At 32.7% G+C, this 72,089-nt stretch overlaps 1 protein-coding gene, 1 long non-coding RNA gene and 1 pseudogene across 3 annotated transcripts; all 3 read right to left on the bottom strand.

Moving 5' to 3' along the window:
- Positions 1 to 41,011: 41,011 nt before the first annotated feature.
- Positions 41,012 to 45,051, bottom strand: LOC114762231 (uncharacterized). The gene is made up of 2 exons (XR_003742235.1): positions 42,584 to 45,051; positions 41,012 to 41,869 (listed from the first exon to the last, which is right to left on the bottom strand). It is a non-coding gene; the product is annotated as an uncharacterized LOC114762231 (long non-coding RNA).
- A 6,824-nt stretch (positions 45,052 to 51,875) lies between these two features.
- LOC114762234 (NAC transcription factor 56-like) lies at positions 51,876 to 54,087 on the bottom strand. Of its 2 annotated transcripts, none has more exons than XM_028951699.1 (4): positions 53,790 to 54,087; positions 53,218 to 53,525; positions 52,245 to 52,866; positions 51,876 to 52,170 (listed from the first exon to the last, which is right to left on the bottom strand). In XM_028951699.1, exons 1-3 carry the CDS (start codon positions 53,971 to 53,973, stop codon positions 52,276 to 52,278), a joined length of 1,083 nt encoding a protein of 360 aa, XP_028807532.1. In that variant the 5' UTR covers positions 53,974 to 54,087; the 3' UTR covers positions 51,876 to 52,170; positions 52,245 to 52,275. The 2 variants fall into 2 exon arrangements, with proteins under 2 accessions (XP_028807532.1, XP_028807531.1); XM_028951698.1 differs by having other exon boundaries at positions 52,286 to 52,866.
- An 11,900-nt stretch (positions 54,088 to 65,987) lies between these two features.
- On the bottom strand, positions 65,988 to 67,452 carry LOC114762233 (NAC domain-containing protein 72-like; annotated as a pseudogene).
- Between the last annotated feature and the right edge of the window lie 4,637 nt (positions 67,453 to 72,089).

Raw genomic sequence — 72,089 nt, 5'->3', positions numbered from 1 at the left:
TAAATATGTATAAATATATAACATAAATAATGTGGTGCTTTTAGTTAAAGCACAACGACAAAGGTGTTTGGTTTTACGTTAGGAACAACAAAAATCATGATTTTGGTGCTTTTTAACATGAAGCCGAACACATATGTTATTTCTCACGGTTATGTTTGGCTGTTAGGTTGCTTATATCTTTGTGTAGTGTGTTGTCGATTACTTTAATGGTCTTTCTCACGGTTTGCTTTGTGTCTTTTGTATGGATATGTATGAATGGTGTATGTTTACTGTTATATATAATGAAGGGGTCTGCTTGCTATTGCGAGCAGGGTCATTATATCTCATGTGTCTGATATTTAGTTATCTACCAAACACGTCATCCCACTGAATAGAATACAGATAACACAAAACAATCCAACTCATATTCATATATGAATCAAATGTCTGTCTTTTTCTCAGATCTTACGATGGATCTGAGTAATACGGTATAGAATAATTCAAAGAAGAAGAAACAGTCACAGAAAATAACTGAAAGACGAATATGCAAAAAAGGCACAAATCTAAAGAGGTCTTTGGATGGAAACCGAATATGGTTTTAAAAGTAATTTTATTATATACGAAGTAAGTATGTGAAAAGAGTTTTATCTCAAACTTGAATGAAAGTGCTTATAAAAAACACTTTTGGAGAAGCCAAACGCCCCCTAAATATAGCTCAACTAAAGCAGGCAACCAGAATTTTTTTTTTTTTTGCCAAAAGGAAACCAGAATTCTGGGCTTGAATATTGGGGTGGCAACCCAAATATTCAACCCCAAGAACCAAATAAAAGGCCCAAAAAAAAAAGATGAATTAGAATTATCAAAATTAATCTTTTGGCCATAATTAACAGTATTATCCAATTCTACTTTCTTTTATATAGAATATCTCAACGGCGTCGAATATGTATTGACGTTTAAAAGTATATATGCTTTACTCTTTTTTTTTCTTTTGAATAAAACGCTGTTACTGCTTCAGAAAAAAATTACAACAAGCAACAAGAAAAAACGCCTAAGAACTATACTCGTATATATGCTTTACTAGTATCTACAAGTAATCTCTCAAGTCTCTTTGTGCAATCGAAATAATCAATGACCGAATTGAAATATTTTTATACACCAAACTCAATAACCGAATAGAATATGTCGGTTTGGTTTTGGTTAGTTTAATCGGTTAATAGGCATATTGGTTTTTCTCCTGTTTAAACCTGCCATGAAGTCTCAGAGTCAGATGTGTTGGTTTCATGTTGAATATGGACGGTGACTTGGCAAATGAGAGAGAGATAAAACATGAACGGCGACTTAGCAAGTGTGTGTATTTGTGTTTGATGTTGAACAGTGAGGAGAAGAAGAAAAGCTTAGATGAAGTAATAAGCACAGACATCGTATGGGAAAAGAGAACAAAAAGCGTCGATGTGGGGAGAGGGGGAGGAAGGCAACACAGTGATAGTAAAGAATATCACTGAGAGAGTGTGAAGTGAAGGAGAGAGCATTAGAGCAAGTTGAGGCTGACGATGCTCTTTGAGAAAGATTGGCAAGAAAAAGATGGCGTTTCTGAAATTGTGTGGTGGGGAAGTAGAGGCCGCGCATCAGGTGGGAGGAGGGGGCGGCGGCAGGAGAAAATGGAAAACAATAACTTGTCTTGCTTTGGGGTTTAGATATATTGGGCTGGGCTTAGAAATATACTTAGGGCTATTAGCTTTTAGCTTACTGTTTCTTATTATATATACATATATAACATTATATATACAACTAACAGGGTTGGGTATGACAGAAGAAGCTGGTCCCTTATAACATGACGAATCAAAGTTCAAATTCCTATTAGGAGATATGTTCATATTTAATATTCGACAGTGCCTCAAAGTAATATGCCAAGTAGATGTTGAGGTTAATTAATTAACCTCGTAATCTCATTATCAATTATTAAACTGATAATTTCATTGCATTAAGTACTCATAATCAAGTGAATCAAGCAATCTAGTTGGTACCCAAACAACTAGAAGCATTAAGCATAGAGTGTGAAGCCTAGTCATTCATCCGTTTGAAACTGATTAATCTGCTTTCGTTTGAATAGGGAAGAAAATATGAAGGGAATAGGAGGAGGAAATTTTTCCAAAAATAGAAAAAAAAATTATTTACTACTACTTCCAGTTCTAATTATAAGATCCGTTTGTAATATATAAACAAGGTCTTATAAATACGAGCAGAGGTGCTATTTTTAAAAGTTTTTTCTCATAAAATTCTCTCCTCTTTATTAATTTTCCCTCCCTGCCCAAATGAAGGGTTAGCATCTTCCTCCGTATTTCCCTTGCTTTTCCTCCCCAACGTGATTAGTTTTATCACTCGCCAAATTAACATGCAGTCTTCACCATTTTCTTTTTTCATATTTTTAAGACTCCACCCGTTTTAAAAAATATATAAGTCTTTTAAAATATTTGTATACAGAATAAGAAATGCAATTAATACTTAAGAATACTATTGATCACATTGCCAAAAATTTGCCCCTAATTCTTACTGAACGCTACTCTGAAGTTGTTGCAGTACATAGGGGTACAATAATAAAAAAAATTAATAAATATTACTACCTCTAGTCTTAATTATAAGAGTCAGTTGACTAATTTGAGAAGATTAAAAAAATAAATTAAGTTAGTTATTTATAATAAGGGAAAACCATATTGAAGGTACCTATACTTTCTCTCAATTTTTAATTTGGTACCTATGTGTTTTTTTTCCTTTCAATTAAACATTTAATTTTATCTTTTTAGCAACATTAGCTCTTGTAACTTTGTTCTATTGATATTTTTAGTTTCTACATAAGGATTAATAATGTTAATAGAGCAAAATTAAAAGATTTAGTTAAGAACAAAAAACACATAGGTACCAAATTGAAAATTGAAACAAAGTATAAGTACCTCCAATATGGTTTTCCCTTTATAATAAATAGGTGCTGTCTTTCCTAAAATATTCTTAATAATCAAGTATATTGGCTAGAACTACCATTATTAGAAGGACCACCTTGAAAAAAAATAGATAAATATGAGAGATAATATAGATTGGAGTTTTATATTTAGGACCAAAATAAAAGTCAAATAAGGTTTTATATTAAAGACCCGAGGTAGTACTTTGAACTTTTAAAAAGACAAATAAAATGAAAAAAAAATCCTCTAAACTTATATGTTGAAGGCATGGAGTACACTTTTACTGGTTTAAAAGAAGTTTGATACATACATCAGTGTTGTACTTTGATTATTATTATTATTAGTTACTCCTCCGGTCCTTAATATAGGACATAATTATTGAGTTAATTTTGATCCTAAATATAAGACATATTTATCATATTTATTAATTTTTTCTAAATTACCTTCATAGATATTTCCTTAACTATAATCAACTAAAAGAGAGAGGAATGATATTAAGAAAGATGATTATGACGTTTTAGGAAAAACATGTCATATTTTTTTATAATTAATCTAACTAAATTAGTTAAATAGGTCTTATATTAAGAACCGGAGAAGTATTAATTGCTGGCTTTTATATTAACTCCGCATTAAATCATTTGAATTTTATGGTATATTTTTTTTCTTACAAGGAACGGTACATATATAAAGATACTGAGATTTCTAAAGACTTCGACTTATTCGTGGCACGAGTATCTTCTATTAGTAAACAAATATGGTGGACTTTGTTGCCAAAAAAAAAATTGTGGACTTTATCCGTATGTGAGATTATATGTTTTTTTTTTTTTAGGTGTAGAGACTATATGGTTTATGTAATGCACTAAATAATTACCTTTCGAACAAGGAACCGTGTCAACGGATTGAGGAATCGATATATTTAGTGGATTGAATAATAAAAGTAATTATTAAAATTATTATATATCAATACATATACATTTAAAATTATTCTTTTTAATTTCTGCTACGATAAATTTAATATTATTTTATTACGAATACAAATCCATAAAATATAAATAGTTATTTATAGTAATTATATTTATCAGGAATTTTTTATTGATAAATGATAACTAAATCTTAGTCAAAATAAATATATTAATATCTATTATATATCTATATAATTATGAAATAATATATTTATTTTTATTAATTTTTTATGCACTACCTCTAGTCCTCAATATAAGACCCAGTTTGGAGAGATTAAAAAAGTTAAATAAATTACTTTAAAATACTATATTTATTGTTTTCCTCTAAGCTAATTTCTCTATATAGAAATCATATAACATATGCTATAATTAAGTAATTTTTTAGTTTTTTTTTAAAAAATTTTTTAACTAATACGCTGGGCATTATAATCAGGGCAGTATAAATAGCTGTCACGGTCAATGTGCTCACGACACGTATGTCTCATCAAATTTTCGCACATCTAACTTGCCGACTAAGGGAGTAATAAAAAAGCGCACATACATATTATTCAAAGAAGCGTACATTATTCAAGTTTCAAATATTATTATTAATTTATTAACTTATTTTGGTTACAAGATTTTCAACGAAGTTTGTAATCAACGTTTTAAAAAATGCCCAAGTAAACGATACTATATTTGAGTTCCAATGCTTATCATTAAGGGAAGTAGATAACGTGTAAAGCCATGAAATGCCATTAATTAATTAATTAATTAGCTAATCATGCCATGAAATGCGTATAGATAAGTAAAAGCTTTGCCATTATTAATTAAGTAGGAAGCTTTTGTTTTTCAAAAGATGGAATTAATCGAAGTAGGAATTTTTTTAAGGTTAAATGTTGTGTTTTTTTTTCCCATTAAGTTGATCTAAAAGTTCTTAGACTTCTCACAGTGCTAAATACTCCCTCTAGCTCTATACATATACAAATCACTTTTAATTAGCTAGCCAAGGCGAAGATAAAATAGTAAAAATAATAAAGTTGTCTTAAATTTGCCCAACTATTCATTTTTACTCCTACGGAACACTAGTATTTCATTTTACATTACATTGAAATGTGGTTAATTAGAAAGACATTTAGGAGATTAAATAAATCATTCTACATCTAAAGGCAATAAGAAATGCCTCATTAAGAATAATGACTTTTCCCCAGAAGTTGCCGAACATACATAGGGCCAGAGGGAGTATAAGAAAATTTAAAGAGATTTGTTTTGCCCCATATTATAAGAAACAAAGAGTTTTTGTCCAATATCTTAATTATATAATTCCAATTATAGCTTTTATTAGATTGGGAGAAATAGTTCATAATTTTTTGAGTGGGATTCAAGAACGAAGAAGGAAGTGCATTTTAGACATCTGCACGCAGGCACGCACGCCCACACACGTTAAACCACTCTTGATCCGTCGGTTTCGACTGGTTGAACTAGTCACATATTATAAATTATGAATTATAAAATCAGCGTATATATATTTTGACTAAAGATCAGGACGGATCTAGTATTGTTGAATATTTACTTTTTTTTATCATATATTATTTTTATTCTAATTAAAATATATGTTTTCACCATTATGGATGATTAGTTGTTTTTATTTTTAGTGTATATTATTTAAAATATATTAATTTAACCATAACATACTAATCACGGGTAGATCATACTCGGATTATTGAACCCTAAACCAGTGACTTGACTAATTTAATGACGATAAATTATCCTAGTGGCGGTACTACCTATTATGTTTAAATGAGGTTTCAAGCTTGAGTCTGACATTAATATTAAACTACATAATTTTAGTTTTGGACAATTTTAAGACTGTTAATTGTTTCAGCCGCTACGTGGTTCTAAAACCATCCAACATAATTTCAAACACAACATGAAATTTGACGAAGTCTTGTAGTCCAAGCAAGAGAGAACACTTTGTAATGAAATAAATTAGTATTTTGCATGAATAATATAGGTTATGATCAGGCACATGCATTCGCGGATTGCAGCATAGACAAGCTAAATATATATATTTTAATTTGCTACGTTGATTTGATCAACGGCCAAAGAGCGTCCACGTATCTACATCGCATCCCATGTAATCTGGACGCTCATATAATTATATAAGAGCGTGTAGTAAGCATCAAGAAAGCAACCATAAGAAGAGGCGATCGAATCTCAATAACACATAAAAAAGAAGCGATCCAGGGTTCCATGCATGAACACTGTTCTATATATATCTACAGTCCTTCACCATCTTCATCAACTCAAACTTTCATCTGATACACACACACACACACACACTGATAAATCTTATTATTACCAAGCATACGGCTGCCTCAATTTTCAAGTTCACTGTCTTCCTCTGCATTGCCCTTGTCCTTTTCTCTCCCAGCGGTTAGTTTACGTACCCATATCACCAAACGCTCACTTTATACCATTTCCTCGTTTGATATTTATTTGTTGAATTAGAGATCAGCTATGCATTAATGGCCTAATGTTACAATTGAGATTGTACCCACGATCTGTCACTGCTTGGGAAGAGTTTTCATGTCAATACTCGCTAGACTATAAGGCGATTGGCCACATTTGATATATGTATACATTGACAATTTTATACTAGTACTGTACTTTAATTGATTATTGTTTTCTTTGTCATTTTTCACTTAATGGAAAGAACTTACACACCCATGAACCATCAAATCACAGAGGGTCAAACTTGCAATCTTGCGCTTTACAAAAAAAAAAAAAAAACCTTAAGAGAAGTGTTTAGCGTCATTGGGTCAAAAGGCCATGATGCTTTAACTAATTATTGTTAGTGAAATAATATTTTTCTTTGTGTTCCTATAGATGTGTTAATGAAAGTGTTGTGTGTGCATGTGTGTGTGATGCAGAGAATAATATTGCGGAAGCAAAACTGTGTAGAAGACTGAGCAGCACATTTTCTGGGTTTTGTGGTCGCAATTGTCCATGTGATGTTAAATGCTTAAGAGAGGGTGCTGTTTCAGGAAGCTGCCATGTTCATGGTTTTGGACGTGCTTGCTTCTGCTACCGCAAATGTTGAAGGAGGGAACCTTTCACGTGCCTTCCTCGTACCTATCTCTCTAATGCCGTGATTGAATAAAATAAATAGTGCTTCTGTACGTTAAAAGCTCTACGCATCAGGACTTGTCTTGTCTGGCTCTGTGGACTGTGTCCCTATCTCGTGTGTGTTTCTTTTTTTAACTTTTCCATGCTCTTTCTGGTGGTTTTATGTCTTTTATAGTGATATTGTGCCAGTACTTTCTAGTCCTTTTGGCTAAAACAAAGAGGAGTTTGGTATTTATGTGATGTAGCTCACTTCCAATTAAAGCACCATCGGGGACAATGTAATTCTAATCTGTCTACTTTTTAATAATATCGGTGAGTCTACATATGGTTACGTCATGAATTTATTATGCTTTTTTAATATTGAAGTATGTCTCTTAATATTACATGTCTTCCATAGATGAATCAAAATTATAATCCTAAAAAATGTTTTGAATATTATATGTCAAATCTAAATCCATACGTAAACTTTATTAAAAAAATTACTACCTTTGATTCTTAATATAAAAACTACTTATTTAATTTGAATAGATTAAAGAAGTGACATTAATTAATTATAACAAATATAATTTGATCTGATGTCCTTGAAATATGAGATTATATATTTGTTTATAAATTATGTAAATTAGTTTAAAAAATTATAAGAATGATAAACAAACTACTTCTAAGAAGCTCTTATATTAAAAGCTAAGTCGGGTGAATAGAGTACTTTTATTAGATCAAATATAAATTAATACACAAAATCTATCGAACTTTACAATATTCAGATCTAAACATTAAAAAAAAAAAAAGTCTTCTCTCCCTCTCTCCCATAATAAAATAAATTGGCAAATTGTTAAATTTTAAGCAGGGTTGTTTGTTAGTTTTCCATTAACTTGAAAACCTTCTGATTAACCTAATAATATATGCTTTTAGAAAGAGATTATAATTCATTCAGTTTTAAACATGAGTTAGTGAAAAGTTTGCTTTGGTCTTAAATGCAATACATCAATTTCTTTTATATATCTTCCTCATTTATTATTTTTTCCTAGACTAGATACCTATGTTGATTGCACATAATCAATAGAGGTAGTTTCTATTGTAAATATTAAAAGAGAATATTTTCTAATTAGTTAGTTTCCAAATTTACAACACTTCGATATATGGTTTACTTAACCTAAACCAAAGCAAGAACACTTTCAATATACAAGACACTTTTAATGGAGCAAGACTTTCAAACAGATAAGGTCAGGAGAAGAATTCTATTTATGATATAATCATGTCTAATGAATTAATGACCTAATCATGTGCCAAAACCGAGCAATTACGTGCCTAGTTTTAGTTCATTTAACCCATTCAACCCGGCCATATTGACAACTCTGCAAGCGTTCAATGTTTGGCATTAGAATAATACGTTCAATTGATCAAAACAAAACAGATTGGAATTCGTCAAAAGGAAAATATTTAATGAAATTAAAATATGTTGTGATTATCCCTTCACCTCAGTATCCCAAAGGAGATTATTGTTAGTCAAGTATAGTTCTATGTGCTTGTAAAAAAAATCAAATGGAAATTAAAAAAAATCAAAATTCAAATGACTCAAATTGAATATTAATAGTCTGGACTTTTTAAAAATTTATTTTTTGAATGATCAACCGGAGGTGGCAAAGAAAAAAAAAAAAAGAAAAGAGAATGATCAACCGGTCTAGATAGAGGATACGTCTAACGAATTATTCCTTTAACATTGTTAGAATTACAGAGATCTCTATTATTCTCTATTATAAATATGTAATAGTGAAATGAATAGTTTAAAATAAAAGAATTACAAATTTAATATATACAAACAATAAGGTAATTTACAAAAAAAGAAAATACACATAAAATGTTTTAATTTTTGTAATTAAAATAATTAAAGTTATTATATTTAATAATTTATCTGAATGATATATATATTTATATCATGGGTCAGAGAAAAATTGATGGTGTAAAAAAATGAATGTCATATGAAATCGGATAAAGATTGTTAAAAAAAAAAATTGGCAGAGCGGCCAAAAGTCAAAGTCAACATAAATCTTCCCAAATCTACATATTTTGCGCCAAAGTCTAAAACCCCCGCCGGCCGCGTGCAGCGCACCCTGTCGTCCCTTCGCACACATCAGATATTAACCAAAAAAAAAAAACACACACACACACACGAAAAGGCGTCACCATGAACACCATTATATATATATATGTGTGTGTGTGTGTGCATAGGCCTTCATCACCTTCATCTCAACTTGAAACCCAGCCTCTTCGTTGAGTCTGATACACACACACACACACACTGATAAATCTCATTATTACCAAACATGGCTTCCTCACTTTTCAAGTTCACAGTCTTCCTCTTCATTGCCCTCGTCCTTCTCTCACCCAACGGTTAGTTTTTACGTACTCAATCACCTATATATCCTCAATTTGATATTTTTAACGTCATTCACAGTTAAACAAGTTTATAATTAATGTTGTTTGATTATTATCAGTTAACCATCCTTATAAATGTTATGCAGAGAATAATGTAGCAGAAGCAAAACTGTGTGAAAAACTGAGCAAAACATTTTCTGGGATATGTATCCGCAAGAAACCCTGCAAGTCTGCATGCGCCAAAGAGGGAGCTGTTGACGGAAGCTGTCATACTCATGGCTTTGGACGGGCTTGCTTTTGCTACTTCCGCTGTTGATCGATGAGATCCAGAGCAGAAGATATATATCACGCATCATCCTTTGAATACTATAGGTGTTATTATGAATATATATAAGATAAATAAGTAGTGCTTCATTCAGTTAAAGCACTGCCACATTATACGCCCCAAAAATTTATGATGTCTGGCTGTTGTTTGCCTATGTCTTAATTTGTGTGTGTGTGTTTATCCTTTTATGTTGTTTCTCTTGGTTTGTTGATGTCTGTTGTAATGAATATATTAATTGTATCTGTTTCGTGTTACATAATGAAGGATTCAGTTGTGTTATGAAAAAGAGCTCTGCGCCTCTGCTTCTATATCTTGAGTGGTCATGTGTACCTGGTTTTCCTGCTTTTTCTCCATAAAAGAACTATCTAGATAATTGATTTGTAAAAATTAAGAAAATTAGTTTAATTAGCTATTTGTTAAAAATGAGTCTAGGTTCTTTTTTCCCCCTCTCCCTCATTTTCTGTTTGCAATCTTATGTCCACCTTTAGATTAAAAAAAAACGTATGGATGGTTTAGCTTTAATATTTAAGACTATTATTATTATTATTATAAAAATAAATAAATAAAATCAAACTGTTAAAATTTGACATGCACAATTCATAACTGCTAGAAAAATTTTAATCTATAAAATATTATAATAATAGTTTTATAAAATATTAAATTTGAACCACTTAGTTTTTAATCTAAGGGTATAGATAATTAAGATTCTGGGAAGAAATAAGAGAATCTACTTCTATGAAAAATATGTTAGCTTTTCTAAAATATCTTATTTAATCATTTGTAGTAGAAACTATTTCTTTATAAAAAAAATCATTTTAATATGTATAATAAATAAGGAGAGTAAATTTAAGAGATAAGGTATACTAAGATTTTATATTCAGAATGAAAACGAAACTTTAGTTGAGCTCCGTGATTTAGGATAATGTATAGAACTCAAGAAATTAAAAAGATAATTAAAGGCATGTACGTTTCAGAGTTCACTTGTAGACTATATATTAATTTGTATTTTCTTATTCACAGATCGAGGAGTATGTGTAGTGTTTAGGTCACAAATTGTGATACACTATGTGCGTGTTGAATGCGCACTGTGTAAAGTCATATAAGCAAGAAATGGAGACAGAATAATTAATTAGGTAATTTCGTCCCTAAATGACAAAGATATTATCTTTAATTTATTTGACCTCAGCATTTCCGTCTTAATGAATCAGAAAAGAAAAAATAATTACTAGGAAGCGACATTCAAAATTCACTTGGAGAGCATATTTGTAGTTTTCTTATTTCCAGAGTGAAGAGAAAGAAATTAAACATTAAGCAAAACACAGTGCAGGCTAGCTAGCTAGTATATTCATAGGGTTCAACTACTCAAGGCTAAAGCCAATAGATATTTACATGGCTTAATATAATTTTTGGTTCCTTAAATTTGTTTTTATTTTGATTTTGATATCTCAAGTTTCAAATAATAGTTTTTAGTTTCTTAAATTTTATTTCATTTATAATATTGGTCCCCATAATTCAATAAAATCTTGGACTATTTTATTTCTTAAGGAGCCAAAACCTATCATTTGAAACTTAAAAAATCAAAATTAAAATAAAAACAAACTTAAGACACCAAAATTATATCATCCCTATTTATATTTTCAAACTCAAAATATGTCGCTCTTTTACTTTTGTGGTGTGACCTTTCAAAGGTATGGAAAATAAAGTTACACAAATTGTATTTTATAAGGCGAGATATGCCTCTCAATCATATTTGTTATCCACACGACTACACAAACAAAATCCAAACAAAGATTAAATTATGGAAGAACCAACACGACAACTCTCCTCTAAATTTCTTTTCATTATATATATGTATGTATGTATGTATGTATCTTAGCTTATTAAAAGTTGCAAAGTTTATCAATATGTTATAGTCAAATAATTCTAGTATTTTTGACAAGCAAAAGAATTCTAGTATTTATTTGTCAATAGATAATAAATAGACATTAAACTTAATAAATTAATTCAATATATCTTGTTGCATAATAGATAAGCAGTTTAAAATTTATTACCCTTTGTAACTTTTCCCTCGTTGATTGTGTTCAATGGGTGAAAAAACAGAGGACATTTCATATTCTGAAACCGATATTTTTTATGTTATTTGATGCACAATAATTTGTATATATCCATTATGGATCTGCATCCCCAGGATCACTAAACTTTTTTGGATCTTATTAACCAAAAAAGCATGTCTCTCTACGCTATAATTATCTTAGCACAAATCAAGAATCCCTAGGGAAATGCCAAGAATATTCTCGTTATACATTCGTTCCAAATCTCAACTATCTCTTTTTATTGGATGCTCTTCTATTGACTTCTTCTGGCCAAAGAAAAAAAAAATCAAATGCAATTCTAATTATACCTATCTATTTTAGGAAGACCCTGAAAATCATATGTAAACACTGAAAAAGGATGAACAAAGACGGAACCAGTTGTAATGCTCATAAGCTCATCAGATCCGGACTGTCTAGATGTGATTTGAATGATTCAGATTTAAAATCTTTAATTAATTATTTTTAAATAAAAAATTATGTTTTAAAAGAATGATAGTTAAGAGATTATCTCTATTTTAGATTCTATACATATTAAAATAATTATTTTAAATAAATAAAAATAAAAAAAAGAAATCAAATCTGAACCATCCAAATGAGACATGGATGATTTAGATCTGATGAGTTTAGGATACTCATCAAAGTAATGAACACTGAAACTGGTTCCAACAAAGACAGAGGATGGGAGCATTAAAATACTCAAAACCCCATGACTATTAATATTCAAATATGGACAATATGGACACTTTCAAAGAAGGAAGAGCAATACGAAGCCATCTCTCAAAAATATCATCAGATCTACATTGTGTTTATAGAGGAAAATACTATATATGGACAGACCCGTTCAATGAAGCGATCGAGAGCATGACACTTCGAATGTATAACGAAAGAACAAGAAAACGGACCATGTTATATCATGAAAAGAGGAAGGTTTCCATGAAGATCGTGTGTATATGGCCTTTCCTTGAGAATCATCAGCTTCAACTCAGACATCGAAATTTAAAAAGCCTCTTTGGTCTGATAGCAATCTTAATTACCCGGCATGGCTGCCTCCCTTCTCAAGTTGTCTTCCTTCATTGCCTTCCTCTACATTGCCCTCCTTCTTACCTCCACCAACGGTTAGTTTTACCCATTTCTAATTAAACACCCACTCTAGTTTTTACCATTTCCCAAGTTAATAAATAACAATTAACAATCTTTGTGTGTGTGTGTGTGTGTGTGTGTGTGTGTGTGTGTTAGTATTCACATTGCATGTGTTGGTGTTAATGTAGAGAATAATAATGTTGAGGCAGTATTTTGTGGGAGACCTAGCGCAACTTCTCCTGGGCTCTTCACAGATAGTGGCTACTGCGATGATGCGTGCCACAGAGAGAATGCTTTCTCAGGAAGATGTGAGCCAGCCCATGATGTTGGATTGGCTTGCTTCTGCTACTACATTTGTAAGAAGTGAGAGTGAAGTTTCACAGTATCTATCACGCACCATGCTTATCCATCCATCCATCTCTATATATCATTTCCTTTCTACTCTGTGAATAGTGCCAGTGTTAAAGCACTAACTAGTGTCTGCATGCTTTGTTAAGCGATGCGATTTCATGCGTTTGAGTTTTTTTATACTTTTAATTTCCTCCACCAAATAAAAATTTCTCGTTGTCATAAAGGTACCAGTGTTGGAAATTTATGTAGAATCTTGTCATCAACTCTTCATGTATCATAAAGCTACCTTATAGCAGCTACTTCTTCGATGTTAATATCTATAGGCCAATATATATAGATGTATTATCATTAAATCATGAGAGTTCATGAAGTTTTCAAAATTTGAAGTATTTCTCAATGTTTTTTCCCCAAAAGGACTTCATGGGTGTCGAAGCCACTAAAAATAAGTTTCTACTCTCAGAATAATATTTCTAGCATACAGGATGAATAATCGTACTCCACAAAGAATCGCCAAATTATTTAAGCCAAAAATAATAAAACAAAATAAAAAAGGGGTTTCTTGGTAAATTAAAGTAGTCAAAATAAGTAAATAAATAAATTCCGAGAACATTTTTAAAAGGAGAAACTTCAATGCAAACAACTAGACAATGTTTATTTTAGATCTGACTCATTGCTTGAATACCAAAAGTTTAATTTATCTTCCTTTTCTTTTATTTTCTTATTTCTTGTCCCTTTTTGTAGAGAAATTATATTTGACAGGAAATACAAAAAAAAAATTGTCAGTCCAACTTTTATATTTGTGCTAAAACTCATGTCCTAGTTCGATGCCTTGGTTGATAGCTGGGGAGATTGTGAGTGTGTATAGAAGAATCATGATGACAAACTTATATCATGATTTTACTAAGTCATTTCCAATTCGGAAGCTTGACTCAAATTGCATCATTTCTGTTAAAAAAGGAATTGAACTTATAATTCTCTAAAATATTTTTTAAAAAAAGTTTTTTTTTATAGGGTTCAAATTAAGAGCACGCACACATGGCTTTCTTTTTAAAGAGAGGGGCTTGTGTCACTAGATTTTCAAGAGTATTTAATAAATTAAGAAAGGTCTAACAATATAGGAGAGCTCGGAATTGGTAAAAGAAGCAAAGTTGAAGAAAGTGAATGATGTTAGAGCTCCCACTCATCTTGAATATGTGAAAAACAAAAGCCACAAACTCCACAAGAGATGCTTTCTTTTTTCAACTGACTCAGAACTGTTACACTTACAATTGTATTTTTATTTTATTTTTTCAATACACTATGAGGGTTTGAACTCGGAAAAAGAAAACAAATAAATAAAGCATCTAAAGCCATAATATTTGCACGGCTTCAGTAACAGATATATATATATATATATATATATATGTATTAAGTAGAAACAAAGACAAAAGAGGCATTAAAATATTGAGAGCCCCACCATCATCAATTGCAATATGCAGTTATGGACAATATGCATGGACGCATTCAAACGAGAGCTATAGAGCAATACAAAACCATCTCTCAAAAATATCATCAGAGACAACAGGGACACAGTCAATAGACAAGAAACGGACCGTATTATTAAAAGGGCCAAGATTTTCATGATGATTGTTTTGTATAAATATGTATGGAGAAGCACGGCGTCCTTTATCACCTTCAACTCACACATCGAAATCAAGCCTTTCTACTGTCATATACTTATCATAATTATATCAGCCATGGCCGCTTCCCTTCTCAGGTTGTCTTCCTTCATTGCCTTGTTGATTTCCTCTCCCACTGGTTAGTTTAACCCATCACCAAATATCCACTTGAGCTTTTACCATCTCCTCTTTTCAAACTTTTATTTATTAACCATCTTTGTGTATTGCTCCTTACCAAATACGTTCGTATATTTACATGCATTGTGTTAGAGAGTATAATCAAGTCCTGTATTGAATGATTAAAACATAGATCAAGTGTATATAGATGTGTGTATAAAAAGCTTGAAGGTGAGTCCATTTATATTAGTGTAAGCTATTTTAGAATCGTAAATACACACAAAATTCTAATACGGTATAAGAGCCATGCATTAAGTACAAATCAAATGAGCATATAAGCTTGAGGCTAAGAGGCTTCAACTGGCATAATTCCCACAAAACTCTAATTATAATTTTGTGCTTCATTTAATTTGTTGGTGTTACTGTAGAAAATGCGGAAGCGACAGCATTATGTGGAAGATTTACTGGGAATTGCATCGACGGTCGTGAGTGTCATAGTACATGCCGCAACACGGGTACCGTTGCAGGAAATTGTCAGGACCATGGTATGGGTATGGGATTAGGCTGCTTTTGCTCCTACAATTGTCAAAAGTGAAAGTCTCAACCTTCTTCGTCATAGCGCCCATCTCTGCAAGTCTGCAATTTCATTTCCAGATCCCAATATTTCATATCAATAAATAGTGCCACAGTTGAAGCACCACGTGTTTGCTTGCTTTGTTAAGCGACGTGATTTCATTGTGTCTCTGTCTGAGTTCTTGTATTTTTACACCACCAAATAAAAACTTGTCTTTATTATAAAGGTAACAAACCATACCAACGTTGGAAATTTATACTCCTCTGATACTTAATATAAGACCTAATTAACTAAGTTGAGTAAATGAAGAATATTTGTTAAGATGATATTTTCTTTCTAAAATATCCTAATCGTCTATCTTAATTCCTTCCCTTTCTCTCCTACTTGATTAATTATTGAGGCAATATCAATAGAGTTCATTTGAAATTTTTTTTGATAAATATGTAAAATAAATTATACATATAGGACCAATATCAACTTTCAAATTAAATCTTGTATTAAGGACCAGAGGAGTATTTTGTTATCAAATCTTCATATAACCAATCAACTACTTCTTTCTTTCGTGTTACTATCTATATCGATTGGCCTATATATATATATATATGTACACATACATATTATATCATTGATTTGTATTACGTTTACAAATTTTTGACGTATTCAACTAGCAATAAATCATATTGACTGAAACCAGAAGAATATAAGTAAATTTTTTTTAGGCGCCTAAAACACAATTTTCTCATTTAATTATATATGTGAGTGTTCGGATTACATGATTATATGATCAGTCTGTTAAGTTTTCTATTTCAGAGTACTTCTCAATTTATATAATCAATAACAAAGGTTTTACATGTTTGCTTGCACTCCCTTTGATCTTACATATATGAGTTAAAAATTAAGATCCAGAAAATAGCTCAACTGACAACGCAGCAGTCGATTATATACGTAATTTTATGTTAATAATATCGATTGGTCAAAATTTATAGTTGTGTCATGATTTTGTTAAGCTTTTCAATTCCGAAGTATGTCTCAATATATTGTATATTTTCCACAAAAAAAAGGAATCAAACTTTTGCTTCTCCATAATATTATTTTTTTATAAAAAAATGTCTAATTCAGGATAGCTCGAAATTGGTAAATAAGGAGGGAAAAAAAAGGTTCAGAAAGTGCATGATTTTAGAGCTACTACTCATGTTAAATTGGTGAAGACAATACCTACGATTAAACGTCACAAGATGATAGGGCATGTGGCTCTGAATATTTTAATGCTTCTTTCGTCTTTATTTTTATTTATTTTAACTCAATTATCATTTGATCATGGCCAGGAAGCCAATCAAACTAGACCATATAAGAATCAAATATATAAGGCCAAATTTTAAAATACGTACATAAATAAAGCGCCTAGAAAACCTAATATTCGCGCCGCTTCTATCAGTAATGTAAGCTTGGTTCCAACAGGAATATAATATATAGAAGCATAGGCAAAAGAAGCATTAAAATATTAGGAGCTGCACTTTCATCAATTATAGGGTAAATGTGTAATTTTACCCATGTCTTTTGTGGGTAAAATTACACACACACACAAAAAAGGGATCATTGGCACCTGAAAAATAAGATTAAGGATAGAATTACACATTTGCCCAATAAAATATGCAGACGTTCCAACGACGGCTGAGCTGTACTAATCCACCTCTCAAAAATATCATCTTTCAAAACAATGTACTATGAAAAGGCGAAGATTTCCACGAAGATTGTTGGATATAAATATGTATGGAGAAGCATATTCCTTCGTCAGCTTCAACTCAGACATCGAAAAACAAGCCTCGCTAGTCTGATACTGATCATAATTATACCAGACATGGCTGCTTCCCTTCTCAAGCTGTCTTCCTTCATTGCCTTCCTCTTCATTGCCTTCTTGGTTTCCTCTCCCACTGGTTAGTTTTACCTATCGCCAAACATCCACTTGAACTTTTACCATTTCCTCTTTTCAAATTCTTATATATTAGCCATTTTTGCGTATCGCATATCTTGGTATTGAAAATCTCTCGTTATGAAATACATTCATATATTTACATGCATTGTGTTAGGGTGTATAATATAATCACATCCTATATCGAGTGATTAGAAGATAGATCAAACGCATCCATTCAAATTACACACACAAAACTCTAATACGGTACGAGAGCCATTAAGTATAAATCAAATGAGCACATAATTAAGCTAGGGGCTAAGAGGGCTTCAAGTATAATTCACACAAAAATCTAACTATGTTGTTAATGCTTTTGTGCTTGCATTTAATTTTTTGGTGTTAATAATAATGCAGAAAATGTGGAAGCAACGTGTCCAAGAATTTTTGGGGCTTGCGTGGACGGTGTTGAGTGTAATAAATCATGCCGCAAGCAGGGTTCTGTTTCAGGACATTGCCGGACCCATGGCGTGGGATTGATATGCGTTTGCGACGACCACTGTAAAAAGTGAAAGTCTCACTCTCACAGCTCACGAATTACCTGCCTGGCTATCTTCTTCATCATGCCCATCTATCTCTGCAACTTCCTTTATATGATGATAGCAATAAATAGGGCCACAGTCGAAGCACTATATATGGGTCTGCTTGCTTTAATTAAATCTGTTGAGCGATGTGATTTCATGTGTCTGAGTTTTTGTCTTTTTAATACCCCACCAAATAAAAACTTGTCTTTATTATAACAGTATACCAGTGGTGGAAATTTATATTTAGTTATCGAATATTCCTATACCTAATTAATCAGCTACTTCTTTCATGTTACTATCTATATCACGCGCCCGCGCACACATCATTCTATCATGAATTCATATTAAGTTTACAAATTTCGAAGCGTTTCTCAATTGTGTTATTATCAAAAGGAAATCAAATTATAATATTTATTAGATCCAATAACTCAGGCGCTTTGTTGTAATAATCCCATGGGATGAGGATCATAGATAGATAAATATGAAAAATACACCTCCAGGTGGTGAATATATATATATAGGTGTTTGAGCTATTTTAATCTACAGTTAATTCCAATTTTAAAATGCTAATTAAGAGTAATTTTATTAGGAACCTAAAGCACAATTTACTTAATAATATTGATTGGTGTCTGTTTGCATATGTATACATGACCATATCATGAATCTATGAGCTTTTCTAATTTCATCACCCATGAATGAGGTATATATGAAGCACATGTATCATAAGTTGGACATTGCGAATCATTTTTTTGTTCGTCTTGTCCAAGTAGTAATAGATACCGGTCGCAAGGCATTAAGGGAATCCTTTTTTTTAAGCAAAAAGTACAGGTGATTTACATTTTTTTTTTCCATATATAGGAGTCCGTAGGAGTTAATACTGGAGACTTGAATCATTCTTTGATCTCGGGGCATGTCCTGCCTTGATAAGCTTCAAAACCCAACTCGTGTAAACTGTTTTGATTAAAAGATACTACATACTTAGTATAAGAATTAGTTGACTAATTTGAAGAGATTAAGAAAACTAGTTAAATTAGTTATTTGTAATAAATAGGTGTTATCTTTTTCAAAATATCATTGCTAATAAAGTGTATTAACTAGAAATCAAGGACTAACTTGAAAAAAATGAATAAATATGAGGGACAAAGTGGATTGAGATCTTATATTTAGGATTAAAATAAAAGTCAAAAGAGCTTTTATATTAAGGATCAGAGGTAGCATTTTTTTAATTAGTTATAAATTTTTTAAGTTGGACAAAAATCTAAAAATATCAAATGAATAGTAATCCAAAGATAAAAAAGTAAATTTAATTTTAAGGTTTTAATTTACCATTCGTCTAAACTACAATACTTTTAAATACGTGCTAAAAGAGTAAAAACATCAAAGACGTCTCTCTTTTTAAAGTGTCCACTTCACTACTTCCATATGCATTATTGCCCTTCAGCTGCATTTTATTAGAACGCACTGTTGGTAACATTGCCATAACGAATTAAAGATGATTAGTAAAGACTGCCTGAAAATGGAGCGACACTTTCAAGATGCCAACGTAAACGAAAGTAAGGAAATATAATTTTGGACTTTAGCAAAATTACTGGAGGAGATTTAATGTAATATAATTCATCAATTTGGGACGTATAAATCAATTCAATATATCTTATTGCAGAATTCATTTTAGATAGGTTTAAGCAATTTAAAATTTATGACCCTTGATTGTGCTCAGTGGGTGAGAAATACATTAGACATTTCATAAACCAGTACTTCTGATGATGCACAATAATTTGTCTGACATGGATCTTCATTCCCAGGATCAAAAAACTTTTGGGATCTTATTAACCAAAAAAATGTCTTGGCATCATAATTATGTCAGCACCGATCAAGAATCCTCAGGAAAATGCGAACAATATTCTTGTTAATTATACCTTTGTTCCAACTCCTAAACTCTCTTTAGAAGACCCTGTGTTATATCACCATATCTCAATTTCTCATATATATTTTTTGTCGTCCTCAATTTTTCATATATAAATGTAACTAACATATCTCTTTCATAAAGCATTTCTCCATGACAGCCCTGAACATACTATAGCTCTTGGAGTCCCCGAATAAGGGTTAGCGGATCTTATTAGTTGTCGGTAACTATGTTTTCTTTCCTTGTTTTTGTTTTTCCTTTTTATGTGTAGGACAAGGAAACTTAATTTATCATAGTAGGTAAGGAAGGGACTAATATTAATTGGAACGTAAAATAAAAAGTATGGTGATGGCAAATGGTCAAATGCTCTCTAACTTGAGGCAGTGCAATCAGCCTGGCGGATCAAATTAAATTAGTTCTCAATAAAAAAAAATTATTTTTTAACGTTAATTTTTAAAACGCATGACGATGGTTGATACGTTCAAATCTGGCTGTGAAGTTTTATTCTTTTCTATACAATCCTTTATGTTTTCCCAGTAACCTTGGTGCACTACTGTCAAGTTTTGATTGTAAGACAATTACCTTTTCATCCCCTCTCTACTAGAAAGCTATAACTCAATTATCATTTCATCGCACAAATCAAGCTAGACCATATAAGAATAAAATATGCTCCCTCCGGTCCTATATATATATAAACTTCAAATAACTAAATCATGTTTAATGAACTAGCAGTTAAAATTAGTTAAAAATTATAAATATGTCAGAAATATATTTTTTTTTTCAAATTTGCCCTTATTTGTTAAGAGAGTAAATGAGAGAGGCAATAAATAAAAAAGTAATGAAAGAGAATATACGAAGGTAATATTAATGCAAGAGAGGCAGCACTAAATACAATCAACTAAGGGCAAAATAGGAAAAAAAGTAATAAATACTCAAACAAACTAAAAAATAAAGCTTATATTTTGGATCAAACCCTTCTTTAAAAGTGAAGCTTATATATAGAACCGGAAGGAGTATAATGCAAAATATAAAAGTACATACTTATACATAAAGCACCTAAAAAATATAATACTCACACAGCTTCAATTCGATAAGTAATGTAAGGTTCCAACAGGTATATTTTAATATTCAGAGCCATACTGGCGTATAAATTAAAATATGCAGAGACGGACAATATAGACACCTTCAGAGAAGCCAGAGCAATACAAAACCATCTCTCAAAAACATCACCTTTCAAAACAATGTTATGAAAAGGTGAAGATTTCCACGAAGATTATTGCATATAAATATGTATGGAAAAGCATAGCCCTTGATCACCTTCCACCCCCACATCGAAACAGGCCTCGATCTTTATTTTGATACTAGTCATAATTATACCAGAAATGGCTGCTTCCCTTCTCAAGTTGTCTTCCCTCATTGCCTTCCTCTTCATTGCCTTCTTAGTGTTTTCTCCAACTGGTTAGTTTTACCCATCACCAAACATCCACTTGAGCTTTAATAATTTTACCATTTCCTCTTTTCAAATTTTTATATATTAACAGTTCTTGCGTATATTTTTGCATACCTTGCTATTAAATAGCTTTTTATTAAAAAGCTCTCCGTACGATTCGCATATTTACATCCATTTGTATTAAAGTATATAATAAAGTCCTATATTGAGTTATTAGAAGATAGATCAAATATATATAAAAGCTCGTGTTGAGTCCGTTCAAATTAGTTTAAGCTATTTTTGAATGGGAAACAATCCTCAAATAGTATAACTAACATAAAATTCTAATACGTATTAGAATCATCGAATCAAATGAGTATACAAGCTTGAGGCCTCAAAGATATATGATTTACACAAAACTCTAATATATTGTTAATATGTATACTTTGTGTTAATGCAGAAAATGTTGAAGCAAACTTATGTTCAAGATTTATTGGGGGTTGCAGCGACGGCGTTCAGTGTAATAATGTATGCCGCAGCCAAGGTGCTGTTTTAGGAGATTGTCAGGTCTATGGTTCTGGATTTGCTTGCTTTTGCTACGACAATTGTAATAAGTGAAAGTCTCACTTTCACTCACAGATTACCTGCCGAGCTATCTTCGTCATCCTCATCTCTGCAGCTTCCCTTCAATAAGTTGAAGCACTAGGAGTCTGTTTTGCTTTTTAATTTGTTTCTGAGTTCTTGTCTTTCTAATACCCCACCAAATAAAAACCTGTCTTTAATACGAAGGTACCAGTGTTGGAAATTTATATTTTGTTATCAAGTCTTCAGATGCCTAACTAATCAGCTACTTCTTTCATGTTACTAACTACGTCCATTGGCAAAAAAATATATACTACCTCAAATCCTTAATATAAGACCCGATTAACATTATTTGAGAAAATTAAAAAAGTTAATAAATTACTTAATTATAGCATATATTACATGATCTCTCTAAAATACTTACATAGATTATTAGATTATATATCAATTTATAGGTAAGGCAAGCTACTTTGGAGAAAAACGATAAATAAAAATAGTTTAAATTTAGTGACTTTCTTAATTTCTTCAAATTAGTCAATTAGGTTTTATATGAAGAATAGGAGGTAATATTATATATCATTATATCATGAATTTACACTAAATTTACAAATTTTGAAGCATTTCTCAATTGTGTTATTCTCAAAAGTAAACCAAATTATAATATTTATTAGGTCCAATAATATATTGAGGCGATTTGTATAGTAATAATCCCATGGGATGAGAGTCATGCATAGATAAATATGAAAAATACACCTCCAGGTGGTCAATATACAGGTGTTTGAGAAATTTTAATATACAGTTAATTTCAATTTTAACATGCTAATTAAGAAAAACACAAATTTGTCGGAAGTAGTGTAGAAGCTAGAAAACGATTCTACCACAATATCACATTAGTATGTTTGGACACCTGAAAGCAAAAGTGACCTAGCTAGAAATCAAATTGACAGAAATAAAAGAATATAAAAAAAGGACTTTTAGCCTTTTAGGAACCTAAAACACAATTTACTCAATACTTAATTATATTTATTGGTGTATATATATATATATATATATGATTGTATTATGAATCTATTAGGTTTTCCACGTCCGTAGTATTTCTCAAATATGTTATTAAAAAAATATGAATCAAACCTATCATTCTCCATGGTATAGTCTATTAGATCAAATGAAATTTTTTTATAAATACTCCACGAACCAAATATTAATACTTAATAACTTTTTTACTTAATATTTTAAGGAGAGACCACTCATATATGGAAGGACTTTGGACATATGAAGCTGCCGTTTGAAAACTATATTTGAAACAATATTTGACTCGGCCATGGTTATATAATTATACCCAGGTTATTTGTAACCCTATGTAATGATATATATATGAAGCATAAATATCGTAAGTTGGACATTCGGGAAGCTTAGTTTTCTTCATCTTGTCCAAGTAGTATTAGATATCGGTCGCAAAGATAAAAAGGCATTAAGCAAATATGTTTTTTTTCTTTTGAGCAAAAGGTACCGATATGAGCTCTGAAATAACCGATCGACTTCAACTATAAGTTTGGCATACAAAATAATTTTCATGGAAGATGACTTCGAATTAAAGAAATGAGAGGCTGTGAGCTATTCGACGCAATTAAGAAAAGCCAGCCCTAGCTCTCTTTCTCTCTCCCTATATATATAAAGATATATCTATATCATGTTTCTTCTTTTCATCGATAAAAAAGAAAACTATAAAACTAGGTGAAGATCATATTACGTATATTCTAATTGTTATGTTGAGTGACGGATAGATAAATTAATAACTAAGTATCATAAATTGTTGATAATATATGATACGAACTTCATTTACAATGTTTATCATATCTTAATTAATTGAAATTAATAAAAAAATAATTAGCAAATTATATGATATCCAAACCAGGTCAAACTGTAGTTAAAGTTATAGACAGCATTTGTATTTTCGAAGTCAAAGCAAGAATAAGAAAATCAAAGAGCACGCAGGCTAATAGTATATACTCAACGTTCAACCCAAAGTTTAAATAGAGCCCACGCATTTGCAGCGAATTGTACGAACCAATATTAGGATATTCGCTAAACAACTACCAAAAGCTTTCAAGTTTGATATATACGCCACTCATACTGACAAGGTTACGCTGACCATTGTCTTTTACAAAGGAAAGTTATCCCATCCTGATTTGATACCCGTTCCCTCAGGAAAGGACATATATTTGACGCAATAATATGTAAGTTGACTATGTACAGTCCAAAACAGACACTAATCTTAAACTTTCCAACATAGAAAGTGATCAAATCATTTCATTTAATAATTAATTCACAAAATCACTCCTTGAAATGTATAACTTATCTCTAATTAAGACACTCTAGCTCAATAAGGTACTAAAAACCCATGTTAAGACATAGAAAGCTCTATAAGAATAGCGATACATCACTTTCCAACAAACGAAAAAAAAAAAATGAGACATGCCCCGTGAGGCTGTGAACTCAGAATAATACTGTCAAGGTGAAGACCTTTTATAGATTTTGTAAGTGCTCTTTGAACTTGAGGTGTTTCCTGAACTTAAAGTCATCAGATTTACATGTTTTGTTAAAAAATAAAAAAGTTATGTGCATAACGGACTGCATTGTTGACAGCAGAGGTTATCCTTCGGCCTCTGTTTCTGATTCCAAGCTAACCGTTGCCAAAGGAAATATCTCTTAGGATATCCTTCGTGCATGGTTAATATTCGCACAATTTCAGTAATGTAATATTCGAACAAGATAGGCAACACAAAGTAGTAACAAAGACAAAAGAAGCATTGTGTATATTGAGAATCCCATTATGATCAATTAAAACATGCATATATGGACAATATGGACACTTTCGAAGAAGCGACAGCAATACAAAAAACCATGTCTCATAAACATATATCTTCATCTGATGGCACTTCCAACGTCTCAGGCAAAGAGAAGAAACAGAGACCATGTTATGAAAAGACGAAGATTCCCATGAAGACAGTTGTATATAAATATGTATGGAGATTCATAGTCCTTCATCACCTTCAACTCAGACACATCGAAACAAGCCTCTCTAGCTAGTCTGATACTAATCTTAATTACCAGATATGGCTGCTTTCCTTCTCAAGTTGTCTTCTTTCACTGCCATCCTCTGCTTTGCTCTCTTGCTTTCCTCTCCCAACGGTTAGTTTCACCCATCACCAAACAACCACTTGAGTTTCTACCATTTCCTCTCTTCAAATTTTTAAGTAATATATGTCAACAATCTTTATACATTGTTTCGAATAACTTGTTATTTAACGACATTTTATCACAAAGCTCTCCTCATAAAGTGCGTTCATATATTTACATGCGTTAGTTGTATTAAAGTGTATGATTAAATCCCACGTGGAGGCTATATATAGAACTCTGACATATATGTTGTGTAATTGTGTTAAAATAGAGAATGTTGAAGCAGTACTTTGTGAGCGACTTAGTGGCAGATTTATTGGGAATTGCGTAGAGAATCTGGAGTGTCAAGATATGTGCACTCAAAGGGAGGGTGCTATTACGGGAAGATGTAAGCCCCGTGGGTTTGGATTTTCTTGCTACTGCGCCTACAATTGTTAAAAGTGAAAGTCTCACACATTGCCTCTGCCTCCCTTCATCTGTCTATCATGTTCATCTTTCTGCGAGTTCTTCCTATCTATCTATCTATCTATCTATCTAGCTACACACACACACATACTGTCAATAAATAGTGCCACAGTTAATGCACTACGTGTGTCTGCATGCTTTATTTCATAAAGGTATCAGTGTTGGACATTTATATGTTGTCATCAAATCTTCATAAATATACACCTTATCAGCTACTGCCTTGTCGATTGAACGCAGATTAATAAAATAATGAGGTGATAAAGGGACGTTAGTTGTTGCGTGTTTCGAATTTGGTAGACTATACATACATACACACACATATATATAGCTGGCAGAAATTAACATTGCTCAATATCAAGCTGACCAATATCAATCTGGCTTTAAAGAATTCACTCACTCTCCAACACATAAGGAAATGCAAACGGCCAGGCGCTGGGTCAATTAAGTGTTAGTTTTAATTATTTGAATATTGTGTAAAACGCATAACTAAGGATGATCTCATTCTGGAATTTATGAGACTGTGATGTATGATATTTTTGAGATTTCTGACAAGAGACCCTTTTCTCAGAATAACCTTCGTGCACTGCTAAGTTTTATTGCAAGAAAACCCTTTGATCTCCAGCTCCTCTTTGCCAGAATCTTTTTTTCTTAAAATTTTTAATTCAGAGCACATATATATAGATAACACCAGACCCGTAATTCATCTTAAATAGCTGACGTCAAAAGCCTCATACGTTACGATGGATGCTGCTGCATTAAACCATAATTTGTTTAATGTAATCATTAGGACTCGTAACCTTTTTTTTAAAAAAATAAAGACACGTTTCATAGAGAACATTACGTCTACATGTCGTGTTAAAAACAGAGGACTCATTATCATAGCGGACCACATTGTTTACAGAGTGTACAGCACAAGTGATTAAAGCAATATTGGCCGTTACGGGACATAATAAGATTGCAGATAGGTACTATGTACTTAAAGTGGCAACTAATTAGGGCTATCGAAAATTAAAATATGCACATATATATACACTACCTCCATCCTAATTATAAGAACTAGTTGACTAATTTGATAAGATTAAGAAAACAAGTTAAAGTAGTTATTTGTAATAAACAAGTATTCCTAAAATATCTTTGCTAATCAAGTGTATTAGTTAGAACTACTATCATTAGAAGGACAACCTTAAAAAAAAATACATAAATATGAGGAAAAAGTGGATTGAGGTCTTATATTTAGGATCAAAATAAAAGTCAAACGAGATCTTATATTAAGAACCGGAGGTAGTAATATGGACATTTTGAGAGGAACGAGAACAACACCAGACCAGGTCTCATACGTAATCTGGTGTACCGCGTGCTTGAGAGAGGACAATATATGGACGGACACATTCGAACGTATTAAGCAAGAACTTTGTTGTGAAAAGGCGAAGGTTTCCATGAAGATTGATTTGGTGCATACATAGTCCTCAAGAATCATCATCTTCAACTCAAACCGCGAAACAAGCCTCTTTGTTCTGGTTCTAATCTTAATTACCAGACATGGCTCTTTCGTCCCTTCCCAAGTTGTCCTCCTTCATTGCCTTCCTCTGCATTAATTGTCCTCGTGCTTTACTCTCCCAGCGGTTAGTTTTACCCATCACCAAACACCCACTTGAGTTTTTACTCTGGAAATGACTTATAAATGAAGTCGGATGTTAAATTTGTCAAGAAATAAAATAGTCCAAGATTCCATTTTACCTTTATTAATATAAAGAATGTAAATTCCATTAATATTATGGAAGTATGTTCGAATATCATTAATTATATTCCATGTGCTGGTGTTAATTTGAATGCAGAGAATGTTGAAGCAGCAGTTTGTGAGAGATTTAGCAAAACATCTACTGAGTTTTGCAGGGATAGATAGTGGTGGCTGTAATAGTGTTTCCCAAAGTGAGGGGGTGCCGTGTCGGGAGGTTGTAACGACCATGGCTTGGGTTCCTTTTACTTCTGCAACTTCAATTGTTATAAGTGAAAAGTCTCAAAGCTTATCCTGTTGATCAGAAAATTAACTCGACTTTTCTTCTTGTATTCTTTGTTGCGTCCCAATATATGGTGTCAATAAATAGTGCCACAGTTATTCGGACAAAGCGATGAAGTTGTAGAGGGGCCAAATGTTAGTTTGAAAAAAAAAAATTCATTTTAAAGTTTGCCTCTTGTACGAAATATTAAAATTTACCTCTTTCATGATCGGATCAAGCGACCGTTTGTATATTTCTTTCTTATCATGTATAAGGCATTTACAATTTTCTTCTTTATCCAAAAAAAAAAAAACACTTCGCCTCCCAGTTCAGTAAGAATTGTGACCAATCACAAAATCAACCTCCATGATAGAGATGATCAAATATGACTAAAGACAAAAGTATAAATTTAAGAATCAATATATACAATGCTAAATTTAAAAATAATTAAATAAATAAAGCACCTACAGATAAAGCATATATAATATTCGCACAGCTTCAATAATGTAAGATTCCAACAGGTCAGGGAACATGTACTATATAACAAGCAGAAACAAATACACAAGAAGCATTAAAATATTGAGAGCCCCACTATCATGATTAAAACAAGCAGATACGGACAATATGGACACTTTCAAAGGAGGCAGAGCAATAAAAACCATCCCTCAAAAATATCATCAGAGACAATAATATGGACACATTCGATAGATCAAGAGCGTGACACTTGCAACCTTAAGCAAACGACAATAAACAGATCATATTATGGAAAGACGAAGATTTCCACGAAGATTGTTCTATATAAATATGTATGGAGAAGCATAGTTCTTCATCATCTTCAACTCAGAACCTCGAAACAAGCCTCTTTTGTCTGATATAATTCATAATTACCGGACATGGCTGCCTCCCATCTCAAGTTGTCTTCCTTCATTGCCTTCCTTTGCATTGTTCTCTTGGTTTCCTCTCCCACTGGTTAGTTTCCACTTGATTTTTTACCATTTCATCGTGTACAACTTTTTAATAAATAACAATTTTTTCCGATATATACTAACGATTTTTGTGTCCTATTAAATAGCATTTTATTAGAAGGATCTTCTCACAAAATGCATCCATATATTTACATGCATTGTATTAGAGTGTATAATTAAGTCTGATTGGAAGATAAATCAAATGGATATAAGCCTGAGGTGAGTTCTTCCAAAGTAGCTGAAGCTATTTTGAAATCCGAAACAAGCTTCAAGTTCATTAACACAAACACAGTATCAAATATTCCAATAGTGATTAGCCCTCTGCAGGTTATGTATTGCCATCTTGTTTTAGTTTAATTTTACCCATCGTCAAACATCCACTTGAGTTTTTACCATTTCCTCTTTTTTTCTTAATTTTTAACGAATAACAATTTTTACCAACCTATATTAACAATCTTTATGCATATTTTGGCATAACTTAAATACTTATTTGGTCTTAAATATAAGATCCATTTTATAGTATAAATTGCACTATAAAATAAGTCTTATATTTAGGACCAGAGGAGTAACTTCTTATTAGAAAGTTCTCCTTGCAAAGTACATTCATATATTTACCTGCATAGTATTAGAGTGTGTGATTAAATCCCGCATCAAAGTGACAAAAGGATTAATCAAATGTATATATACTAGCTTGAGGTGATTTAATTTAATTTTGTACAAGATATATAGTTTTAGATTATTAGATAAAATGTGCATGAGCTTAAGGTGAGTCCATTCAGAAGCTTAAGCCATTGGTTTTAATGCAGAGAAAGTTGAAGCAGGACTTTGCGGAAGACTTAGTGGAACATTTTCTGGGCTTTGCATCGACGATGTTAACTGTAATGATGTGTGCCACAACGACGGTGCTGTTTCAGGTAGTTGTCAAGCCAATCATCTGCGGTTTTCTGTCTGCTGCTGCTACTACAACTGTGAAAAGTGAAACTCACTGATCCCTTCATAATGTTGATCTTTGCAAGTTAAACTCGAGATTTTTTCTTTCTTTTTCTTCACTCCACCAAAGAAAAATCTTCCATTACTATTACTGTAAAGTTACTATTGCATTCAAATCTTCACATACCTTATCAAATTCTTTAATATTAATGTCTCGATCGACTGGCCTGTGTGACAAACATAGCTAATTGGTAGGACATTAAAGCAATAAATTTCATAATGACAATGATCTTGGAGTCTAGTAGCATTATGATTCCTTCTAATTAGCAAGGAGGTTGCAGGTTCAACCCCCTTGCAATTTCATACTAAATTGCTATTTCAGTTTTTTAATTGACACTCAAAACCCCATCATTATTATCATCAATTAAGATAGCCTACATGAACAATATGGACCAAGACCAGCCACGTCTCATAAACTTAATCTGGATTCTGATTTGCCTTTTTGAGAGAAGACAACATATACGGACGGACACATTCAATGGAGCGAGAGCATGACGGTCCGAACTTTTTTAGAAAGGAAAAGAACACGGACCACACATGTATGAAAGGGCGAAGCTCCCCATTGTGTATATATATGTATGTATGGAGATTTATAGTCCTCCAGAAGCCTTAACTCAGACATCGAAACTGACTTCTTTTATATAGTAAGTTAACTACATATGTTTCAGCCTCTGGTAATTTTCTATCAATACCTAAGATAGTTAGTACATTTAATATTAGATTATTGAGAAGGCAAAAATGGGTTCCACTGTTTGAATTATGAAGCTCATTTACAAGCTCTCACAGAAAAGTTCGTGAATATCTATATTTAGTCATGAATAACACTAAGAACTTGTTATTAGAATATTCATAGACGTTTACGAAGCGTCTTGTGTTAATTTTGGAATTGAGCGCAAATATAACTTAATTCGGCAATCTGATATAGAAGTTTTTCATAAAGGAAAGGAGTGTGAAAACTTATCATGTCCATTAGCACACAGAGATAGCAATATAACCTGTCTCTACTGATCATGCTGCTTAATTTCCGGATATATTATAAACAAAAAGAGATAGAGCTTGAGCTAAAGGATTTGGGCCTAGTATGATACTGTATTGAGCAAGATTTGTCGGACAGATTGACTAATTGATAGTGTTTATAGTCTTGGTTTACACTATAAACAGACCATATTATCAGATAAATTAGAGCCTCTTGTTCTCTTTACAAACTCGCTATTACGTTGATCCACCATGTAAGGAAGCCAAATTAGTCCGGTTTCAATTTCTCGTGTGTGTATGTGCGTGTGTATCATAAATTTTGTATCTCTCAAGGCAAAGAGTAGGTAAAAGGAACAAATTTATTGAAAAATAATGGGAGGAGGAGATCATATATAGTCTTGAGAAAAATAAATTATGTAAAGAAAAAGCATGAATCATTCGAAGCTCTAACTTAGACATTCCCGAACAAAACAATAATTATTTGACTCCAAACACATAAGAGAACTTAGACAACAAGACCAGCCCTTGGAAAATCCCAAAAAATCCATGAACCATCCAATGCACTTCATAGAGTATGTGTGTATGACTCACATAGCCTCTCCGTGAACTCCAACCAGATCAGATAATTTATTAGAGTTTATAGACAAAGAATATTAGGCAGAATATGCACTCCTCCCTCTGCGCACCGTTTCATCCTTTATTTGGGAAATAAAACTCCTGAATCGATCTTGTTCCATCATCACCTAAAGCACTGGTTGTAAAGAAGCATCCTTTCAATTGAGTTATTTCTGTTTTTATGAGATTATGTTTGGTATGACAAAAGAAAAGTGAGATGTGAATTCAAAAATTAATCATCACGTCCCTGATAAAATAGAAATAAAGAGACCGATGCTTTATATTATAATAATGAAAAAAATAAACTATGCATCATAATAACGCTTCAAAATTGACAAGATTATATGATAGAATTAACATTTAATTATTTAAGATTCTGTTAGATAAGTTATAAGTGTACAGTTTGTTATCTTTCGGTTATACTCTCGAACCATTGTATATATACCGGTACATCATCTTTCACTAATGAGAAGTAATTAATTGCTTTAACATTGAAGTTAACCCCAAAAAAGAAAAACACAGAGATAGGGACAAGGAGAGAGAAATTGTGACGGTCGTTTTAGTGACTAAATGTATTTTGAAAATATCTAGATGCCAAACACCCACTAAAACAAGTTTTTTTTCATTTTTTTCAAAAAAACAAAAGCAGAAACAGTTTTTGGAAGGGGGGAAAAAAATCAAACAGACCCTCATATTTTGTGGCCTCTATACTCTCTTTGATTGCGCAATGTTAAATATCCTATTCTTGAAATTTATTTATAAGTAAAGTCAATTATCCTTTTTTAATGCGTAGCAAGAAGTAAGAAGAAGCAGAGAGAGGAATGTGGAAGGAGTAGCGAGATTGATCCAAATAATAATGCAACAATTCCATGATTAATAATGTCGCCGGAGAGCATACACTCGAATCAAAGAAAGAAGCAGAACATTCATTCAACGCTAAAAACAGAAGAGAGCAAGACACAGTAAGTCCAGTCCTCGGAAAATCCGAATGTTAAACTCCACGAACCATCCATTACACTTGAGCGTTTGTGCATATACAACATAGCATCTCACTTCTCGAACACCAAACTAAATGAGAGATAATTAGGATTTATAGCCAAATATGGCCAATTGCCTCAGGAAACTACCCACTTAGGCTGCTTTTTTCCGCATTGTCATTCTTATTTTCTCAGCCGCTGGTCAGCGATCTCTCTTCTTCTTTGTCATCTGATCTCTCACTACTTTGGATACATTCTTGTTCATGAACTTCTTTCATTACATATATATATATATATATATATGACGCGTATTTTATATTTTGAAGTAGGGAGGGCGCAAGAATTACCATGTGGAAAACCAAGTGCAACGTATAGAGGGTTGTGTTTCCTCGATTCTTCATGTGCCGATGAGTGCAGGACAAAAGAGCATTTGCCTGGAGGAGAATGCCACATCTTTGCTTGTGGCTGCATTTACGACTGCAATAACCCACCATGGTTTTATCATATATATGTAACAAAAACTCACCACAATTCACTCTTCACTCTTTATTTGGGGAATAAGACTCCTGCATCCATGTGTTGTCATCTAAAGTAACCCTTGTAAGCATCCTTTTATAATGAGTTATTTTCCCCCTCAATACAATATCATATATACTATACTAGCCAACATGTGAGATTTAAGCAATGTCTAGGTTAAAAAAGGGGTACACAGTTTTTCAATAATATCTTTTGAATTCACACAAATTAAACATGACATCACGTGCTTAAGCAGTAGTCATAATCTTTTCTTACTTAAACTGTTTTCATAAATGAAAAAACTGCGACATCTTGATTCTTGATCACAATTCGAATATGACAAAAAACTATGCTTTTCCTATATTACATATGAGAAGGCAAAAAGTGCTGAAGTATTGCAACTCACCCACAAAATTCCCAAGTCATCACCAATGGAACGACGTACTCAACAAAATGAAATTAAAATACATGCGCTATTAACAGAAAATCATGATAGAGAAAAGGAAAAGATACGAGGTCCGGAAAAATAATAATAACAAACAAGCAGTTGTCATTTTCTATCTATCTTAAAATTTGTTATTATAGACTGTTCTCTGCTCTATTATCATTAAGACCTTTTAATAATTAGGTTTCTTACTTAGACTTCATAATAATTTCCCCAAAGAATAACGACATTTTTTACTCTTTCAAACTTCATCTTGCGTTAACCCGATATGTAAGGAAGTCGAGTCAGAATTCGGAGATTAAAATGATATGAATGTCATTGAATCTTGAAGAAAAGAATAATACAAAATTACGACACACTTCAAAAAAATAAAATAGTAAAAATATATTTTTATTGCTATGATGCTACCAAATATTAAGATGCACCGCAAGTATACAGGTCACAAAAATAGATAATAGCAAATCAAGATCGATCCCACAGAGAACTTAGTTAACAGTGATTAGGCAAACAAAATCCTCTTTTTGTTTAAGTTGAGTAAATCAAAATTGAATTGGAATTAAGTGAAATAAAATTGAAATGAAACAAAGCAAGAGTTACCAATTAACAAATTCCAAAAGACAAAGAGCACAACCTACAGTTACTAAACCATTGTTGATCCTTAGATTTTATCCCCACTAAATTAATTATACTTAAACTTAGTTAGTTAATCTAGAGTATTAGTAGTTAAAAGTGCCTGTCGGTCTACTTATAACTCTACTTCAATTAATTATGTAATCTCTCACACAATTACATAAGGCTCTCATCAATTCAACTTCACTCTAGTTTGATTATGTGGAGCCCCTAGGTATATGTCTATCCTAGGTGCAAATTAAATTAAATCCAACTCCATGTTACTAATTCCATGGTCTATTTAAGATTCCTTTTGTCAGGTTCAATCCTAAATTCCTAAAACAAGCTTAATGGTGGCCAAACACTAAGTAAGTTCTAATTAAAAACAAGATTAAGTAAACTAAATTAAAAAATAAGTATAACTAAACAGTGGGAATAATCTCTAAATCACAAACAACTACATAATACTCTAGGTTGTAAAACAAAATTAGCTACACATGACTTTGATCAGAATTATCACGAGAACAACTAAATCCAGATTCAAAATCATAATGAACAGAAAGGAAGATTGGAAACAAAACACTGTAGGTCGTGCTTCTCTGCTCCCACTGATTCGGAACCAGCGTCTTCCTCTTCTCGCCTCTGTTCGAACCAGCCACTACCAGATGAAGGAGGTGATCCACAGCTCTCCCTTGCTTGTCTCCGTCGAGCTCCAGCCAAAAGAACAATGTTCTTGCTTCTCTCCAACTAGTTCGCCTCTGTCACAGAACCAGCACGGTCGCTCCCTGTTTTTCGAACCAGAACCACACCAGCTCGGCGGCGTTTCAGGACCAAGACGATGGAGAATATTCCATCTCCACAGTTCGGTGGCTCTAGACCAAGATGATCGTGATTTTCCTTCTCCGTTTCGGCCGCCTCCCTCCGTCTCAGACGATCATGAACAGTGATCTCCCGGTCTCCCCCTCAAAGTAGTCTCTCCCTAAACGCTGCCGTCTTGATCTATGGAATTCCCGAAACTTCATTCTCCAAACGGTGCGTTGAGCTCTGCCTCCCATGCTCCTCGTGTGCAGCACGTGTAAGCTGATGGAAGGGAGAAAAATAAAATAAAACAAATAAAAAGGAAAAACTGAAAAATAAAATAAAAGAAAAAGAAATAAATTATAAGAAATTAAAATAAGATAAGATAAAATCAACTAAATTTTAAACCTAATATTAATTATGTTTATTTATTTCAAACTAAGATATTTATAGTAAATCTCCCAAATAACGCTCACAATTAAATTTTCTTTTTCAAATCTCTTTTAAATCATCAAAAATCCTATTGATAACTCTTCAAAAATCACTCAAAATATTCTTTCAATATATTAAAAATAGAGAGTTATCATGCTAGCATATCTATAACTAAAAATCGTGAAATATTCAAGATTTTAATCAATTTGAATGTTTAAAGCATCATCCTCGAAACTGATTAGGGGAAAGGAACAAATTAATTGGGAAATAACGGGATGAGGAGATCATAGTCTGAGAAAAATAAACTATGTAAAGGATATAAAGAAAAAAGCACGCATGAATCATTCGAAGATCTAACTTAATTAAACATTCCCGAATTAGCGTTGCCGGAGAATCAAAGGAAAGACAAAACAATAATTCAACACCGGCCAAACAAGTGAACTTAGACAAGAAGACCAGCCCTCGAATAATCCCAATATAATGCTCAAGTAAGTCCGTGAACCATCCAATGCAATTCTCTTCAGTAGCATCCTTTCAATTGTGTTTTTAATCTTTCTTTGGACTACACGGGATAAACAAAACATACATCGAAACCTATATATGTGTGTCCTGTTGAAAGTCCTTCCCATTTATTTGACTTGTTAATAGTTCTGATTTGAGATATATACCTGCCTTGTATTCTACTCCATGTTTTGTCATTTTCATTCTTTTTGGTCACTTTGAACGTAATAAATAATGACATACATACATAGATAATATATTAAGTCATACCAGAGATAGGGGAAATACAAAAACTACTCAAGAAGATATTTACACACACATACATATCACAGTCTCCATTTTTAACCCCCCCCCCTAATCATACACTTTTATACCAATCATAGCTGATTGGTAAGGGATTAAAGTAATGAATGGCCCATAACAATGATTGTGTAACCTAATAGTATGAATACTCCCTTATAATTAGTAGGAAGGTTCAATCCCACTTATAATCTAAGGCTGTTAATTAGTATCTGCTTCTTTAATTCAAAAAATAAATAAATAAATTGCCCATATGAGCTGGAGCTAGTGTGCCAGAGATGTCTGCAAGTTTGGAGCTTGAAGCTTCGTCAATGTCGAAAAGATCATACCAAATTGCCGGTTGCCGCTTCAGTTTTCTAATTGACACTCAAATTCCCCATCATTATCATCAATTAAAATAGCCTATTTGAACAATATGGACCAAGACCAGGTCTCATAAACATAATCTGAATTCTGATCTGCCTTGTTGAAAGAGGACAATATATATATATGGATGGACACATTCAATGGAGCGAGAGCATGACAGTCCGAACGTCTTAAGAAAGGACTAGAAAATGGACCTATGGAAAGACGAAGCTTCCCATGTAGACCATTCTGTATATATATGTACGCATGGAGATTTATAGTTTTTCAGCAGCCTCAACTCTGACCTTAACTCAGACATCAAAACTAACTTCTTTTGTCTGATACTAATCTTAATTACCAGAAATGGCTGCCTCCTTCATTGGCTTCCTCTGCATTGCCCTCGTGCTTTCCTCTCGCAACGGTTAGTTTTACCCATATCTAATTAAACACCCAGTCGCGGTCTTTACCATTTCCTCTTCTCAGATTTCTGAGTAATATACTACCTCCGGTCCTAATTATAAGAGTCAGTTGACTAATTTGAGGAGATTAAAAAAGTAAGTTGAGTTAGTTATTTGTCCTAAATAGATGTTGTCTTTCCTAAAATATCCTTGCTAATCAAGTGTATTGATTAGAACTATCATTGTTAGAAGGATTACTTTGAAAAAAAATGTATAAATATGGGGTCTTATATTTAGGACCAAAATAAAAGTCAAAGAGGATCTTATATTAAGGACCGGAAGTAGTAAGTAACAATCTGTACCAATTTATTGACAGTCTTTATGTATATTCTCCCATAACTCGACGTTTCATCATAAAACCATCCTTAGGATCCAATATTATGTTTACATATATTTTACATTACATTTGTTGATGTTCATGCAGAGAATAATGTTGAGGCAGCACTTTGTGGGAGACCAAGCGGGAAATTTTCTGGGATTTGCACCGGCAATGATAACTGTAATAATGCGTGCCGCAGCGAGGGTTCTGTTTCGGGAAGTTGTCATTTTGATGGTTTTGCATTATCTTGCTTCTGCCTCGACAATTGTAAAGAGTGAAAAAGTCTCACAGCTTATCACGCATCTGCCTAGCTTCCTTCATCATATATGTTGACGTCTGCGAGTTCCTTTCTCTATGTATAATAATGCCTAACTTAAGCCATACGATTTAATGTGTCCGATGGGTTTTTGTTTTTTGTCCTCCGTCAAATTAAATGAAAACTTGTCCTTTATCATAAAGGGATCAGTGTTGCGTACAACGAGCATGGGGCTAAAGATAATCTTCAGACCTTGATGTGCTGATTAGATTTTGTTGTATTGCACTGGAGTATTTAATTTCAAATTCGTTAGAAGACTAGATTGAAATTTCACAATACAAAACAGTGCCACTCTCCTTAATTTTTTTCAATTATTGATTACGCTCAGTTGTTGTAATTATGCAAGAAATAATATGAATTTGAACACAGATTAATGATATATAGAGGAAGTTGGAAAAAAAAAAACAAGTCTCAATTATAATTACTTGAATATGATTGTGTAAAACGTATAATTAAGGTCTATATGTTTGAAATCTTCATTTACGGATGATGATCACATTTTGGAATTAATGAGACCGTGATGTGATGTATGATCACATTAGGACATAATTAAGGGCTAAAGACGTAATAAACACTAACAATATTGAATCATGTTAAATCATAAGTTGCTTAGTTAATTAGGAAATACCAGAACGGTGCGCGGTGGTGGTTAGTTGGCAGCAACCGGGAATGGCGGCCAGTGATGATGGTGGCCAATCGCGACGGCAAGTAGGTACCGAGGATGACCGCCGATGGTGGCCAAATATAGCATATTTTTAAAAACAAAAATAAGGAAATGGAAACAACTCCTAGACGTTTCCCTTTTTTGGTTTTAAAAAGAATAAATGAAAACAGTTATGAAAATATTTAGATGCCAAACACTCACATCAGACAAGTTTTTAAAAAATAAAATGATAAAAAGAGTTCTTAAAAACAAAAATCAAACAGACCCCTATATATATTTTCAAGCCTCTACTCTCTCGGTTTTCTTAGCATCAAATATCTGATTAGAAAAATCCTAAACAAATACATTTTGAATTTTAAAATTTTAAATAAAAAATTACTGCAAAAATGTGTTGTCGATTGATCTTTAAGCACAGTCAATTATTATCAAAGTATAGTAAAACATATTAATTTAGAATTTTAAAATTCAAGAAGTATTTTTTTTTGGGATTTTTCCTGATTCTTGAAAGTTCTTTATAAAGTCAACTAGTTTGTTAATGTGTAGCCAGGCGTAATAGTAACAAGAAATTGAAGAGAGAGGCATGGAGAGGAAGGAGTAGCGAAACTGATCCAAATGTCGCCGGACAGCATACACTCGAATCAAAGAAAAAAACAAAACAATAATTCAATACCAAAAACAGAAGAGAGCGAGACACGACAAGTCCAGTCCTCGGAAAATCCGAATGTTAAAGTCCACGAACCATCCATTGCACTTGAGTGTGGGTGTATGTGTATATATGACATAGCTTCTATCTCCTTGAACTCCAAACTAAACCAGAGATATAATTAGGGTTTATAACCAACTATGGCCAATTGCATCAGGAAACTACCCACCAGCTGGGCTTCTTTTTTCTGCATAGCCCTTCTTATTTTCTCAGCCACTGGTCAGTGATCTTCTCTACTTCTTTGTCATCTGATCTCTCCCGTACTATACGTTGGATATGTTCTTTTTCATGAATTTCTTTCATTATATATATGAAGCGTATTTCTTATTTTGAAGCAGAAAGGGTGAAAGCAATACCAGTGTGTGGAAGGCCAAGTGGAACATTTAGAGGGCCGTGTATCATCTCATCTAAATGTGAAGAAGAATGCATTTTGAGAGAGAATAATATGATTGGAGGAGAATGCCACGTCTTAGCTTGTTACTGCAAGTACGACTGCAATAATCCACCATAGCTTTGACATATACACATACATATACTATCCCGCTTCTAAATATAAAAACTAGTTTGTAGTGTAATTTATATTACAAAGTAGCTTTTATATTTATGACTGACGGTAGAATATATCAAACTCATCACGCGTCACTATTTATTTGGGGAATAAAACTCCTGCATCTATATATTGTCACTCATGCATATGTTCGTGTGTGTGTGTGTGTGTGTGTTAAAATATAGTTCTACTACTTCTTCCTCGTGTATGGGCTGCAAACAAAAAAGAAATGAAAGTACTTCACCTAAAGCACTTCATGAAAGCAGCCTTTTATAATGAGTTGCTTCCCCCCGAGTACAGTATCGTATTAGCTAACACGGGAGATTCGAGCTCAGCATGGTCTGATTTAAACAAGGGATGCATAGTTCTTCAAGAACGTCTTTTGAATTCACACAGATTAAATATGTAATCACGTGCTTAAGCAGTCATAGTCGATTTTTTTCTTACTAGAATCAGCCCCTGTTTTTTGTGAGATAATGAGCACATGTAAGGGAAGAAATATGTTTAATCAAGGTTATTATAGTTTTTTTATTAAGGAATTAGTCTTTGCAGTTACGCTGATCTTAGTTTGGTCGCGTAAAGACCCTATACCTTTACAAAACCAGTTTCAGCTTATCATTTTGATGAGCATTTTTAAACTCATCAGATCTTGATTATTTATATGTTATTTGAATGATTCGGATTCTATTTCTTTTTTATTTTTATTTATTCAAAATAATTATTTTAATATGCATAGAATCTAAAATAGAGATAATCTCTTAACTATCATTATTTTAAAAAATAATTTTTTCTATTTAAAAATAATTAATTAAATATTTTAAATCTGAACCGTTCAAATCATATACAGACGATTCATATCTAATGAGTTTAGGGTGCTCACCAAGATGATAAGTACTAAAACTGATTCCATACTCTTACCTAATAATCATTCTACATCAACCACGTCATTAAATGCCACATCTCTAGGGACTTAATCAAAGTTGATCATATAAATTTAAAAGCTGTTTTCACAATGAAAAAACGACGAGATCTTGATTAAGTTCGATCACAATTAACAAAATAAAAACTATGTATGTTTTCCTATATTAGATTTGAGAAGGCAATAGAAGCGCGAAAGTATTATTGCAACTCACAGGGAGAGAATTCTGAGGTCACTAACGGAACGACGTACACAAAAAAAAACATGAAATAAAAATATATACGCTATGAGCAGAAAATATTGATAAAGAAAAGGAAAGGGCAATGAGATTTATTTCTATGAACCTATCTTATTAGGTGTTATGGTAAAAAAGAAAAAAATTCTTACTACTAGTAGGCATTGAGTTGACACTTTTCAAACTTCATGTTGCGTTATTCCGATATGTAAGGAAGCCAAGTCCGTCTGGCCTATGAGGTAAACTTTAGAATGACAAAGGTGTCTTGAATTTTGAAGGACGATATAAAATTTACAAATAATTCAAAAACGTAAAATCATTTCGAATGTTTTAAATAAAATATTTATTCTGTCAATTTTTAATAAAATTTATGAAATAATTATTAAATATAATTTACAGTACAATATACTCCCTCATTTCTTTCTTTTGTTTTGGGCGTACATACTCCCTCACTTTTAAATATAAAATTTAATTAGAGAGTTTATTTTACTCCTGAATGTAAGACATTAATTTATTTTCTCTCCAATTTATACTTTTTCCTCAAATTATCCTAATTAATTATAAGAAAAAGGGCCGCATCATTTAAAACCATTTGCCCATCTATTTTCCATCATGTTCTCCGTTATTCTTTGACCTTCAATATTCTTATAATCAATGTCTCTCTCTCTCTCTCCCCCTCTCCTTTCATTTTTAAAATGTCGTACAATGCTTACCAAGTCGTAAGTAAGAAGAGAAGGAGGCATGTGGAAAGAGCAGCGAAACTAATCAAAATATTGCAATCATAATATACATGTCGCCGGACTCCGTATGTACAGTACACCCATCGACTGGGGAAAAACAACAATAATTCAACACCAGAAAAAGACAAGACCAGCGCTCGGACAATCCACACAAACACTTCAATTATATATGTGTAACAGCTTCTTCTCGAACTCCAGCCAAAGAAAAATGGGTAGTTCAATTAGGAAACTGCTCACCTTGGCAGTCTTTTTATGCGGGGCCCTTCTCCTTTTATCAGCCACTGGTTACTGATCCCTCATCTTTCTGATTATCTTTGATTTCTTTCATGATATATATACATATATATATATGCATATTAATCATTACATTGCAGGAGTAGAAAGGGTGCAAGCTTTGTGTGGGAAGGCAAGTGGAACATTCAGAGGGCCGTGCTTCAGCTCAAGCAAATGTACTGAACTGTGCAGGACAGGAGAGGAAGCCATTGGAGGAGCCTGTTACATCTTTGCTTGTCACTGCCACTATGACTGTCGTAACCCATAGCCTCTCTTTCTTTTGTGTGTGTGATAGACAAACTCACCACCACAACTATTCACTCTCCGCTTTGTGGTTTCATTCTTTACTTGGGGAATAGACTTCATCAGTGTTTGTCACTTCTATATGCATAACAATTATTCACATGGTTTCATTCTCATACATACAATTAGAGATTTCATATGCGAATTAAACGACATGAGTGGACAAGAATGTCTGTGATAAATAACAATACCTGCTAAATTACCAGAGGATGGTAATGTCGGAGGAACTTGCCCATGAGGTCATGATACTGATGTCGAATTCCGACTCGTCTTGCTCTTTCTTCAGACACTGTCAATAAGTAATCTTGCACAAGACATAAACATAAACAGTCATACACCAAAATTAATTGTGCTAAGTACAATAAAGGTCTTAAGTTTAAGCCTATTAAATAAAAAGTTATGTTAGAGAAACTTTCCCTTTTAGAGCTGACGTGGTTTGTATATGAATTCATTGGTATCATAATACCTGTCACAAAGGTAACAAGATGCATATAATCAACGATATGTTATGTTGGACATGGATTGATCTTGGGTTATTCCTTAGAGAAAAACAGGACTAAGTTTGCGCGCGAGACACAATGAGATGATGCAAAGTCTATAGCTAGACCCCCAGGTTTCTATTCAAGTATCTCCTGGAAGCGGTGAATAAATTCATCTGATTACAGAATCATTATTTCCATAAACTGCAGTTAAATACTCCATCTTTACAAATATTAGTACCATCCCACAACATGGGATAATTATTTTTAAGCTGCTTGATGAATCATGATTATATTCAAAAAATGACGTGCAGGCTAAAATCAATTATGCAGAAGGTCACTTTATACAATCTGATCTTGTTTGGTATAAATTCATCAGTGATTCCAGTTTACCTATTTTTATATGCCAAGTCTATCTCAAAATCTCTCCAACACTATCACATAGAAAACGAATGATCAACCTATGATTCATCATCTCGTTTTAAACTTTGGATCATAACAGTTGAAATAGCCTAAGAAGGCAAATCATTGATAAGCACCTTCTCTGGGGTTTTTCCCCTTTAATTATGGGGACTTGTTTACTGCAACAGAGAATATTGTTTTCGCTAAAGCTCTGAAACCAAAATATTGCTCCAGGTTGAGGATTGAAGCATTTTGAACAGATCTCATGAATCCTGAATTTGCAAGGGGATGAAAATAATCCTCAGAATATATATAGTTACTCGAAATTTACAGTGAAGAGAGCTGGTACCCGTGGCCCCTGCTTTGATTACCACAGTAGGTAACCTGTCATAGCATCATTTCTGTTTGCATCATATTATATGGCATGCAATGTCACGGGAACAAAGTGTCGCATCATAAGGAATAACAGCAAAAACGATTGATATTCTGGTCATGTACAAGAGGCTTTTTATCAAATAAATCAGATTAAGACAGAGAAGAATACTAACATTCAATGGGGCAAGCAATGCATTGTATGCCAGCAATGTTACAGTATCTACGTAGGTTGGATTATTAAACTCCACAAGTTATAGAAAGCAGAAATGCATCACCTTGGATTTGTATACGGATTTTCAAACAAAATTGGTTCAGGAATGGAAGCCAAGGTTTGAGATTGCAATGGGGAGACTAGCAGTAGTTTCGTCCTCTTCGAGTGAATCCTTGATACTAGAAAGCTTCGAGGAATGTTTTTTAATGGCAGTGTAATTGTTAGGAATCAGGTTAGTTCTAGTCTACTGTAGTACCTTCTGTTGCTTTTCTTTTTTTCTTTTTGGGCCAGGTGGTACCTTCTGTTGTAATCTAATGTTTCTTCATCAATACATACATATATATATATATATATTCATGATTAACTTGGGCATTTTTCTTTTGTAATTGGACCTGAAAAATGATAAAAGAGAGTGTACACGAAATGCAGTGGACCAAAGGTAGTGAAGGTAGGAAGTTTGAAAACAGAGGAGACTCTATGCTGCTGCTTAAGTTTGAGTTGGAGGTGAAGGTGCACAGGTAGGCAAAAGCAAGGATGAATAGATGCTTTCTAAAACATGATCATCTCTGCAGATCATTCTTGTTCTGTTCTGTTTTTGTTTTTCTTTTCTGTTATTTCTGATTTTTTGGGGAGGCTTCTTCAAGCGGAGGGGAAAACAACAATGATAAATACAAGAGATTTCTTTTTCTCAAATTAGTTTCTTCTTATTGACACATACATTTCCACCTAAATTTGCATCATTTCTTGCGGTGAATCACAAGGTCTTGATTACTGCCACAAAATGAAATTTGAAACTCCGAGACATAACAGAAATGTTGCGTTTCCATCATTAAGCAGTCACATATTGAGTGTCATTGTGTTAACTATGTTCTAACTAGATATTAATTCTTCTATCATCCCCTGAAGCCCTGGACCTTTTCTGCTCGATCATATCAGCAAGTGAGAGTCAACTGAAACTTTCTTTTGAATTACTAATCCACTACGATGCTATCACATAATTCATCGGATTTTGATCATGCCCAAGATGATCCAACTCGTTTCCTCTCCGAAGAGTGTCAATACATTGCAGTTGAAAAGAACATCGTAGAAAAGAACATCACGGTTACATAAAACCAACACAAAATTGAAGAGAGATGCCACTGACATACTTCTTATTCTCTTCCAGTAAATTGAGAGATAATTTTGAAAACTGCATAAAGATAACAAAAATTTCAAAAGGCAATCTCATGCTTTTTTCCATACTTTATTCATTACAGTACTTCTGAAGTACGGATACATTTCTCAGATACAGAACATGACTTCCTCAACACAGATGACAATACCGACTTGCAGAATCAAGAGATTAGGAAGCGAGATGAACAAAAGAATAAGATAATTATAGTATATGCACAGTATATTACGCAACTTATCCAATAATTACCAAACCAGAACAAAACTCAAGCCGTGGACATGACAGAGAGCCTGCTCGGAGTCGGCCGGAAATTCAGCCACCTGAGGGCCAACCTTCGCGGCGGCGGCGTTAGAGCCCTCCTCAAGATCTCCTGGCTCGTCGGACGCTTCTTTAGCCTCCTCTCCGGAACCGCGTACCCGTGACGCGTGCACCGGACCAAACCGGGCCGGTTCGAGCAGGTGCAGGGGGGCCGTGACTTCAGATGAGGAGATGACGTCGACATGAGACTGTGTTTCCGATCAAGACTAAGCTCGTCCATTTTGATTCCGGAAAGTGAAGATTTTGAAGAAAGCTCGGTGCTTTCTTTGATTTGCCTACCAGTACCTGCCAGCATTTCTGTATAAACGGGAGGTTTTCGGATTTCGTGAAGCTGTGGTGTTTGGGTTTTTGAATTACTTTTGGAAACTATGAAGGGGAAGGAGTTGTGAGGAAGGGATAGGATTTCTTAAAGCTGTGGTTTTAGCGTTTGGGTTTAGAATAGCAAGTTGGGGGAACTTATAGGCAAAGAAAGAGTTATGAAAGAAAAAGGAAGGTTCAACAAAAATGGCTCCGTAATTTGAATGGCTTGACCAAGACTTGGTAAGGTTCTCCGAGGGGTTGAAGTCTCGAAGATGACCAGAAAGTGAAGGGCGATAAGGCGGCAACACGTTTGAGCTCTGACTTGTCCACTTGTCCTAAATTTATTGAAGTGAATTATTTCACAACATCAACTAAAGTATATGCATTTATTCCCCATAAGCAAAGGGAAAATAAATTATTTAATATTTATTTTACCCCAAAGTACTTATGCTATTTTACCCCAAAAAAAACACGAGAGTAGTTTGGTGTGGAAAAAATTAAAGTAAGAGAAATTTTGGACAAAAATTAAAAAAACAAAAACAAAAGAGAGAAACCAAAATAAATTTTCTAACTAAGTTTAGAACCGAAGCTAGTGATGTTGATCAAAAAGGCAAGAAGAAGAGGAAGTCAACATTAATCATTTTTGAAGCGAGGGCGAGTAGTTGAGGTGCAATCCCACCTGTCTTCAACTTAATCCCAACATAATTTTAACACTGCCATATACAAGTAAATAAAAAAAAATATATGTATTTCTTTTTTTATGATAAATACAAATATATGTATTTCAATACATCATCCATATTTCAAGCCAAAAAAAAAATGCATCATCCTTATCAATTAATACTGCTATAAAATATCAAAATTTTTAGCCTTGCGTAGAAAACATTATACCCAATTTATTTAGTTATGAAAATATCAAACTATTAACAATTAATTATCATTCATAATAGTATTTTAGACAAGATTGTCTCCACTGAAAAAATACTTGTGCCTACCAAAGGAAAAAATGACAAAAACATGTTGAATTTTCAAACAACAAATAGATCGAAATGACTACTTTTATAGTAATGATTTTGACTATTTTTATAATATTCCATTCTTGAAATTGCGCATATCAAGGGCCACCTGATTTTATTTAATATTATAAATAATTAAGAAAGTACTATCTAACTGAATTGCTGGGCTGGGGAGAGGTATAGTCCAGTTGTGAAATGAAATGAGAAAGTAAATGAGAGATCACAGAGGGACAAAAGGCTTTATGTTTTTCTTTTAGTTTTGGTTGGTTTATTTGACTCATTCCTTCTGCTTTAATTTCTGGGCTTGCTTCATATCTACTTTTCTTTCAGAATTAAATTAAACCTACCTGACAGCAAATTTTTAATTTAAAAAAATTATGTAAAAGTCAAACAAATAAAATAATTGTTGGCAAAAAAAATAAATAAAATAAAATAATGCCACAAGACTAATTGCTATTAATATATAGTATTACGTGTGATGAATGTACAACATCATTTGTAAAATTTAAATAACATTTCACCTTTTGAAGAACTAAAATAAAGGTTGAATTCATGCGTATGATATTTCTGCCCATTCCTCGATACATTTTAAATATGTTAATGCAACTTTCATTTTTTTTTTAAAAATAGTTATTTGGGCCGTCAATCTATAGCGATCGCCTTTTTATGGTGCCTAAATGAGCCGAAGAGGCCCAGGTGAAAGCCCTACAATACGGTGGATGTGGATTGATTCTAGTCTCTGTACAATTAAAAATATAAAATGAAACAAATATAAAGAGAAAAAAATATTAAATTTTACATAAAATTTTATTTTTATGTCAAATTATTTTTAAATATTTTGTGGTTAATAATTTATCATCAAGAATTTTTAATATTGAAAAAAAAAACAGTATGACACCACTCTATATGTGTGTGCGCGCCAATGTTGTTCTTCGTTTTTTTTGTTCTTCGCATTTTGTCGTTACATTTTTTGAGTTCTTTTCATGAATAAAAGTATTTCTTATAATGGATTAAAAATTGATTTCTCTTTTTCCTAAATGACATTCATTTTCATCTTAGGAACATATCCTTAAGTAGTTTTTTTTTTATATAACATATTTAAAAGCTTTTCAAACTTGTGCATATTTTATTTCTACGGAATATGTGTTTGAAAGACCATACGTGTGTGGCTTCGATTAATATGATATTACCTCTAGTCCTTAATACAAGAGTTTATTTGATTTTTATTTTGATCTTAAATATAAGACCATAATCCATTTTATCTCTTATATATATTTATTTTTTTCTAAGATAGTTTTTATAATAATGGTAATTCTAACCAATACACTTAGGTAATAATATAAAATATTTTAAAAAAGACAATACATATGTATTACATATAACTAACTTAACTAATTTTCTTAATATACTAAAATTAGTCAACTTATTCTTATAAGATCAAAGATGGTACTTTTTTTTTATTGAAGGCAGAATCTACCTACGCATTAATGGTCAAGAAACACAGTTTGGAAAATATTTGACACTTATGTTGACGGTTGGATAATCATAAAAGACAAGCATCCTCAGATGTGGAAAACGGAGGGATCAAGCTTCAGAGGTAGAAAAGTCATATATCTTTTACAGTGCACATTTGTCTTCAAAATGTACTTTCGCATTTTTATAAGATAAAACTTCTCTTAAATACTACCTATATTGTGCAAAATTACTTAAAACAAACCGATCCAAACTAGTCGAGCAGGTTAAGGTTAATGATGCCTGTGTTCATCAAAGTGTGTGGGTGTGTTTTTGGTTCATAAAGAAGTGATTTGGACATATAAAACGCAATATGCATGTGAGGAAAAATATTTTTATTTCACTTGATATGACAAACAAATACCTTTATTGAAAACAGAGCTGTCTGTTTTTCTCATTCATTATGTACTAAATAAGCTTAGGATTCTGTGTTGATGTATTCATTATGCATAAAGTGTTAGGGCTGAAATTCTTTTGTGGAGATGTGAAGATAAGGGAATTGGTAGCTAAGTTACGTGTGCTCAAAGGCAAAGCTGCTAAGCAGAAGGAAATTAAAGAAGATGGAGGACTGCTAGGGTTGATATTGATTAATCTTGCTCATATTGGAATAGGTGGCACTTTTATATGGAGGGATATGTTGAAAGAAAGCGAACTTGTTTGTTAAAAGAATTGGATTGAGCTCCGGTTGAGGTCATGGCTTAGGATTGTTTTATCTAATAACAACATGATACTAAATATAAGATTTCAATCTATTTTATCTCTTATATTTATCTTTTTAAAAAAAATCGGCATTGTAATAATGATAGTTCTAACCAATAGTAAAAATATTTAGGAAAAATGACATTTACTTATTACAAATAACTAACATAACTAATTTCTTTAATTTACTCAAATTAATCAACTAACTCTTATATTAAGGACAATAAGTAATATCTGATATGTGCCAATCTATATATCCTGCTTCTCAGAGTTCAAGAAGCTGCGTTCTGCTAATAGAATTGTAGCCTAATGATATTTATGCTCCTCTATAAATAGAAGGTTATGTGACATGCTTGTAATTGCAAACAATTAGTGTCTCTTTTAAAAACCAAAAAACTAGAACAAAAGAGAAAGCTGCCTTCTAATATTCAAGCCCACTGCAAATATTGAGCAGCTACTTGGGTTCAGGCTTCAAGTTTAGTCATGAAAGATGATACTCTCTCTGGTTCTAAATATAAAATCTATTTTATAATGTAAATTACACTACAAAATAAGTCTTATATTCAGGACCGGAGAAATATAACATCAGTAGGGGGAGAGAGAGAGGAGCAAAACATGGGACAAATGTACTTATTTTGCCTAAAATATTAATTATATATTTACTATATATGTATTGCATTGGTTAAATAAAATAGTGTGTTTGACTGTTTTCGGTGACTTTTTAAAAATTCGTCCTCCCCCCAGAAAATGTTGTAAAATATGCAAGTAATATAAAGCGTTATGAGTGTTGCATAATACAACCTATTTTTCATACTCCGTGTCACACACTTAAATAAACATAAATTAATTAGCATAATTAGGTATTATTATAAGTTTAACAATGAAATTAAATTTATGGTTTTAGACATGAAATAAGTAAAATTGAAGTAACACTTAAAAAAAAGGTTTTTTTTTTTACAAGACTACTTTTTTAGGAAAAATAAGACAATATTATACTTGGGAATATTTTGGTCACCTTTTGGTCTCAAGTAAAACCCATCTATATTTTATATTAAAGAAAGGGGCGCCATATAATTTTTAAATTCTCTCTAAATCCACAGATAAAAATGATATAAACCTTAATTATTTCTTTTATTCATGTCTTATCACAAAACTAATAATATAATATTTAAATCTAGTTACTAGTAATATATTATTATTATTCTTATTATTAAATAATAAATGGCAAGAGGTGGGCCAGTGCCAAAGATAAGACTTGACGCAAATACAAGTTGAGGTTGATGGCTTTCCATATCAATGAAACCTTACTTTTTGCATGGAATCCTTACTTGCTAGTTGCCTTTATCCTACCACCTTCTCATTTCATTCTCATCAACACTCTCATTCTTTAATTTATTTAATTCTCTTTAGCCTTTTTTCAATCCATAACTTTTTTTCAAAAAAACTGGAAAAAAAATGATTGTATTCACCGTCAACATTAAATGCACCAAGTCAACATCTACCTCTATCTTATCATCATCAAAATTCAAAACCACTCAATCCCTCCCCCCAAAACAAAAAAATAATCTCCATTTTCTCCCACTGATTATCATAGTCCTCAAGATTAGGGCTTCATTTGATTTATTAGATGGGTGAGCCGTACGATATACTATACGAATCCGATAAAGTAATTATAGTTTACTCCACTTCATTGAAAAAAAAAATTATAGTTTACTTCACTGTAGTTCGAAAGGAATTAGTCTGCCTTTATGTAATTTATCGAGGTGCGTTGATCATTCAATTTTTTTATAATATATATTAATATGTTCCGTTAATTTTTTTATAATATCTTGTTGCAAATTATAATATAAAACTAAAGGTAATTTATATCTGAATCATTTTATAGTACTTTCGTAACTATTAGTCTTCAATTCAGTGAGACACAATCTGAAAATAAGCTTAAAGGGTCACATATGATGATTATTCACATAATTATTATATCTGTTAAAGGGTAATGCAAACACACACACGCCCAACAGTAAATTCGAGATATATTTACGTATGACTCATCCTTCTTTCTTTTTCTTCCAGTGAACCCGTGAGTCATATACGAATAATTTTGATTATATATGAATAATTTTGATTATGATAGTAATCGTGTAGTGAGGGATGGAAAGAGGGGAGACTGTAAGAAACCATGGCTCCCCAAGTTTTTAATTTTTTTTTCCCGACCTCCTAAGATTTATATGACTTTTTTGTATTATATGTACCTTTAAATCTCGATCCTCCTAATTTTTAAATTCAGGCTCCATCCTAGTGCTAGAGTAGCAGTAAAGCAGTTGAATTAAGGGCTAATAAAAGTAGGTTTAGGGGGTATTATCATTTATAAAGAAGAGTTAATTAACAGATGAGATTTCATAATCGTGAATAGCATGTGCGAAAAGCATATGAGCCATATATGAAATAATAGTGCATTTCGCGGTGGCGATATCTAATTCCAAAACCAAGCACGAAATGATTCCATATTTCATAAAGTTGATTTGTAATCTTTCCTTAAAAGGGAATGGCGCAATTAAAGGGGTATTTAATTCGTGTGGTTTTAGGATAATGATTCCTTTAAGATGATAGCAAGAAATGGTCCCTTCAAAGTCATCAGCTAGAAGGCACAAGAGAGGGATAGATATAGCTACTACTTAGCTATATATTGTGTGTGAGGGAGACTCTGTTGTCTGTTTGTTTAACCTCAAGGTTATGGAATATGCTTAATTATTTTAACTGTGTCTTATCATTAACCCCACCTTCAGAAAATGACGCCCATGCGTGCTCACAAATATCTTCAAGACCCTTTTCGACAGATTATAATTTTAATCAATTAACAAAGAAATCATCTTAATTTCTCGATCAGAAATAATTATTTTTAATCCTTCAGCTTTCTTTCATATATATGTACCATCCCCAAACAAGCTTTCTGTGATTGGTTGCTGATTTGAAAATTCTTTTGAATCTGTATTTAAAGCTAGTGACAACCACTAGTAGTGGTACCTCTCTCTCTCTCTCTCTCTGTGATATATATGTTAGCCGCATGTCACGTTCATTAGGTTAAACAGTGAAGGGTGTGAAACTTTCTGCAGATGAGGCCACTTCTAAACTATATATATCTGTGAGGAGTTTACGGATTTGGGTTGACGGTGGTGACGAGAGGGATAATAAAGAGATAAGGTATACCTAGAAGGGAAATCATAACAAGACAAGCCAAGATCTTTAACAATAAAAACCTGGAAAAAATATGACAAATTTATTTTTGTATTTCTCCGGTGAAGGTGAATCAACTTATTGCTCAAGCATGGAAAACGTGTGGGCCAGCAAGAAATTCATTTAATTAACATAAAAGATACGAGAGATATACACAGGGAGCAGGAAGGATTGATGATGATATTAATGTTAAGCATATATGCAATTAAAAAGGCTTGATAATTATTTATTTATTTTTATTCCAAAATATTGTAGAAACCGAACACTGAATATAAAACACAGGTTGTAAGATGTCTCCCAAAAATCGAAATCAGAAATCAGAAATAAGAACATAAATGAGATCAAATTACTGCACGACGCCTATATTGATATATGCCAGCGCCGTTATGTGGTGGTAATTATTACACAACAAACGAATAAATATTCCATATTTATATCAGAAAGTTTATGAATCCAAATATGTTCTATAGAGAACATTAAGAATATAATTTGCACCAATAGAGTTCACCAGTATATAGGATCTCTGTACAAATTAAACTTCTCCATTGTATTTGAATCCTAAGAGAAGTATATAAATGACAGCCCATACCTCTTGGTTTTGGTTTTCAAACTTGTTTTTACTGTTGAAGTTTTGTACATGGAGATGCATAAAACCCTCAATATATTTCTTTACAAATATGTATATCAATAAAACAACCAAATATACCTATATGTAAATCTGCATAATCAAAGCTATATATATAATTCTGCCCAATTATAAAAACAATATCCACGGCCTGACCTTATGGTGCAATAGTATACTCCAGCTTGCAGCTACATCACCAATTGTTGAAGAAGACTAATGTCAATCAATCTCTGAGATCGTCAAACTGATTGCTTCCTTCCAAACTCCTAAAACAAACCCAAATCTCAGTAACCCCATTAAGCAATTCTCCAAATCGCTTTACATTCGCAATCATATGTACCATTACGAGCTTCATTAATCTTTCAGCTCTCTTAAGCATACCAATGCATTCCAGGAATTTGATACTGTGTCCGAAACATTCCATCTCCCACAGATCCCACCATTGAAGGAGTCTGTGGAAGCTGGTTTAGCAGAGAAGCAATGGAACTAGCTCCAGCAGTAGTAACCCCGCCACCTCCGCCGCCGCCACTGCACCCGCCATTCTCATTATTGTCAAAGCTCAATCTTTTCGAGGAGCTTCCGGCCAAATCCTCATCCGGGTTCCAATACAGCGATGGGAGTGTTCGTTTAGAAGGCAGGGTTGTAACAGAAGTAGTAAGGTTTGAAGAGGCCATAGGAGGGACCAGACTAGGAAGGTCAGTGTTCATTCCATTGTTGTTGTTGGCGGCGACAACCCCTTCGAGTAGGTTATGATCGTTGTTAGGGTCTAAAAACAATGATCCTCCTCCGGCGCCGTAGGTTGTCGACATCTTAGAAAGATGGAATCTGGCGTTCATCTGTCCAACGTGGATCGAAGGAGGAACCCCTCCAATCATATCGTCCACCGATGAATCGTCATGGTCCATAGGCGATCTGTGTGTGTTGCTCTTCTTGTATATTCGGCACAGCACCCAGTCATCTAGCTATAAACATAAAACAAGAATCACATAACAAATCACCCATCAAAAACCAGAACTAACAAAAACGCGCGCGCGCACATGCACACACATATGAGAGTCAAGCTTTCAAGATAATTGTGATCAGGAGAAAAAAGAAAGAAAGAAAAAACCACAAGAATAGGTGGAGAAGGTCGTATGCTGAAAACTGAAACAGAACTAGAAAGCATATAGAGAGAGGATCCACCTGCAGCCTTGTGAAATCAGGCATATTAAGATCAGGGATAGAGACCCTATGAGTTTAGATGCAGTTTGAGGTCTGTGATTTCTGAGATGAATGAGAAAGACGCAATAGATTTGAGAGAGGAGGATGATTACCCGGAGAGAGTTTTTCTTGTTGCCCAAGTCACACCCAGGAGGTTTATTGTTAGGCTTATTATCAGCAAGCCTATATTCATGCATGATCCAGTTGGTTTTGATCCCTCTCGGCGGTTTCCCTCCATAGAAAACTAAAGCTTTCTTCACCCCAACCTTCTGGTTTCCATTAGCTGTCAACACGGGCTTATCAGTTCCGGTAGCCTTCCAATACCCAGATGTCGCTGCCCTGTTTGGCCTAGCTCCGTTGGGGTACTTCCTATCCCTCGGGCTAAAAAAGTACCATTCCTGCTCTCCAAACGCTGCCTTGGCTGTCAAAAAATCACGCAAATGAAAAAAGTAAATAAATAAAAGGCAAGGTAAAAAAAAAAACATATCAGTCTACACCAATCAGAATTCAATCGTCAATTCAATCAAACCCAGAAAACATTGATGTTGTTAAAAATCAAATCACATCATCACTTCAGATATTCGACGTATCAGAAAGAATTTAATATTTAATATTTATTTAAATATTATCGTGTACCCTATTGCGTCCTGTATCAATTGTTACTACTGATAAGAATTGGGCGTACCTGGGAGTTCCCACGGATCGAACTTGTAGAGATCAACCTCGGCGATGATCGCGACGGGGAGAGGAGCCGAGGAGGCCTTCTTCTTGAGGTAGTGAACCACGAGCTCTTCGTCGGTCGGATGGAACCGGAAACCCGGCGGAAGATTCGGCTGCTGCGAACCGGTGGACGATTCGGTGCTCTCCATGGGGTTTTGCTTGTGGCCTTCACTGACTCGCGTTCGAGCGGTTACGACTGAAGGTGTGGCTATGGCGACCAGAGACGACCATATTAAAGAGAGAAAAAGAAATGTTTATTTACTCTCACAATATCACTCTCCCCAAGAACTGAAGCCAATTCTTATATGAGGGTGTGAGATAGAGAGTAATCTAGTACAGACGCGCCCACATGTACCTCGTCGGGTGTTGCTTGATGCGCCAGAAGGGAATGGTGTTTTGGTCTTTTCACGAGTGGGTCAGCGATGTGTTTGACCGTAGGACGAGATTAATTGTAAGGTGGCTGAGGAGATGGCTGCGGGTGCAACGGAGGAGGGTGGGGTAGCTGACGGTGACGCAAGCTGGGAACGAGTTGGAGGAGAGGTCGACACGTGTAATTCGAATTGTCGAGAGATTGACACGTGGCGGGCATGGGTGGGACCCACAGAAGAGAACAAAAAGATACCCCGCATTTTCTCTTCATTTCTTTCTTGTTTTTCTGAAATTCTAAATGGGTAATAATAATATTTTTGTTTTTTGGCTCCGTGGGAAAACAAAAGAAAATAACAAAAAGATGGAGGGACAAATTAGGGTGAGGTGATAGGGTGGGGACGAATAACAAAAATCCAATTTTCATGATAAAAAAGATGGTCCCACGGGCCCACTTTCCACTATGGTGAACGGTTAAGCACATCATTAATTCATAATCGGAGTTATGTGGCCGCTTATATGAGTTAAGAATCTTCCTTTGACTAAATCAGGATTTTTTTTTTTCAAATTTTTTTCATTATTTAATAGCTAAAAATCATCAACTATAATCCACTTTTAATCAGGTCCAAAAAAAAATGCTTCGCTTTTAACTCTTCTTTGTTTTTCTAATCAAATATATGCTACACATTTCTTTCCTCCCTCTCGCTTATAATTTTACATTTTTGTAATTTATTTTTTCAAGAAAACAATTTTTTTTTGCATATATTCAAATCAATAAGATGCTTAATATATTGAAGTGTCAATAAGGTAGATATAAGGATTTTTTAACAAAAAAAAAAAAGAGGTACTAGTCATAATTCAACCGAATAGATATTTAAATTACTCTTTCCATTTTAAAGTTTGCAAATTGAGAGCAAGCCTTCACGATATTGGAGTATATGGAGACTAAGAAGGGTATATATATTTATTAACACTTAAACTTCTTTTACAGATGTAATTAATATTTAATATTAGCTCAAAAGAGTTCAATTTATAATCTCTCTGTATTCTATGAAAAAAGGAAAAAAATCATGCTTAATTTACAAAATAAATATAAAATATCGTATGACATATGAAGACAATTATTAACATATCCTTCTCGGAATAAAATCTAACAACAAAATTTCAGAGGTCATTGTTTAATGGGAGAATTACATTCAAGTTTCACATAAGAGAAATAATCACTACAAAGTCCCAAGTAACAACTTGAGCAGCCTGTAATAACAAGTCCTACAGTGAGAATGACAACCTCTGAGACTTGTTTTTTAATTACGTGGGACCTCATCGTAATTCTTCCTTGTTTAATTGAGTTTGGAGATTATGACAAGTGACTTGTTTCCATTATTTTATTTCCATCTCTATACATGGCCCTAATCTAATTAAATAGCCTATGCCCCAATTGACTTATATTCAACACTAAAGAATAATACAATCCACTTTCTTATAATTAGTACTAAATGAGAAGGCGTTTGAGTTGGAAAATCAGTACATCTGAATAATTTTTACTTTTCAACTCTGTGAATTTCAAGCTTACATTTCTTGAAGTAAATTTCCCCGGTTAGTTCAAACTGGAATTTAATCAAACATCGAAATTAAAATCAACGTATAGGAGTTACTCAACCAACTTTTATTTAGAGTTCTTTAGTTTCATTAATTTCCTAATACCGGTCTAGTTTCACCGGTAGGAGTAATTTCTGTTGGGACAAAGAAAAGTCTTACTGTAAGAGATTTATATTAAAACACTGAAAGTAATCACTTGACCCAAAAGAAAAAGGACAAGAAAGAATGATAATTAAATATTAAATTGGTCTGTACTAAATTTAGGGAATTTTTGTTGTTGAATTCAATCTTATTTTAGGCATGAAATTTTAGCTAATTTTTTAGGTCATATACTTATTCGTGAAATATCGAAGAAAAAGAAAAGGAAATGAAAGAAATATGAGGCCTATAGATGCGTGAGAAAATAATGGTCCAAATCAGAACGGGTGGAGGATAATAAAATGAAGATAAAGGGATAAATAATGAAGCACGAGTGTGGGGTCCACATGTTAGCTCGCTGGTGAACCAGGGGGTCCCATTGGAAGTCACTTCCTATGACTCCTTTTACATCATTCAAGTCCAGCGATCAAAATTGTGAAACCCTAGACTCACATTAATTTCCCCATCACCAAAATTATTTCAATTATTGCAAGATATTCTTCTGGTTATATTTATGGGACAGAAAGAAGAAGAATTTTTTTACCCTATTTATAAAATAAAAGGAAAAAATTTGGATATAATTTTATTTTTTATTTATTATTATATTGACTTTATTCTCATGAAATATAATACATATTAAATAGGGATAAAATTAAAAAGTTAATGAATTTTAAATAAGAACTAATGAAGTTTAAATTTTTTCTTAATCTATGTGAAACATGTGAGAGTGACTTATAAATGGAATTATAAAAATATGAATGACATGTTATATAAATGTACACTATACATGTTATAAAAGAGGTTAAAGTGTACATTTATCCTAAAAAATCTTACTGAAAAATATTGAGTGTTTGAAAGTTTTTTTTAGGTTCAACGTTACTTTAAAAACTTAAAACTATAGCAATGTTATGCTTTACCATTCAAAACTAATAGTAATTGTTAAATTATCAATATTAATCATTAACCTCTTAACGGCGGGATCAAATTGTTATGATTTTAAGTTTTCAGATAAATTTATACCTTAATCTTATTATATATAGTAACCATACAGTAATTAAATTTAAATAAAAATGACAAAGCATGTTTTCACCATGCAAGTAATTAAATTATCAATATTTATAAAAAAACAAATAACTAAATTACATGAATTGAAGAAGCATAGTTAAAAATTAATAGACGTGTTTGGGATTTGATTATATATCAATGACGCTAACAATAGAAAATTTTTCAATTAATGCAGAGGACAATAAGTACTACACCCATCCTATTTATAATGTGGAGAGAGATTATTTTCTTTGATCTTAATATATACTCGTACTTAATATGGTCACCTCAATAAGCTTAATAGTTCTTGAATTTCTTAGTTCTCACTCATTTCTTTGGACCCTCTGTCGCAGTCCCTGTTATTATTACAAGATCCCTTTCAAAAAACGTTCTTAATTCTTTTTATATAAAGCATTTGATTTGATAGGGTAATAAATATTTTTTCATGCCTGGTACTAAGAGCAATAAGAGGGTAGAAATTAACATAATATTAAAGTTTAATGTAATTAATACATATAATATTGGAAATTACTTAAATGTTATGATAAATTTAATAATTTTAACTTTTTTTATTATTAGTTCAATTAGAATTTAGAAGTGACTAATATATAAGACTGTAAAGAGTATTAACTAGGAGTGAAATTTTAAAGTTATTAAATTTTAATGTAGAATTAGAATTAATGAGATTTAATGGTTGTTTTGGTTTTAGTAAAACATGTTAGAAGAATTTTATAAATGGGATTGAAATAGTGGTTGTTCCTTATAGTTTACTCTCATAAAGAAAGCCGGTGGTGGTACTATTTACGACTTATAAATATTCTAATTATTATAGATTTTATTTTATATTCGTAATGTCACTTATTAGACTCTTCATTATTGATTGAACCCAAATTGAGTTCTCCCCCTATTTCAAAACTATTGTAACTTAGAATTTCATATTATTATTTTTAATTTATTTTTTTTCCTTTATTATCTCTTAATTTTATATCAATAAAAAATGAGTAGTACAAAAGTGAGTGTAAGGACATTTTGATGAAATATAATTAGATGCAAAAATTAAAAAGAAGTTAGGAATCGTTGGAAGCTTTTGTAACATTAATAAGACTATTCGCAAACCTTATCAAGAGACTGAGATTCCATTCACTTTTACACAGCATATCAGTGTGAGATAGATAGATTTAACACCTCACCAACTAAATTCGAATTTCCTCATAGAAAGCGGACGTCAGGTTGTGAAATGTGAGGGCTTAATTAATTACAGTGTTATTCTCTAAACAGAATAATTAGCTGTTGATATTTGGCTGGTGTGTTAGAGAGAGAATGGCCTTATTCCCTTTGACCAAAACCCTAATCTCTCTCTCTCTCGCTCTCACGCACTATGGTAGAAGCAATAGTACCCAATGGAAGGAAAAATTAGTTTCAATATTAATTTAATTTTTCTTTTTAATGACGTCTAATTAACCTTTAATAAGGCATTGTCTACTGGTATATCTGGACCACAAATGTGTCCATATTATCCCAAATTGCAAACTCAAGGATCAGGAACCTTATCAGTACTTTAACCCTAATTAACTTTTCACACTCATTCATTTCTGTATCAAATCTTTCATTAATTTTGCAATTGCCTGTTCAATTTGACACTTTTATTTTTGTCATCTTGCATACATGTGTGTGTGTGTACACATGTTCTGACGAAAGACCAAAACTAGGAGAAGTACATAGATGTTTTTTTTTTTAAAAGAAAAATTCAGATATCTTGTTTGGTCTAATTTTGTTTTAATTTCAATTTCCAACAGTTAGTCATATTTAACACAAGAAATTTTCAATTTTTTAAAATAATCAATTTTATTTATTGGAATACATGGGATGTGAATGAAAAAATTTCTAGTTTTACAAAAAAAATATGTGGGCAGACTAAGTATAACTTCTGTCAACTGACACTAATCTCTTTTAGTGCGTATTCAGAGGGAGAAAAAAATGTATCTCTTCAAACTAGGTTTGCTTTATACATGAGTTGGAAATAAAATGATAATTCAAATTAATATAGTTAATGACGTGAGGAAAGGTTAAGATGACCAAGTGTGCATGTGTGTGTGATTTGATTTAGAGACCTGAAGGTTATTTGTGAAATAATAAGTCAAGCCTTTAGTTTCAATTAAGTCGAGCCTTTAGTTTATGACATGCTGTTAATTGTCTTTAAACTTTTCTTAAATTTCATTTTTCTTCTTTTTAAGTTTTTTTTTAAATTTAATCATTAACTTACTCGTGAACGTTGGTTGCACAAAATGAGACTAATCAATCAGCTTTCCCATCTCTTGTGGAAAACCTAACAGCACCTTTATACTTTTACATTATAAAACACAGAAAAGGGTAATATTGAACATGTGACGATGATCACATCTAGATAACGACTGCTTTTTCTTTCTGATTTTAGATTTCCCCCCTTTCTTTTATGGGTTTTTCTCTTTGAACTGTGGTTGGCCTAATCAAAGGACTAGTAGAAATGAGTAACTGCAATTAGTACATGCACGTTGTTGACAAACATGTAATAGTTGAAGCAACAATGTATTATGAATATTGAAACAAAAATGACAAACATCAAGATTGCCACTAATTTCTTCAATTATTGACAGATCTTAGTCTATCACAAAATTTTCATCATTAAATATAGGTATCTTTCTGTTGGAGACCTATTCGAGACACTATTAGATGTTAAGTATATGCGCATCTTCTAACAAAGATTTGAACAATTACTTTTCATATTGTGAGGACTAGTCCTTTTCACGAGGCTTATTAGTTAATCACCATTGGTTTAAATTCAATTTTTCTAGTATAGCAACTTTTGATAATGTGAGCTCCATAGTAACTTTTAGATCTATGTTTATCTTTCTTTATACTTTTTGTGAAGTAGAGATCCGAATCATCATTTTAGTTTTTTTCCCTTTAATTCCCATCTTTCCAAAGTTTTGTTTTCCAGTTGTTCAAATTTCACAAAATATTCAAAGAGTTTCATCTTATCCAGTCTAAAATCCTAACCGTCCATTTCATAGCCTGGCCTTCTTGGACTCCAAACAATAGATGACTGAGATCTAAGACATGACAAAACTGAAGAAATTCGATGACGCACTACAATATGTTGATAGGAACCAAGTTTTAGAGGGGAAGAAAGCCAGAAAATGATGCTTAATTCCCTCCTTCAAATACTGTAACAGTGTTTGCAAGGGATTTCGTGTGATGGAGACTTATTACTCATGGCTTTCTGTTAGCTTGCGGAGTCATCCATCCTTCTCATACGGCCATAAGTTTGGCATCTCACACTCATTTTAATCTCTCTGTCCACATCACAATCAAACACGCACGCTTCCCTAAAATGACAAAGCTCTCAAACCGATCTCTTTTCATCCATCTCATCCTTTTGAATTTTCTAAATCATCTTTAATTTATGCATCATGATGCACCATTATTCTGTAACTCACCAGACGATGAAGCCCTTTCGGCTTGGCCTTTGAATAATAATAATAATGACAACTAGTGTGTCTTTCAAGGAAAGTACATGGAGAAAACTGGATGATAGATATCCATTGAAGGGCCGGGGGTTAATTAAGGAGTTTCTTCCAATATTTTTTTTTGTTCTTTATATTTTTCTGATTTATTTAGAGAATTCTAAAGCTAAAATTTCTCCTAAGCAGCTGAGAATGTTTATTTAACCTGCAGGTATTGTCTCCTCGCTCGTTTAAATCTACTATCAAAATAAATACACTAATTAATAAACTTATATCAGTACATAAACAACAACAACAAAATAATTATGCCCGTTTGGTTCAAAAAATCATAAAGAATGTAATAGGAGGAAATCTAATGTAAATAAAATTACATGATTTTTGTTTGGTATACTATAAAAGAATCACGGAATGAAATTTATATTTTGCTTACAAAGATTTAAACTGAATGCAAAAAGATTTTTTAAAACTTTATCAAGTTAAAAAAGAGGTTATAAATATCTAAATGTTGATTTATGAAGGGTATAGATGTCCATGCACCGCGTCATTTAAGCTTAAATCCAAATTACACAGCCAAAGTTATGTAATGGAAATTACCTGAGTTATTGTAATCTGTTGTAATCAAAATTACATTGGATTGCTTTACTATGTCAAATCAAACACGTGAATTAATTAGCATAATACTACCCTCACTTGTTTATATAAGAGCTAATTTGACATTTAATTTGATTAAAAATATAGAATTCCAATTAATTCACTTTGCTTTTTATATTTATCTATTTTTTTCAAAGTAGTTCTTGTAATAGTTATACATGTTAAAAATTTCAACAAATAGTTATTCTAACTAATACATATTATTAACAAAAGTATTTTAGAAAAAAATAACACATATTTATTACAAATAATTAACTTAATAAACTTTTCTTAATATGCTTAAATTAGTTAACTAACTCTTATGTTAAGAATCAGAAGCAGTACATCAACTTTAGATATTCCGAAATTGAACCACATGTAAAGTTCCAACATCACCAACACAAAAAAAATATATATTGAAATATATAAGTCTACGGACATCCACACACCCTATTGCAAAAAGGAATGTGTGGATTGAAAGAAGGGGAAAAAATAGAAGATTTTCTTCATTTATATTCTTCTTGTCTTCAATATAAGACCTATTTTGTAGTACAATTTACACTACCAAAATGAGTTTTATATTAAAGGATTGGAGGGAGTATTAATTATAAGATTGTTTAAAAACTAAATTCAAGAAAATATAAATCAAACGCATTTTATTCCTTTTCGTTTTCCGCCATTCTCTGTCAATCCAAAAATGCCCTAAAGTTCCATCACATGCCCATTCGCTCAACAGCACGTCGGTTTTATCAGTCAATTCCTAACGTCCAACCTACAAAGCTAAGCCAGAATTGTTCTTTGACATATAATCTATGGCGATTTGAAAATATAAAATTGTAGTAATAATCCTAATTAATGACAGATAATTACATTTTACTACCAAGTGACTTTATAGTCTCATGAATGAATAGTGAACAACGATGACTGGTTATGTAAACTTCTTCTTCCTTATCTGATTTGAAATGCAAGCTACCTTTGAAACTTATTTGTCATTATATATTGAAAACATCGATCAAAATGGTCCCAATAAAACAAAATGTAAATATTTGTGTGGATTAAATTAATTTAAGCTTATCTAAATATCAAGCTAGCTAGCTAGCTAGTCGAATTTATCAAAGTTAAGGTGGTTTTTTCTTTTTGCACGTGGATCATATTAATGTATAAAGCCGCAAAATGATGCTTGCACGCATAAGGTAGCATGGAGGCATATCTAATCCAAAATTGTCATAAGTGTTATTTTTTTCTTTTCTAAATTCTGCTTTCAAACAAAATAGCAATTAAGTTATCTGCAGTTAAATTTTGGTTTAATTTTTTCCCCGGGATCAAGAATATATTTTTTCAAATTTATTAGAAGTACTAATTAATGTGTTTCTTCTCTCAATGTAACTCGTCGATTTTCTTATGGGGCCTTCAACTTTTGGAAGTTTATTCACTATTTTCCTGCGCAAACTTTGGACTCGAAATAAATTTTGGCTATTCAAAGCTAGAAAAATAAGCTTCTAAAATAATATTGGTAAAGTCTTGAAGGATTTTTGAGTTCGAGCGCTGGCACAAGAAGATGTAGAGAATTTAGATTTTAGACTATAAATAAATCAACATATATTAAAAAAATTATAATTCTAATACTATTTGTAAAACAATGTTATGCTTCTTAATATCATTTTTAAAATTTGTCTTTTAATAATTAAAAAAATTGCTAGTTTATTTTGTCCATATACTTAAAACATACTTATGTACCACTAATTAATAAGAACAACTGAATTTTAAAGAGTTCATAATATTAATGACAAGAGTTTGTTATAAGATAAATTATATGTAAAAATCCACCAACTTTAATTTCATCGGAAACAAGCGCCTTAACTACTATATGAAATTGCTACTTAATTAGTTTTTTCCGTTAAAGATTTATCTTTATAAAACGTCTTTCCCCTCAATATAATGGTTCTCCAAATATATATATAAAGCTTCTCAATTTAATCTTGCAGAATAATTTCCACGTACAATGCAAAAACGCTATTTTGCATAATTATTAACTTATATTTCAATGCATCAATTTATAGGCAATACATACATACATACATATATATATGTATAGCCTATAAAATAGCCTGAATTATCAATCACAAGCGTTGGTCTTAATAAAAAGAGGTATGGTGATTTAAGATAATATTTAAACCCATCCCAGTCAAACAGTAACTATTTTTGCAAAATCAAATAGTTAAGACAAATGACTAATTAGCTTAAAATTAAAAGCAAGCATTAGTCTAATGATGAGGTTAAATGACATCCAAGCAAAACATGCACAGACGTGGCCAAAGCAGGTACCAACCATATTAACCAAGAAAACTCTAATTACTTTTGTCAATTTAACTCTTTTGACTCATTTTGGCACGATGTGATCTGAGTGACCAGGAAATTAGCGTAAGAGAAATGAAATTACAATAATATGCAATAATTAATGCTCCAAAAATGCAATGTACTTATTTATTTTGTGTCATTTTCATATCTTAAAGGGTACACTAAATCTGAAGATAGAACAAAGGGTGATTTGGTGAGTCATCTAATAAGAGAGCTTAAGAAAGGCAATCAGGGTTATGGAAGTGGCATGCCTTTGCTTAGCCCTAAAAAGAAAAATGAGAGAAATTTGCGAGTTAGGGTTGCTTTCACAATTTTAAAGTCAATTAATTATTTTTAATATAACATTGTTTGCAAATGCAACTCACTTGCCTCTTTTTGAAACAAGACATTTCACTATTAGTTAATCAGAGCAAGCTACACCACAATCATGAGATTGAACTATTGGTGCATGTCACCAAAATATATAATCTTTTGTGCTGATTATAATTTTTTCAGTGAATTATTTAATTTTTAAATGAAAATTGATATATTAAACTTCTTATTATAAAGGTATCATGATGGCGAGTATGAATTGGGATTAGTCATATGATAGGACAAAAGTTGAAGGAAACTAGTAAGTTCGTATGCGATAGGACAAAATTTATGCCTGATGTATGTTAGTAAAGAAAGACTAATTGCATCAAGATTAACAATTATAATATTTCACTTAGTAATATTGTTAATATTGCATGTATAAGGAAAAAAAGTTAAGAGTAAGCTCACTTGATTGGTTTGATCATGCGGATCATCGCAAAATAGTTTCATTAAAATTGTAATATTAGATTGTTAGAGATATATTAAAAGTTGATTCAGCACGACGATCAAATTAAGAGATAATGAACTTATTAGATGACAACGTTTTTAATTGGTTTCAGAGCCTTAATTTGTTTCCCCCTTAGTCCCTTTTCTAGCTCTGGCTTGGTTAACTGGGCGTCTAAGCATTAAAACCTTAATTTTATTTGTGTCGTGTTTTGGTTAATAATATGAATGTAAAGGGGCGTTTAGTTGTAGATCTTGATGAATAATTAAAATAAAATTTGTGTTAGGGTCCAATCCTGCTTACCTGATAAATTAAGACCTATAGATATAGAGTTTCTTAGCAATTGTAATATTATGTAGCACAATTATATTGAGGTTTTAAAAATGGACATTTCAAAACTCTTTCTTCTAGAAGATAGCCTAATTATACCTTGTTCCCTCTAATTGTGTGTGCATGTGTAATCATGATCATTGTTTTAGAATAAATTTAGCACTTCGAGAAAAAAAGACTTAGCTAACAACCTATTATAGACACTATCTAGTCATGTTAGCATAAGCTCCAAGTAATAACGCGCATGCATCCAATTATTATTAATTAGTTTTATATATACTATGTTAAAAATAAACTTGATCAGCGCTTATTTTTGATATTAAAGTTAATGTTTTCCAAAGCACTAATTGTATAACCACTTGTAATTAAAAGGAATTGACGTCCCCTCTCGAAGGCAACCATGTTTGATTGTCGGGCACTAAATATGGACACATGTTAGTAAGAATTTAAACACTGACTTGTCACTTCTTCCATTAGATCTAACTTTCATTAGTGAAATAATGAAGAGTTGAAAAATGAGAACTCACAATTACAGAGTACAAACACGTCAACTGCGGTCCAATGTTTTGAGAAGGGGAAAGAAAGAAACAAACATAGTTTATTGTTGGACTTCTTACAAATGTTCGAATGTTTTGAGAATGAACCAGCCCAACTTCAAGCCCAGCCCAGATGATAAAGCCTCGCAGACCCATGCTTTTCTTCTGGGCTTCGTAAATCTATTCAATTGGTTAAATATGATGTCGTTCGGGATCTTTATATTTTTGGAACAAATGAACGAGGATCTTTAATTGAGCGTGTATTTGAACCTAAATTTGCGATTTGAAATTCCAGCCCAAATTATAATCACATTAAATAAATGACGTTATTTCACAGCAACATAATGATAAAAACATACTAATATGTTACTAATAGTAATTTCATTACTATTGTTATAGAGTTTACCACGCAGCTTCTAAATTTTAACATGAAAACTTCTATTAACATGCAACATCGATAGGTAGACTTTTTCATTACTGAAGCTCCTTTGAAAAGTCTGCAAAAATCTACAGAGAAAATTAATAGAACAAAATAACGCAACGTCCTTTGGTTTGGAAGTTGTTAACAATTTTCAAGAACTGTTGTTACTTAAAAAGCGTCAATTATCTTATTCATTCTCGTCGTCATCATCTTCTTCTTCTTAATCATGTGAGCCAGATTTGCGACTACTGAAACAAATATTTGACATAACGAAGTACAATATATGAATAATGGTGGCTGAGTGTTTCTACTAGATTCAGCCAAAAATTGAAAAACCTAACTAAAATCATTTTTCAGATTGAACGTTCCAACTTATTGCTTCTTATCTTAGTCTTCCACTAAAATGATTCATTGAATATCTCCGATTCCCTACTTCTTTCTCCTCCATTGCTAAAAAACGAGGACCAAAATTTTCACGCCTTCCACGTTCTGGAATCTCAACTCAATGCTAATCTGCCAAATGTTAGCCCAAATCACCCCCCCCCCCCCAAATTATTTACACCAACTGAAAATGAAATCTATTCAGTGTTGAGATCCGAACCCAATCGCCTGACCCGGGTATCTGAATCCATATGGGTCCATAGAGTTCGAGAATCCCATTCCCACGTTCGAATTCGGCTGAAAGTACACGCCGGAATTCCCGACCCGGTTCCTCGCCCGCTTTGAACCTCTTCCTCCATTGAGTTCCCAAGCTTCTCCACCGGTGCCGGCGTTGTCAAGCCCGTCTGGCAGAGCTGAGAGACCGAAGGGACGTAAAAGTTCATTTCCCCGGTTGTAATTCACCATCCCCTGAGCCTGACTTCCGGGAACGAAGTCGGGTGCTGAGTTAAGTACCGCCGGGTTAGCCCAGTCCCCAAGATTTCCGGCGCCAAGGTTATGGAAATTGAGCTTCTCGTCTTCTGGTAGCGCCTTGAGCGAGTTCATACGCGGCAGGGTGAAGCTTCGGTCCTCGATCTCCGGCAATGATTCGAGCATGTCGTCCAAGTGGGACGATGACGACGGAGAAGACCGGTTGCTGTAGCTGTATTCTTTGCTCGAAACGCTTGAAAGCATATTCTTCTCGGCGCTCGAGTTCTTCTTATAAATTCGACACAGAACCCAATCATCAAGCTGCATCGTCACAAAATCCAACAGGAATAAGAAACGTTTCAATAACAGAAAACAGAGTATTCTCTGCCAAAAAAACAGAGCATGTAATTATGCGAAAAGATTGTACCCTGGAGCTACCATTCTTCCTTGAATTGTCGAGAAGGCGATACTCGTGCATGATCCAATTGGTTTTGGTGCCTTTGGGTGCTTTTCCTACGTAGAAAACGAGAGCTTTCTTTATGCCAACCTTCCGGCCTTCGGTGGTAATGATCTTATCCGTTCCGGTGGCTTTCCAGTATCCAGAACCAGCAACCCTATTGGGTCGAGACCCGTTAGGGTACTTTCGGTCTCTGGGGCTGAAAAAAATACCATTCTTTCTCACCGAAAATCGCTTTGCCTGCGTAATTAGCACCAAATACATTCAATTTAGCAAAAAGAATAATCAGAACAACAACAGATTCGTTCAAAGATAAGGGAATAGGTAATTACTCGGTAGGACCCAGGGATCGAACTTATACAAGTCGATCTCACCAATAATTTGCAGAGAGAAATGGTGGCCAGCTACTTTCCGGCATAGATACTGAACTAGAAGCTCCTCGTCGGTAGGGAAAAACCGAAAACCCGGGGGCAAACTCAGTTGGGCACGCGGGTCGGTCGCTGGAACTCCCATTCTCACACATACACGATGAAGATGATCGAAGGAGAAGAAGCTCGAACTCTTCAGAATATTTTTTTCCCCTTTTATTTCTTTGATCAAATAATACGAAGGATGTTCCGATGTGGTCGTTATTTATACAGGGACACACCCACCGAGATAAGTACGGTGATCTTTGTCTCACTCCCGTAAGTGAGCCCCACACCAGTTATAAGCTAGTCATAGCTCGACACGTACCCCAGTTCCAAAAATACGACGCCACCATGTGACCGACCTTATCTGATACTACGATTTACGGCGGTTCAATGCACATACTACTACCTGTCAAGGACACAATGGTGAATTTCCCCTTATCTCAGCTGTTAAGCCAATTACCCTGCCATACCGGTCTGATATCATGCCACGTCAGAAAAAGGCTATAGTTTGCATTGAAAATGAATGAAGAAAAAAAGCGAGTGACAGGTTAGTGTGGACACGTGTCGGTGGGAGGGGAGGGTTCTAGAAGGTTTAAAAGAGGCCCGTGTGTGGTTTGGGAAATTCGTTTTTCACGCATGGGTTTGAAGCACGTCGGCACCGAGGAAGGGCACGTGTCCAGGGGAGAGAAGGAGAGTTAGGCCGGAGGTATGGAAAGAACGGGGGGCTGGTGGGTGGGAGCATATTTTGGTGACACGTAGCAGCTAAAGTACACTTTTTTGGCTCTTTTTCTTCTTTTGGCGTAATAATCCCTTTCTTTTATAAGCTGATTAGGGTTTCTTTCACTCATCAACCTCCAACGAGAAGGCCACAAGTATGTCAATGCATTGAAGTATTAATTAATTAATAATTGTGTTATTTTAGCAAGCTGACATAAAATTAAAAAATTCAAATGAAAAATAATTATTATACTTTTTCCTTTCTTTTTATAAGCAACGTTGGATTTTTTTATGCAGAAAAATTAGTTAAAATTAGTTAATATCATTATTTATGAAAGAGAGAAGATATAAAAAGGAGAATAAGAAAATTATTATAATAAAAAAATTATGAAAGAGAAAAAATGTGCAATAACGAGAAATAATATTTGCAAAATGAGATAATAAACATATTGAATATTAAATTAAGTAATTAATTAGGATAAAATAAGAAATTTGCTAAAAAAAATTAAGACAATTTATAAGTATTACTTATATTTAAGAAAAAAAAGAAAATAATATTATTACTTATAGAAAAGGACGTAAGGAATATTATAATAAAAAATACATGGCTTTGATTTTTCAGAAAAAATTCCTCGGCTTTGTTAAATAACGATACGCAGGAAATTCAATTAAAAATGGGTCCATTTAGAAGTGACTACTCTTATACTTCTGCGAGATTTTGTTCAATTCAATGCAGGATCAATGAGGATCTTGAATTAGTTCTTAAGGTCAGATCTCACCTTTTTTTAATAGTCTAATGCAATTGGTGCTTCAAAAAAACTATACTCCTCTGATCCTTAACATATAACCCAGTTGTTGAATTGGTATTAGTCATAAATATTAGACTCATTTCTCATATTTATTAATTTTTTATAAATTATCCTTATGGATACTTTCTTAACCATAATCAAGTAGAAAATGAAGAGAAAGTATTAAGAAAGATGATTATGATATTTTAGAAAAAATGTGTCACATTTCTTATAATTAACTAACTTATCTATCTTCTTTAATCTAATCAAATTAGTTAAATGAGTATTATATTAAAGACCGAAGGATTATATCACAAATTATCAAGAGAGATTAACTATAAATAACTACTTTGAGAACACTAATTACGAGAGGGAGTAGCTGATTCATGAGTTAGAAAACATCTTTTTAAGTATTGAGTTGATTCAAGTTAATTCTTCCAACTTCCGAGCCAATTCTCCAAAATGCTCTTTTGTTTTTTTGGGCAAAAAATGCAAAATATTTGTATAATTAAAAATAATTTTATTTTATGTTTTCTACGCGGAAAGAGCATATACCAAGGGAGTAGGGACCTTACAAGAGCTTGGTGTGAGCCGAAAGATAAGGAGGTGACGTGGCCTGGCAAGGTCAATAATTTGGAGGGGTGTGTAAAGAACGGGATTGTTCTGCTCTGATAGCTGACGTTTCAAAAAAAGAGCCCCAAAGATATAGGCGTGCCTTTTTTCGGTCAAAATCCACATTCAAAAGGTACTCCAAAATAAATAATAAGCCGTACGAAATTGGAACGTGGAAGATTTATGATTACCCAGAATAGGATTTATCTCTCTATTTAATTCATTACGTGGCCATGTGATAATTCTTTTAATGCAAATATAGTCTTGGGGCTGCTTGAATCAAAACTCTCAGTTTTTTAACCCAAAAAAATATAGTTTCCGCAATTTAGTCAACTTTATGTATTAATGTACTTATTATCATTAAATATTATTATTTCACTGGCATTGCGTTGTTATTACATCAACTCATGTCATTAATATAATCCATTCTTTTCGGGAGCATATATGTTGAAATCACATTATTGATGTATAAGTATTCCATTCGTGAGTCCGTACTAAAATTATCTGTAAGTAACGACTTTTGAGGTGGAAGCTGGGATATTTGTCTTGTCGTGTTTTTTTTTTTTTTCTTCTTGGTAAAAATATCTTGTCCTGGTTTGTGCCATGAGATCCAACTAATCATGTGAACGCACAAATAAATACTACTTTTTTGAATTCTTACTAAAAAGTTGCCGAATTAACGAGGGGAGAAGATTAAAAATAAATATAACATGATTTAGGTAAAATATCCCAATATAACATTGAATTATATGCTTGTCCGATTCTTAATATAATACCTAATTAAAGAGTTAATATTGGTTTTATATAGAAAGTCTATTTCACAAATTTATCAATTTTTTTCAAATTAACTCTATTGATATTTGTCTCATAATAATTAAGTAGGAGAGAGAGAGAAAAAGAATTACAAATGATGTTTGAGGAGTTTCAGAAAAAAAAATCACATTAACTAATTCAATTAACATATTAATCTATTCAAACTAATTAATTAGTTCTTATATCAATGACCAGAAGAATATTAGTTTATAAGTTAGATAAATTAATTTGGAGAAATTATAAATACAGAAAATAAAATGAACTAATGTATTATATGTAATATTAAAAATTAATTAATTAATTAATTTCTATATTTAGAGCATTTAAAGGGTACTCCTACCTAAACGAGGATTTGAAGGTGAAGGAGAAGCGTTGACGCCAAGTGGGGGAATTTGGAGGGGAAGAAGAGGTTGAGTTAGATGGGCTCCGATCAATTTGGGAAAACAGTGTGATGCGACGACACCTGTCCTTCGTTTCGTCCTTGAGTTTTTTTTTTTTTTGGATTTAATGGTTCGTTGTTCTTATCCTTGACCCAAAGCCTCGTCATCCCTCGACAATCGTATCACTATTCACTATGATCGGAAAGGATCAGCCACTAATGTTGTTCAAAATAAAAATTATTTTTTCCATATTTAAAATCACTAATTTTATACGAAGGAAACATGGTTAAAAAAATTGCATCAAAATGATCTTAAAAAAATATATTTAACAATAACGGCATCTATTTTGTCGGAATCTATTTCTAAATTTGCTAAAATATTAGTTTTTTCTCTCTCTCTTTTTTTTTTCCTTTCAATTTGATCAAAGATTTTCTCCAAGGGCTTGGGGGCATAAAAGGCTTTTGCCTCTCCCAAATTCCAATAAGTACACTTCTCAAAATTTAAATTGGTGTTTTCTTTCTTATAGAGAGGTGATGCTACTTACTACTTCAATTAATAGTTTGTAAGTAAATACTAGCTTGTTCTAATTAATTTGACTTTGCTGCAAGGAGATTCTAATTATTCTTTTCGATGTTTATAAGAAAAAAAACTACTACCTTCTTTTCTTAATATAAGAGTTAGTTGATTAATTTAAGTAAATTAAAAAAATTAGTTATTTGTAATAATTAAGTGTTGTCTTTTCTAAAATATATCTACTAATCAAATATATTGGCTAAAATTATTATCATTACGAAGACTATCTTAAAAAAATAGATAAATATAAGAGACAAAATAGATTGAGATTTTATATTTAAAATTAGGGAAAACCATATTGGAGGTATTTATACTTTTTTTTCAATTTTCAATTTGGTACCTATGTGTTTTTTGTTCTTAACTAAATCTTTAATTTTGCTCTATTAACATCATTAATCCTTATGTAGAGACTAAAAATATCAATAGAACAAAGTTACAAGAACTAATGTTGCTAAAAAGATAAAATTAAATGTTTAATTAAAAGGAAAAAAACATATAGGTACCAAATTAAAAATTGAGAGAAAGTATAAGTACCTTCAATATGGTTTCTCCTTAAAATTAAAATAAAAATCAAATGAGTTCTTATATTAAATATCAGAAGTCATATTTTGACATGATAAACTTATGGAACTCGTGAGGGTGGGCTGAGCCGTCGTTGCCAGGCTTTAGATTTCGAATTTGCCTTTGTTTCTTGGATTGGGGTGGGGGATGGATTCTCCGGTTGAACTTTTGCTGTATCTGTTTTTTATAAGCAAAAAAAAAAAAACTTTGACCTTTTATTTTGGCCAGAAAGAAAAAAATTCTTTGAATAGAAGGCGCAGACATATTGAAGCCTCGGAGAGTCACCGAATTCAAGTTCGATTTGCTTTTTCCGTTCTTAACTTCACATGTTCACCGAAATTCGCCGCCACAAAGCCGGAGGCGCTGAAATATTCGGTC

Source organism: Neltuma alba, unplaced genomic scaffold (assembly GCF_004799145.2).
Source record: "Neltuma alba isolate B1F8T4 unplaced genomic scaffold, ASM479914v2 tig00011202_pilon, whole genome shotgun sequence".
Lineage (NCBI taxonomy): Eukaryota > Viridiplantae > Streptophyta > Magnoliopsida > Fabales > Fabaceae > Neltuma > Neltuma alba.
Note: the sequence above shows the minus strand (reverse complement) of the source record. Positions and strands in the feature narration are given on the sequence as shown.

Bases quoted from the DNA above. Each gene is read 5' to 3' on its own strand.
- LOC114762234 (XM_028951698.1), bottom strand. From the start codon at position 53,973: ATGGAGAGCACCGAATCGTCCACCGGTTCGCAGCAGCCGAATCTTCCG. The intron at 53,526-53,789 runs GTACGCCCAATT...ATTTTTTGACAG, and splicing joins CGATCCGTGGGAACTCCCAG to CCAAGGCAGCGTTTGGAGAG. The intron at 52,171-52,285 runs GTATGCTTAAGA...GGTTTGTTTTAG, and splicing joins CAAATTCCTGGAATGCATTG to GAGTTTGGAAGGAAGCAATC.